Here is a 65,025-nt window from a genome sequence, read left to right as displayed (position 1 = left end):
AGCCAATGGGGCTTCTATTTTAGTCCAGGAGTGTCCCTGCCTCAGATGTGCTCAATAGGGGAATTTTATCTTTAGGTGAAATGAGCAGGGGAACATTCTCTGGATTTTAAACTCTTAAGGTCCCTGTCTCAGGCATGTTCGATGGGGACAGAGCAAAGGGGATTTATTTATTTAGTTGGGTGTTTGTTTAAATATTTGTTTTCTTTGATTTTGCTTGAGTTTACTTTTACGTACCCCCCCCCCCCCCCCCCACGCTTCCTTCCCAAAAGAGGTTGGTGGGGACGGAGTCAAGGGACAGCCATTTTATTTGCTTGTTAATTGCTTTTTGTTTTTCCCCAGAGTAACAGCATATTTATTGCTGTTGAACAGAGACAAGGCAGCTTTACCTTTTGTTTCAGAAGAGCAGAGTGTGGCTTTGCTCCGTGTTTCACCCAGTGCTCTCCATGTCCCGGAGTGTCTGATGGGGGCAGTGTTGGGGAGTCTTGGTTTTTTTTCACACCTTTCATTTAAAAGGTGGAAGGTTGCTTTTCAGGCTGGAGATCTGTGACCAGCAGTGTGCCGCAAGAATCAGTGCTGGATCCCCTGCTTTTCATTGTTTGGAGAAATGATTTGGATGGGAACATAAGAGGTATGGTTAGTAAGTTTACAGGTGACATCAAAATTGGAGACGTAGTGAACGGTGAAAAACGGTTACAACAGCGTACAACATGACCTTGATCAGATAGGTTAATGGGCCGAGGAGTGGCCGACAGAGTTTAATCCAGGTAAATAAGAGTGCTATATTTTGGCAAGGTCCTGGGGCGTATTACTGAACAAATAGACCATGGAGTGCAGATTCACTATTCCTTGAAAGTGGAGTCGCAGGTAGATGGGGTAGGGAAGAAGACATTTAGTACACTTGCCTTCATTGCTCAGTGCTTTGAGTAAAGGAGTTAGATGGACATGCTATGCTGTACAAGCTATTTTTGGAATACTGCGTTCAATTCTGGTCTCCCTGCTGTCGGAAAGACATTATTAAACTTCAAAGGTTTCAGAAAAGATTGACAAGGATGTTGCCAGACTTTGAGGGTTTAAAGTACAGGGAGAGGCTGAATAAGCTGGGGCTATTTTCCCTGGAGCATCAGAGGATGAGGGGGTGACCTTAGAAAGGTTTATAAAATCATGAGATGCACGGATAGGGTAAATAATCAAGGCTTTTCCCTAGGGTAGGGGAGTCCAAAACGAGAGGGCATAAGTGTAAATTGAGAGGAGAATGATTTAAAAGGGATTTAAGGGGCAGTCTTTTAACGTACAGGGGCGTCTGTGTGTGGAATGAGCTGCCAGAGGAAGTGGTGGAGGCTGGTACAATTACAGCATTTAAAAGGCATTTGCAGTAAATGGGTATGTGGATAGGAAGGGTTTAGAGGGATATGGGCCAAATGCTGTCCAATGCAATCAGATTAATTGAGGATGTCTGATCAGCAGATGTTTGTTTCCATGCTGTACAACTCTATGACTCTAAATTCTTCAGTTAGTTTATTATTTCTGTTTCCAGAGTGGAAGGGAATTTATGAATGTAAAAGTGAGTTCTTCATTTATTTTTTAACACACAGGAAGGAAAGAAATTCAAAAGCTGACAACTCAAAGCAATGTCCATGTGAAAATCCCATGTGAACATTGTACATCAGAAACAGGAGTAGGAGTGACCCCGAGAGCTTGCCCTGTCATTCATAAAGATGGCGTCTGATCTGATTGTGACCTTAACTCCATTTTCCTGCCTGACTCCCACAACCTTCAACTCCCTCATTGATCAAAAACCAGTTTAACTCAGCTTCCAATATATTCAATGAACTGGGCTCCACTGCTCTCGAGGGGGGAGAGAATTCCAAAGATTAATGATCCCGAGACACAAAATCCCTCCCCATCTCCATGTTAATTGGCAGGGCCCTTAGTTTGAAACTCTATCCCTGGGTCCAGATTCCCCCACGATGGGAAACAGCCTCTCAACGTCTACTCTGTCAACACCTTCACCATCTTATACATTTCAATGAGAACCTCCCGTTCCTCTAAACTCCAATGAGTACAGCCCCAGCCTGAAACCTTTCATCACAAGGGAACTGCTTCATCCCAGGAACCAACCGAGTGAACATTCTCTGACCTGTCCCCACTGTTTCAATAAAGTTCTTTCTCAATGGCCTCTACTTCAGTCTAACCAGGGCCAGCTGAATTCCTTTCCATGACATTGGATTTCAGGAAATTTAATTGGTAATTTGAAATCAAATTCAGCATTTCCAATTCCAATTTTGTGAAAACACATTTCACTCCCCCATGATATTCCAGAGAGAAATACTGCACCAGGCTGGAATAACACAAAAGCAGTGGATTTAGAAATGTTTTGAGACATGAAGGACTTGAATTTGAATAATTGATGCTTTAAAAATTTTTGGGATCACCCTCAAGATCCACATTTATTACTTGCCTCAAACTGCACTTCACAATATGATGCTGTCCCACATTCATGTGCTCAATGCATACATCCCTCCCACACCCCACCACCACCGCGCCCCACCACACACACTCAACCTCACACCTAAAGCTCACATAAACACAATTGCTGCCCCCGAGACACACACCCACAATCCCCAGCATTTACTCACTCCCACATCCTCACCTCATACCTGTGTTCCACACACACCCTGCAGTGTGTTCCCCCCGCCCAACATCTCCACCCCCAAACACATACACCAGCAGCCTCCCCCCAAACATAGTCTGTCCTCCAAACACAATGCAGCAGAGCGACATCCCCGCATTCATTCATACATCTCCACCACACTCATACATTCCCATCCCCCACACAGACATTCCCCTCTCCCAAATACACATCTCTGACCATGCTACAAACATACCTCCCACATAAACACACCCTCCCCCAGACACACACACCGCTCCTCCCAACACACATTCCCCTCTGCCCCCACACACCCTCCCCCACTGACACATCCCCCTCGACTGCATATACATCCTCCTACCCTCAAACACATCTCCCCACGTACACTTCCCCTACCCCGACACACACGTCCCACTCCCCCACACTCTCACATCCCCTCCACCCCACAAACAACCCATTGTATCCCACGCATCATCCTGCCCCCACACACACATCCCTCCCCCCAAAAGATACACGTTCTTCCCTCACACACATACACGTTCCACAACCCCCCACATCCCTACCCCCATCCCAAACAGAGACACCCTCCACTGCGCACACACCCTCCTGCCCACACACACCCCTCCCCATCTCACAACAACCACGCCCCTCCCCATCCCACAACAACCACGCCCCTCCCCAACACCCCCCCACACACACACACACACACATTCCCCCATTGCGCGCACACACATCCCCCTCCCCCACAGAGACACTTCCCACACACACATCCCCCTCCCCCACACCCCCTTATCCAATATACACACCCCTCCATACACACGTCCCACTCTCCCTCACACACCTTCCCCTTCTCCACACACACAACCCTCCCCAATTCGACACATACATCCCCCTCCCCCGCACAACCCCTCCTCTCTCTCTCTCTCACACACACATACACATTCCCCTCCCCACACACACATTCCGCCCCCACACACATCCCCCTTCCCCACACAGGTAAACATTTCCCTCCTATACAACCACATCCCACCCCAAGTATATATATATATATATATATATACACACACACATTATTCCCCCTCCACACACCCACATCCCCTCTCACAACACATTCCTCCGCTCCACACACCAGCACACACACACACACACACACACACACACACACACACACACACACACACACACACACACACACACACACACACACACACTTCCCCTTCCTCCCACACTCACACCCCCCTCCCAAACACACACACCCCTCCACCCATGCACCCTTCCACAAACACACATCCCGTCCCCACAAAGCGCACATCCCCTCCCCCACACACAGATCCTTCTCAGCCTCACGAAGACACATGATCCCCTCCACCCAAGACACACATCCCCTCCCCCACACACAGATCCTTCTCAGCCCCACAAAGACACACGACTCCCTCCAACCAAGACACAGAGCCCCCTCCCATACACACCTCACCCCTCCACACATAACCACTCCCTCACCCAAATACGCAACCTCCTCACCCATAAACACAATCCCCTCTCCCAAATACACATCCACCTCCACCTTGCCCACACATCCCCCTCCATCCCACACAAACATTTCCCTCTCCCACACATACAGCTCCCTCCACCTCATACATACGCCCTCCATCTCCTACAGACACATTCCCCTGCCCCCACACACTTACACTCTCACACATATCCTCCCCACCCACAACCCATACACAAACCCCACACATACAAGTTCTCCCCACCAACACAAACACCCCTCCCCAAATCCACACACACATTCCCTGAACCCTCACACACCCCTCTCCCCCACACACAGGCTTTCCTACACACACATGAGAAAGTGAGGATTGCTGATGCTGGAGATCAGAGTCAAGAGTGTGGCTTTGGAAAAGCACAGCAGGTCAGGCAGCATCCGAGGAGCAGGAGAATCGATGTTTCGGGCATAAGCCTGTCATTAGGAATGGATGAAGGGCTTATAATTCATGATGAAGGGCTTATGCTCCTGCTCTTAGGATGCTGCCTGATCTGCTGTGCTTTTCCAGCACCACATTCTCCCTCACACACATATCCCTCCCTACCAACATACACATGCATGAACATCTCCCCCATCCCCGCAGATGCACACATTCTCTCATACACAATTCCTGTCACGCTGCAGCCTACAACAGCCCTCTATACTGTCAATGACACCTCCAACCTTTGTGTCATCTGCAAACTTGCTAACCCATCCTTCAATCTCCTCATCCAAGTCATTAATAAGAATTACAAAGAGTAGAGGCCCAAGAACAGATCCCTGTGGAACACCACTCACCACTGACTTCCAGGCAGAATACTTTCCTTCCACTACCACTTGCTGTCTCCTATCAACCAGCCAATTCTGTATCCAGGCAGCTAAATTTTACTGTATCCCATTCCTCCTGACCTTCTGAACGAGCCTACCATGGAGAACCTTATCAAATGCCTTGCTGAAGTTCACATACACAACATCTACCGCTCGACCCTCATCAACTTGTCTAGTAACATCCTCAAAGAACTCAATAAGGTTTGTGAGGCATGACCTGCCCCTTACAAAACCACGCTGACTGCATTTAATCAAGCCATACTCTTCGAGATGGTCATAAATCCTATCCCTCAGAATCCTTTCTAACACCTTGCAGACAACAGACGTGAGACTGACTGGTCTGTAATTGCCGGGGATTTCCTGGTGTTAGGGTTTTGGTCAGGGATTAGGGTCAGAAACCTCCATTGACAACAGGATGTCACGAAACAGAGTTATCGAGGTTTTTAGCACAGAAAGAGACTCTTCAGTCCACCTCATCCATGCCAAACAGATATCCTAAATTAGTCCAGTTTCATTGGCCAGCACTTGGCCCACGTCCCTCAAAACCCTTCCTGTTAATATACCCATTTCTGTTCCTATTAGTGATTCCTGATGAAGGGCTCATGCCCGAAACGTCGAATTTCCTGCTCCTTTGATGCTGCCTGACCTGCTGCACTTTTCCAGCAATACATTTTCAGCTCTGATCTCCAGCATCTGCAGACCTCACTTTCTCCTATTGATATACCCACCCAAATGCCTTTAAATATTGTCATTGCACCAGCCTCCAACATTTCCTCTGGCAGCTCATTTTGAACATGCAACACCCTCTGCTTGAAACAGTTGCCCCTTCGGTCCCTTTTAAATCTCTCCCCTCTTACTCTCAACCAATGCCCTCTAGTTCTGGACTCTGCACCCCAAGAAAAAGACCTTGTTCATTTACCCTATCCATGCCCCTCATGATTTTATTAACCTCTATAAGGTCTCTCTCAGTCTTCAATGCTCCAGGGAAAATAGCCCCAGCCTATAGCTCAAACCCTCCAACCTGCTTGTAAATCATTTCTGAACCCTTTCAGGTTGCATAGGATGGGAGACGAGAATTGCACACAATATTCCAAAAGTGGCCTAACCAATGTCCTCTACTGCCACAACATGAGCTCCCAATTCCTATACTCAATGTACTGGCCAATAATGGAAAACTATCCTATCTATCTGCGACTCCACTTCCAAGGAACCATGAACCTGTACTTCAATGTCTCTTTGTTCAGTAACACTCCCCAGGACCTTACCATTAAGTGTATAAGATCTGCCCTAATTTGCTTTTCCAAAATGCAGCGTCTTGCATGTATCTAAATTAAACTCCATCTGCCATTCCTTGGCCCATTGGCCCATCTGATGAAGAGCCCATCACACTCTGAGGTAACCTTTTTCACTGTCAACTGCACCTTCAATTTTGGTGACATCTGTACATATGAACTGTACCTCCTATGTTCACACTTAAAAAATGTATATAAATGATGAAAAGCAGTAGACCCAGCATCAAACCTTGTGTGTGATGAAATCACCGGGATTTGTTATGAGGATGTGAATGTATTTGTTAACAACATGTTCATTGCTGCTTAAGAGGAGGCAGGAGATTCAAATGAAATGTCTGTGCTCTGCAAAAGTTTTACTTTCTACATTTTGAGGTAGATATTTTTGTTAACTGGAATTTTTTAGTGTTTTAATGTTAAATGCACATTTTACCCCAAAATGAACCTGCAACATATCTAAGTGTAACAATAAACTCGGATTTTCTTGCAATGATTTCTTTGTTGATTTAAAAACAGATGTGAAACTGCGATTGTGCGGGAGGACCATTCCCGCACTGAGAGTTTTCCACAAGTAACTTCCTCCTTGCTGCTTCCTGCATCCTTCAATGTAAAGACATGGCAGACCTGGTTTTGTTTTAAAGAATCAGCTCCAAGTAATGTCAGTCATGCTCAGTCCTGTGACTGTTCTTGTGGAGCATGTTTTTAGATTACTTACAGTGTGGAAACAGGCCCTTCGGCCCAACAAGTCCACACCGACCCGCCGAAGCGCAACCCACCCATACCCCTACATATACCCCTTACTTAACACTACGGGCAATTTAGCATGGCCAATTCACCTGACCCGCACATCTTTGGACTGTGGGAGGAAACCGGAGCACCCGGAGGAAACCCACGCAGACACGGGGAGAATGTGCAAACTCCACACAGTCAGTCGCCTGAGGTGGGAATTGAACCCAAGTCCCTGGCGCTGTGAGGCAGCAGTGCTAACAAGTTGGGGAATTTGAGATGACAGATAATGATGATTTCTGGGTGAGATGATGAACAAAATGTAAACAGGTTCAGGAATGGAACAGAAAGTCCACTTCTCAAAGTGATCAGGCTCAGTGGAAAAAGCAAACTGAACAATTAAAGTATGTTAGAGACAATAAGATTGTAAATAGGAGCAGAATTAGACCACTCAGGACATCGATCATGACTGTCATGTTTATCAGCCACATTCGACTGCCTTCACCCACTAACCTTTGACTCATTATGAACCTACCTATCTCTGTCTAAAACACACTCAGTGACTTGGCCTCCACTGCTGTGGACCCTGTTGTGCAATGTGATCCACAGATTAACCACTCTCTATCTGAAGAAATTCCTCCTCAATCAATCTAAACATCAGGTCATAGACAGAGAACACAGGGGGCTAACACCTTCAACATATTGTCTAGCTATCACCACTGTTAACAGCTAACCCGAGAATGCAACTTTAAAAAAAAAGGTTTTGTGATTTAGACATGAAAGAAGTGAAACTATCACTGTATTCTAACAGATGAAAGGCTTAACAAGACAATCAATTTTTCAATGTATAACTTCAGTTACATCACACTGTAACTTTTTGCTATAAATTCTGTGTTACAATCGAGCCCTCCACTATCACCTGATGAAGGAGCGTAGCTCCGAAAGCTAGTGTGCTTCCAATTAAACCTGTTGGACTATAACCTGGTGTTGTGTGCTTTTTAACTTTGTACACCCCAGTCCAACACTGGCATCTCCAAATCAAGACATCCTCCTCTGTAATATGGACATTTTTCAAGATGTCACCATCTATCTCCCTTCATTCTATATCTCCCATGCTTTTTTCCACAGTAAATACTGATGCAAAATGCTCATTTAGTATCTCCCCCATTTCCTGCGGTTCCACACAAAGGCCGCCTTGCTGATCTTTGAGGGGCTCTAATCAGTCCCGAGTTACCCTTTTGTCCATAATGCATTTGTAAAAACTCTTTGGATTCTCCTTAATTCTATTTGCTAAAGCTATCTCATGTTGCTTTTTTTCCCTCCTGATTTCCCTCTGAAGGATACTCCTACCGCCTTTATACTCTTCTAAGGGTTCACTTGATCTATCCTGTCTATACCTGACATATGCTTCCTCCTTTTCCTTAACCAAACCCTCAATTTCTTCAAGTTATCCAGCATTCCCTATACCTACCACCCTTTCCTTTCAACCTAACAGGAATATACTGTCACTGAACTCACATTATCTAATTTCTGAAGGCTTCCCACTTTCCAACCATCCCTTTACCTGTGAACATCTGCCCCCAATCAGCTTTTGAAAGTTCTTGCCTAATACTATCAAAATTAACCTTTCTCTAATTTAGAACTTCAACTTTTAGATCTTCAACTTTTAGGTTATTTCTTTCAGAAATGGAAGAAGTCATTGTCACAGGGATTCCCTGTCGCTGCTCTAACACTGTTTATTCCTCATTCTGCTCTGGGGGCTATCTCCGCCTCTCAGAGTGGGTGGGGCTGAGAGCAGCCAATAACAAGAATTCCTTGAGGATTGCACTGACCTCCCTGAGGGAGTGCAGAGTCACAGAGTCATACAGCGTGGAAGCAGACCCTTCAGCCCAACCCGTTCATGCTGACCAGGTTACCTAAACTGTACTAGCCCTATTTGTCTGCATTTGGCCCATATCACTGTAAACCTCTCTTACCCAAGTAACTGTCCAAATGAGTTTTAAATGTTGTAATTGTATCCGCCTCCACCACTTCATCTGTCAGTTTGTTCCATTAGCAAACCAACTTCTGGGAGAAAAAGTTGACCCCGCAAGTCGCTTTTAAATCTTTCTCCTCCCCGTAAACTGACACCCTCTAGATTTGGATTTCCATGCTGTGGGGAAAGACCTGGTCTGTTCGCTCTATCTGTAACCCTCATGATTTTATAAACTTCTATAAAGTCACCCCTCAGCCTCCTATACTCCGTGTCGATCCAGCCTCTCCTTACATCTCAAACCTTCCGGTCTCATTTTAATTGTTTTTGCACCTTTTCCAGGTTAATACCAACCTTCCTATGGCAGGGTGACCAGAATTGGACGTAGTCCTCCAAATGTGGCCATACCAATGTCTTGTACACCTGTGACATGACGTCCCAACTCCTGTCCTCAATGCACTGATGATGAAGGCAAACATACCAAACACTGCCTTCACCATCCTGTCTACCTGTGACACCACTTTCAAGCAAAAGTGTACCTTTTCCTCAGACCTCTCTGTTTGACAACACTTCCTATGGTCCTACAATTAACTGTGTCAGTCCGGCCCTGATTTGTTTTACCAAAATGCTACACCTGACATTTATCAGAATTAGACTCCATCTGCCATTCCTCGACCCACTGCCCCAGTGATCGAGATGCCATTGTACCCTCAGATAACCTGTTTCACTGAACCCGCTGTGAACCAAAACCACAATGTAAAAGGTTTCTTGTATCATTTCTTTTACTGTTTATTTCAAACTGTCTTCTGTTTTCAATGTTCCCTTATTAACTCCTGCCAAAATCATGATTTTCAAAACTCCATCAAATCTCCTCTTTTCCTCCTCTTCTCCAATAGAAATAGTCCCAACGTCTCCAACCTCACCATGCAGCTGAAGTTCCTTGCCCCCTTTGGCTTTAGAAGTTTCCACACCACTGAGGTTACACCGACTGGCGTGCAATTGCTGTGTTCATCCTGAAACCCTCTTTTGAACCAACGTTTACAATTCTCCAGTTGTCTGTCACCACTGTTTGAAAGGAGAGGAAGATTACAGCCAGTGCCTCTGCAATTTCCATCATTACTTCCCTCAGCATCCTTCAACACATCAGCTTGGAACTGATGGATACGAAATCTGACTATGGTCAGCCTTCCCACTGTCTCCCATTATTAGTTTTTAATCTCATCAGCACATTCGATTTTAAAAGTTCTTTACAAGAAGTTGACGAGCATTTATTGCCCATCCCATTCCTAATTGCCCTTGAAGTAAGTGACTTGCTCAGCCATTTCAGATGGCAATGAAGAGCCAACCATATTGCTGTGTGTCTGGAGTCACATGGAAGGCAAGGGTGGCAGATTGGTCCCCAAAAGGACATTGGTGAAACCGGATGGGTCACCATGACTAAGACAAGCTTCACTCTCCTGATTTATAAACTGAATTAACATTCTCATGAGATTTGAACCCAGATCCCCCACAGGACATTGGTGAGGCCACTTTGAGAATATTGCTCTCAACTCTGGTCTCCCTGCTACAGGAAAGATGCTGCTAAACTTGAAATGATTCAGAAAAGTTTCACAGGGATGTTGCTGAGCCACAGGGACAGGCTGGGCCTTCCCTCCCTGGAGCGGCAGAGGCTGAGGGGCAACTCTACAGAGGAGCACGGAGAGGGCGAATAGCTAGGGTAGGGGAGTTCAAAACTAAAGGGCATAGGTGCAGGGTGAGAGGGGGAGGATTCAAAAGGGTCATGAGGGGCAATCCCCCCCATGCAGAGGGCAGTGTGTGTAAAGGCTGAGAAACCACCACCAAAAATAAAATGTAATTGTCTTTCAGGGAGTTATGTCCCAACAGAGATCGGGGGGAAGAGAATGTAGGGAGAATATTTTTCACTCAGTGTTGGGGGTTTGGGGTCTGCTACTCATTGCCTGAAAACGGAATGGGGGCAGAACCCCTCAAGGTTTAAACATACTGGGAAATGTCCCACACCTTACAGGGCCACATCCCAAAAGGGGGAAGGTGGGATGACACTGGCGCTCACTTTTCCAGTTTCTCCGTCAGTGACCGGCTGAGTGGCCTCTCGCTGGACACTTTCTTTCACATTTTCTGTAAATGCATTTTCTTTCACAACTTCCCTCCAGAATTTCTTCCATTCCAATAACCCACATTCCGGCTCATCTCGGACCAAAACATTCCCGATGTTAGCGAGGGGTCCTGTTTTCCCCATACGTGGGGGGGATGAAGAAATGATTTCAGATTAAAATATTCCTCACCCGGTGACTGTTTCCGAAATGCTGCAATTGTAATTTCTCCCTGAAGTTGTAAACTTGTTCCGGAAGCTGCCATCCTCTTCCTTTCTGTAAACGGTCAAAGGTGAGACATCGCAAAGTTTTCTCAACAGAAATCGCGTCGCTTTCAAGTGCCGTTTAATTCCATCTTGGGGAGAGTTTACCCGAGGGAGCTGTTCCAGTCACATCCAACCGACGGCGAATTAGTCCGAGACTCTGCGATGGACGGTGTCGGTGGATACAGAAAGGAAGCCCTGTATAAACTATCACCATCTCGGTGCTGCCTGAGCTGAATGTGTTCAGCAGCGCAGGGACATCGAAACTGAAAGGGGTTTGAATCAGGAAGTGCTGAGGGTGAACATGGATTCCAGACAGCAGGTCCAGAGTTTGACCGAGGAGGTAATCTGTCCCATTTGTCTGGATTTCTTCGCCGATCCGGTTATGCTGGAATGTGGACACAACTTCTGCCGCTGCTGTATCTCCCAGAGTTGGGAAAAGCGGGAAATAAACCCCTGCCCGGAATGTAGACAGGAGTTTCCGGACAGATCCCTCAGAGACAACCGGGCCTTAGCGAATCTGGCCGAGAAAGCTCGAAAATTAAATGTGAATCCACAAGAGAAGGAAAGTAAACATCACTGTGAGGAACATCTGGAAGAACTGAAGCTGTTTTGTGAAACTGACGAAAATTTAATCTGTGTGATTTGTAGAGATTCCCGGGAACATAAATCTCACAACTTCATCCCGATTAAAGAAGCTGTCGGAATCTACAAGGTAAAAGGAAACCGATTCCATCCTCTAATTATTTCATCACATTTTCATGGTCTAACACTTTCATTGCTTTTCTCTCGCAATCCCAGGATCGGGTGAAATCTTCCTTGGATTTTCTCGCAGGGAAGAAATCAGCGGCTCTAGAAATGGAGCAGCAGCAGAAACAGGAGATTTCCCAAATTCAGGTAAAATCTCCCTGAGTTCACCTTCAACATTAGATTCGATCATTTGTGTTTTTTCATGGAAAAATATTGTGTTGATGTTGATTTCACAGGAGGAATCCAGAAATCTTCAGACCCACATCACATCCGAATTTGCTCAAATGCACCAGATGCTGACTGAGAAAGAGCAGAGTTTACTCCGAGATCTCAGGGAACAAGAGGAAAACATTCTCAAACCAATGGAGGAACATCTTCATGAAATTCAAGAGAATTTAAATTCTCTTCAGGACAAGCTCTCAAAGTTGGAGAAACAATTGGAACAAACAGACGGAGTGATATTTCTGAAGGTGAGGGATTATGTTTCAATGAAAGTGACTGTGAACAGTCCCAACATGATGCAGACACCCATCCTCCTTCATTCCCCGTCACTATCTCCCTCTGCTCCTTTCTCCCTCATGGGTTTCTCCACTTTCCTGTTCAATACATTTGTCTCAATCACACTGTGTGAGTGTGGATTCCACATTCTCATCACTTCCTGGATAAAAAACTTGGTTCTGAACTTTCCTTTGGATTTATTTGTTCCATGATTACTTTCATAGATCCATATTTTCAGATTCCCTACAAGTGGAAGCATCTTCATTGAATCCAGCAAATCCACTCTGTCATCTTTTCAACATCAGAATCAGATCTTCTCTTTTATCGAGTAGTTTAATATCACCAATTAACTTTTGCACATATTGCTTTTTAAAATATTTTGTCCTGTTCTTCAGTATCCTTAGTGTAAAATCCTCTTTCTATTCTGTGTTTGCAACAACGAGAACAGGGGAGATGGTGGGTGTAGTGGTAATGCTGCTGAACTAGTTTTCACAGATGGTGAATGTTAACTTCAACAAAAAATACCTGACATTTTATTGAAAGGATCACCTAATGGTGACCATCTAAACATTGTCGATTGTTGTGAAACCATTTGATTCACCAACATCCATCAGGGAAGACAATCTACTGTCCTTCCCTGGTCTGGTCTCCATATGCCTCCAGATCCAGCAATTTAGATCACTCTTGGAGATGGGTAAGGAATGTTAGTTAAGCCAGTGACACTCATACCGCATGTATTAGTGTTTTTTAAACAAATGACAGCTCTTACTAAGATGTAACATTGTGAGTGTAATTGCTGCTTTCTGGATATAGACAGTCAGTCTCTGTCAACTCAGATTGTTGTTTTGGTTTATTTCAGGAGGAAGTATCTCAGAAGAGGAGGTAGGACATGCAGTTTCCTGCAATTGATTGAAAATTGATGAAATTATTCAGGAAAGTCTTTCTGGTGAATTTATGATAAACTATTTAATAATTACAGGATTAGCGATGAGCTTGGTCATGTCCTGTCACCAACAGGTGGTGTCCTGTCGACTGAAAAATCCAACATCCTTTTACCGTTTCCAGTGTGGACAGAAATAGTGGAGGCCATTAAACCGAATAAAGGTCAGATAAGTTCCTTTGTGCTGATTATAATTTACAATTTAAATGGTTATGTGTACAAATATCAAAGAGAGTATATTTAAGCACTCAATTATCAAGAAACCTGGATTAATATGGCCTTGAATGTCATTGACATCAAGGCAGCATGTGACCAAGTGTGACACCAAGAAGCCCCAGTGAAACAGGAGTCAATGGGAATCAGGCGGAATTCTCCACTGGTGGGAATTGTACTGAACACATTGGAAGATAGTTGTGATTATTTGGAGGTGGATCATCTCCACCGCTGGCCTTCACAACAGCAGCTCCTCACGTCTGTGTCCTCGGCCCAACAACCTACTTCAGCAGGAATGTTCCCCCCAGCATCATGTCAGAGATGGGGCTGTTTGTTCATGATGCATTGGTCAAATGGGCAGATCAATAGCAGGTGGAACTTAATCCTGAAAAGTGTGAGGTGATGCACTTTGGAAGAAGTAACAAGATAAAGGGGGTAGTGAATGCATGACAGGACACTATCAAGCTCAGAGGGATCTAACGGTGCTTATCCATAGATCAGTGAAAATGGCTGAACATCTTAATAGGGCAGTTAACAAGGTGCCCCCCTTTATCAGTTGAGGCACAGATGATAAGAGCAGGGAGGTTATGTTGAAGCTGTACATGGCTTTGGTTTGGCCACAGCTTGAGTACCATGTGCAGTTCTGGTCTCCTCACAATAGAAAGCACGTGATTGCATTGGAGGGGATGCAGAGGAGATTCCCCAGGATGTTGTCTGGGTTGGAACATTTTGGTTATGAAGAGAGGTTGGATAGGCTTGAGTTGTTTTCTTGAGAGCAGGGAAGACTGAGGAGAGAGAGGAAGCAGATGTTCTCTTTAATAGCAGAGTCTTTAATGAGGGGATTTAGTTTTAAGATGAAGGTTAAGAGGGTTCAGGAGTATTTTCAGGAAACTCTTTATCCCCCAGAGGGTGATGGGAATCTGGAACTCACTGCCTTGGAGGGCACGAGAGGGGGAATCATACAACTTTATAGTGAATATGAATGAGCATGTGAAATGTCATAGCATTCAAAACTCTGGGCCAAGAACTAGCGTGTGTGATTCCTGTAGCTAGACAAGAGCAAGACCAATGGGCTGAAGGGTCTCTCCTGTGCTGTGACTCACATTCAGTATGTGTGCTTTATTTACTGTTATTATAATACATTCAAGCAGACTCATGTGACAAATTACAGGGCAATTGGCTGAGAAATGCTGAATTCTCACCTGGTCATTCAGATTATTTTCTATTTTAGGCATTTTCTTTCTTGAAAATCTCTTCAGCAAAAATGGTTGCTGTACCTGGGCTAGGCTGATATGGAAACAATGCTGACCAGAACAAAAATATTGTGTGTTCATAATCAGCAGCAAAGGCTGTAGCTTCAGTGTGAGAGTGGAAAGAGGGGAGTGAAACAGGGAAATAAAATGTGTTGATAAGAGACTGAGAAAGACCTTGCTGTTACATAGCTCCATGTTATTTCCTGGGAATTCCTGAACACTTCATAATCAATGGATTATTTTTTGACATGGGATTAACATTGTTAGCAACTTTTGAAATTGCTCCTGATTTTGATTGGATTGGATTTGTGTGAAAAGGAGAGATTCACAGTGGGGGACACGAGTAACATGCCAGTAATTGACAAAGAGACGAAGGTAGGTGAGAACCTGGAAACAATCATTATCACAGAAGAGGTAGTGTAGGGCAAGCTCATGGAGCTAATGGTAGACAAGTCTCCTGGCCCTGATGGAATGTCTCCCAGAACACTAAAAGAGATGATGGGAGAAATAGCAAATGCACTTGTGGTAATTTTCCAAATTTCACTGGGGCAGGTCCAGCAGATTGGAAAACAGCAAATGTGATGTCACTGTTTCAAAAGGGAGGTAGATAAAAGATGGGGAATTCTAGACTGGTTAGCTTAACTTCTGTAGTGGGGAAAATGCTTGAGTCTGTTATTGTGGAAGAGCTGGTAAGGCATTTAGATGAAAATTGTCCCCTTGGGCAGAGGCAATATGGATTCATGAAGGGCAGGCCACGCTTAACCAATCTACTGGAATTCTATGAAGACTTTACGAGCGTGACAGGCAATGGTAACCCAGTAGATGCTGTGTATCTAGATTTGCAAAAGGCATTTGACAAGGTGCAGCACAAAAGGCTGCTGCATAAGATAAAGATGCAAGGCACTGGCAATGTACTGGTATGTATGGAGGATTGGTTAACCAACAGGAAGCAAAGAGTGGGGATAAATGAATGCTTATTTGGCTGGTGATCAGTGACTAGCGGTGTGCCTCAGGGGTCTGTGTTGAGACTGCAGTTATTCACAATTTACATAGATGATTTGGAGTTAGGGATCATGTGTCGTGTGTCAAAGTTTGTGGATAGCCCCAAGATGAGCAGTAGAACAAAGTGTGCAGAGGACTGTGAAACTTTGCACAGGGACACAGTTAAAGTGAGCAGGCAAGGGTCTGGCAGATGGAGTACAATGTTAATAAATGTGAAGTCATTCATTTTGGTAGGAATCACAATGAAAAATTGCAGCACGTTGCTGTGCAGAGGGATCTGGGTGTCCTTGTGCATGAACCACAGAAGGTTGGTCTGCAGATGTGAAAGGTAATTAAGAAGGCAAATGGAATTTTGTTCTTCATTGCTAAAGGGATTGTGTTTAAAAGCAGGAAGCTTAAGTCGTAGCTGTTTAGGGTGTAGGTGAGGCCACCTCTGGAGTACTGTGTGTAGTTTTGGTCTCCTTACTTGAGAAAGGATGTACTGACACGAGTGAGGTTGCAGAGGAGGTTTACCAGGTTGTTTGCGGATTTGAGGGAGTTGGCTCATAGGGAGAGACTGAGTAGACTGGGGATTATATTCATTGCAATTTAGAAATGTGAGGAGAGATCTTATAGAAACATATAAAATTATGAAGGAAATAGTTAAGATAGAAGTAGAGAGGATGTTTCCACTGGAAGGTGAAGCTGGGACAAGAGGACCTCTCCTCAACATTAGGGAGAGCAGACTTAGGACTGAACTGAGAAGCAACGTCTTCACCCAGAGGATTGTGAATCTCTGGAATTCCCTGCCTAATGAAGTAGCTGAGGCTTCCTCAGAAAATATTTTTAAAGGTAAGATGGATACATTTTTGAACAGAAAAGGAATTAAAGGTTTTGGTGACAGGGCAGGTAAGTGGAGCTGAGACCACAGAAAGATCAGCCATGATCTTATTGGATGGTGGGGCAGGCTCGAAGGGCCAGATGGCCTACTCCTGCTCCTAGTTCCTATGTTTGTATGTCCCCTGAACATTGCCTGGGCATCTGGATTAACAATCTGGACTATTGCCTCCCCTCACAGGAAACTCAGTGCCGTTCAGTTCATCGATGGAACTGTGATAGCTTTGTCCTGGAGCTACCACACACCCTCAAAATACTCGGCTTAAATAACCTCTCCTCGGGTTTCATCCCAACACTGTGGGTCTGAGACTGAAACTAACATTTCACTCCAACATAATGTGACTCACTAAGTCCATTATCCACTTCTCAGGAACACTGCTGGACACAGCCATCCTGTTCCAAGGTCTTCTCAGAGCTAAAACACAACCCAGAGATAAAACTAAAGCAATAGGTTGTTCTTACTCAGTCAGGGGGTTGAGCAATGGTGTCATCAGACAGGACCACAGTGGGTAGGCCTTGTCCCCTAAGAACCAGCTTGTAGGGCACCTGGGCCCTCAGACACAGCAGGGACATGAGAGTGCTCTGGGGTGTAGAAACCATGGCAGCTCCCAGGATACTGGGGACACACCTTCAGGAAGTGGGACTGGTGATTCCAGACAATCTGCATATTAATGGATTGGAAGCACTTCCTATTGATGAACTCCACTGCATTGTCATATCGCCCTCTCAATGGGACATGACTACAGCTGATGGTGCCCTGTACCTGGGGGAAGACAGCGATGTTCCTGAATCCCACTGCCCGGGCTAAAGGACTGACATTGACGTGGGGAAATGAGAGGAACTGCTGAGATCTTGGACAGATGGCACTGATCCATTTGTGGGTGGGTGACTGAGAGATCCCACACAGATCCTCAGTGGCTCCCTGGAAGAAGCCAAACACATCGAGGTACCACACAGCTGTCCCCTTCTCAGACACCAGAAGAGGATGGGCCCCCACTTCCTCAGCTCTCAGGGCCCGATCCAGCAGCTGGGACAATTCAGTCACGAGGTCCCGGGACAGACAGAGGCTGCATTGACAGGTTCCAGGCCTCACAGATTGTTTGGAAGTGGTGCCAGTCCTGTATCGATTATGACCATACCCACCTTTGCTTTGCCCCTGCCTGCCTTGACTGTTTGACTTGCTCCTTTTTTCAGCCTCAGACGGATCCTTCTTCTCATTCTCTGTCTGGGTCCCACCCCCCTCACCAGATTGCTCGGATTGAATGTTTTGAAGAACTGACTGAAATGATTGATGAAGGCAGAGCAGCGCATGTTATCCAAGTGGACGTCAGTGAGGTGTCTGACAAGGTTCCAGTAGTAGACTGGATAACAAGGTTACATCATGTGGAATACGGGTTGGTGTTCTCCCTGAAGACTGACTGGGCAGGCGGTCTACCTTGCTCTAGAGAAGGGTGGGACGTTCTCACCTGTTGACCCTCTGGAGGTAGTTGCTCAGGGGGTCATTATATCGAACGTCCCGCCCTTTGTTCCATCTGAGCTGCTTCTCCCCCACCTCTTCCAGCTCAGGGTGAGGGGGAGAGTGTAAGGTAGGGCGTGGGGCTGCTCCCGCTAGGTCTAAAGGAGACCCTCCCCCTTCCTCCACTCTCCGATGAGGGGTGACCATTTTGAGATTTATAAAATCATGAGGGATCGTTCCAATGGCTTTGTCAAAATGGCTTTGACAGTCTGCTCAGGGAACTGCTCGATAGGATCCACCCTCTCCTTTTCCCAAAGGGTCTCGAGGACACTACGGGCTAACCACTTCCTGATGGACTTGTGGTCAAAGGTGTTTTTCTTCATAAACTTCTCCACAAAGGACAGTGATATGGAACGGTCCAACTACTTGGAGTGTTCTGCGGCAGCGAGGCCAGGCCCATCCTTCGCAACACCGGGGACAGGTGGAACCTCAGTACGTAGTGACACTTGGTGTTTGCATACCAGGGATCCATGCACAGCTTGATGCAGCCACACACAAAGGTGGCCATCAGGGTGAGGGTGGCATTGGCTGTATTTTTTCCCCCATTGCCCAGCGACTCCCTTTGGACCCGTCCATCTTTGAACTCCCTATAAACTGGAAGATGGCCTGGGTGACTGCAGCGGCACAGGTTCTGGGAATAGGCCAGACTTGTGCCACGTATAATAGCACTGACAGTGCCTCACACCTGATGACCAGGTTTTTTCCCGTGATGGAGAGCTTCGTAGCTTCCATCTGCCAAGTTTCTGTTTCACTTTGCTGATACGCTCCTCCCAAGACTTGGCGCATGCCCCAGCCCTCCCGAACCAAATACCCAGCACCTTCAGGTGGTCGGTCCTGACGGTGAAGGGGATCGAGGATTGGTCGGCCCAGTTCCTGAAGAGCATGGCCTCGCTCTTGCCTCGGTTTACCTTGGCCCCCGAGGCCCGTTCGAACTGGTCACAAATGCACATGAGTCTGTGCACGGACAGAGGATCCGAGCAGAAAACAGCGACGTCATTCATGTACAGGGAGGCCTTAACCTGCAGGCCCCCGCTGCCAGAAATAGTCACCCATCTCAGGCTCGCATCCTTCCTGATGGACTCGGCAAATGGCTCTATGCAGCATACAAACAAGGCAGGAGAGAGAGGGCAGCCCTGCCTGACTCCAAATCTGACTGGGAAGCTATCTGATTCCCACCCATTGATTGAGACTGCACTGACAATGTTGGTGTAGAGCAGTCTGATCCAATTGCAGATTCCCTCCCCAAAGCCCATTTTGGAGAGAACATCTGTCATATACCTGTGTGATATCCTGTCAAAGGCTTTCTCCTGGTCCAGGCTGATCAGGCAGGTGTCCAACCCTATGTACTGCACGTAGGCGATCATATCCTTGAGGAGTGCGAGACTCTCAGCAATCTTCCTGCCCGGCACAGCACAGGTTTGGTCAGGGTGAATCACCGACCCCAGAGCAGACCTGACCCAGTTGGCGATTACCTTTGATAGAATTTTGTAATCCGCATTCAACAGTGAATTGGTCTCCAATTTTTGAGTTCCTCCCTCTCCCCCTTCCGCTTGTAGATGAGGGTGACGATGCCTATCCTCATGGATTCACTCATGGTACCTGCCCGAAGCATACTGACATACACCTCCAGCAGGTCCTGGCCAATCAAGTCCCACAGAGCGGAATAGAGCTTGACCGGTAAGCCGTCGCTTCCGGGAGTTTTATTCTTTTCGAAGGACTCGAGGGCCTTGGTCAGCTCGTCCAGAGATAGCGGCTGGTCCAGCCTCTCGCGTGTTCTGTCGCCTAAGACCTCTGTGATAGAGGACAGGAACGACTGGGAGGCCACGCTGTTGGTCGGCTTCACGTCATATAGACTGGCATAGAAGGATTTACTGATCCTCATGACGTCAGCCTGAGATGACGTTGTCGAGCCGTCTTCTTCCTTCAGGCTGCTGAGCACAGAGCTCTCTTTGTGCACCTTCTGGAAGAAGAAACGTGAGCACGTCTCGTCCTGCTCCACCGAGCGGACCCTGGACCGGAAGATTATCTTGGAGGCCTCTGAGGCAAAGAGCGAGGCTGGCTGGCCCTTCACCTCCTTGAGGTCCTCCGTGACATCGGCCCCCATCGTCTGCAGCAGGAGCAGGTTCTGCATACTTTCCTGGAGCTGGGACTGTTTTCCCCGCCTCTCTCTCGCCTCCTGAACACCTTTCAGGATGACGAACCTCTTGATGTTCCCTTTTACTATTTCCCACCAGTCTGCTGGAGACTCAAAGAGGGGCTTCACGGTTCTCCAACCTGCGTAGTCCCTCTTGAGCTCCTCAATGTTTCCCGGGGTCAACAGCTTAGTGTTCAGCTTCCACATTCCCTTACCCGCCTGCTGCTCATCCTGTAGGTGACAGTCGGCCAGCAGGAGGCAGTGGTCAGAGAAGAACACCGGCTCTGACCGAGAGCGTTCGGGACACAAACAGGTAATCTATCCTTGAGCGGATAGACCCGTCTGCCGGTGACCAGGTGTATCTACGCTGCGCTCTGTCTGCAGGGGTGCTGAAGACGTCGTGCAGCTTGGCATCTTTTACCATGTCCATCAGGGCTCTGGACGTAGCGTCCAGTTTACTGTCCCCCCCCCCACCCCCCCGGAGCGTCCATCTACATCAATGATACAGTTGAAGTCTCCGGCCAGAATGATCGGCCTGGATGTAGCCAGCAACAGTGGAAGCCGCTGCAGGACGGCCAACCGTTCCCTCTTCCCCACTGGGGCTTACGCATTAATCAGTCTCACGGGAGCATTCCTGTACATGACGTCGGAGACGAGGAGGCGCCCACCCACCACCTCCTTAACCTCGGAGATGGTGAAGTTCCCTCCTCGCAACAGGATACCCAGGCCGAAGGCGCGGCTATCGTTGCCTCCCGACCAAACTGATGGCCCATGGGCCCACAAGCTCGACCATCTCCTGTAGCTGCTGAGGTGCGGTATCCCACACTCCTGCAGAAACAGGAGGTCGGCTTTAACGTTGGCCGGGAAAGCCATCGTAGAAACACATCGCGTATCAGATTTGATGCTGCGTGCATTGATGCTGGTAATTTTAAACCCCATTTTAATAGTTTACGAGGTTAACAGTGTCCATTTGCTTCTGGTCTTGCCCTCTGGGGTAGCTGTGTGCATCCCCGTGGTGACGGCAAATTGCTGGACCCTCCCAGGGCTGAGGTAGCTGTCCGGCTCCACGCTGGAGCCATTTCCCCGCTATGGTGTCTTTGTGTCGGGCCCAGGGTCCGCACCGTCCAGTTCTCCATCTGACAGCGGGGCTGTCACAGGACCGCTGCTCCCAGTTACCTGGAGCTGTGGGCCGGTGGGTATCTCTTGGTTCTCACCGGGTGGGGGGAGGCCTTTACCCATCCCCTCAAAGGAATTGTCTTTTCCTGCTTGGGGGGTGTTGCCCTCCTTTACCCCCACCTCACGCTGTCTCTTCCTCTGGTGATGACCCTCCTTGCTCCCGTCCTCACCATCGGAAGAGCTGCCTGTATCCTCGTTGTGTAGGTGTCGCTTCCTCCTTCTCTGGGTGGCTTTGGGGCCCTTGGGAGGTTTCCTCTTCCTGCTTTTGACAGTAATCCAATCCTCTGCTTCCTTTGATCCCTCCTCTTCCATTTCCTCTGTCTGTCTTGAAGGAGCTTGGATCGGCTGCTGCATCTCCCCGCTGTCTGCCGTCTGCTCTGCTACAGCCTGCCCTTCCTTCTGGGTGCCTCCAGACACCGTTTCCGTGCTGTTTTGTGGTACCGTGCTGGTCTTAGTCGGTCCACGGCTCGTGTTGCCACCTCCAGCCATCTGTGCGTAGGTGGCGGCTCCTCGTCTTGGGCAGGCCTTGTACATGTGGCCCGCCTCTCCGCACAGGTTACAGTTCTTGGCCTCCTTACATTCCTTGGTCGGATGGTCTTCCTGCTTGCAGTTTCGGCAGACGGTCACCTTACAATCCGCCGCCATGAAAGACATAAATTTGGATAATTCATTTTCCATGTTTAGCAAATTTGCAGGATTTGGGATCACTCTCAAGACCCACATTTATTACCCACCTCAAACTGCACTTCACAATATGATGCTGATCCATAACCTTCTGCTCAATGCACACATCCCTCCCCCACACATTCCCCTCACACTAAACCTCACACCCAAAGCTCACAAATACACAATCCCCTCCGAACTCTCTCACATGCACGATTCACTCTTGCATCCTCATCTCACCACCAACCCTACACACAAATCCTGCAGTGTGTTCACCCCTGTCCAACATACTCACCACCCGGCACACACATCCCTATCCCCCACACACATTCCCCACTTCTACACATACCCCTCATTCTAACACACAAACACGCCCTGCAATGCACACACAGACACAGCCACATCCTACATCATACACTCCCACATCACAACCCCCAGACACACACATCCCCCTACCCCCAAACACACACACACACACGCCCCTCCTCCCAAACACATTCCCCTCCCCCCACACATCATCCCATCCCTAACACACTTCCCCCTCCCCAACACATATTCCCCTCCACCCCATAGACAGGTTCTCCTGCCCCTCACACACACTTCCCCCTCCCCCACACAAACTTCCCTCTCCCCACACACGACCCCACCCACAACACACATCCCCCTTCCCCAACACACATCCCCCTGCCCCCACACACAAACCCTCCGCACCACACACGTACCCCTCCCCCCACACACACATCCCCCTGGCCCCCCCCACAGACACGTCAGCCTCCCCCCATACAAACCTCCCCCTCCCACCACTCACACACGTCTCTCTGCCCCCCACATACAGGTCCCCCCTCTCCCCATCCCCACACATATGTCCCCCTCTCCCTCAACAGACGATTCCTCTCCCCCAACACACATTTCCCCCTTCCCTCACCACACACGTCCCCCTCTCCCCCCCCCAACCACACACATCCCTCTCCCACCCCGCAGACTGGTCCCCCTTCCCCTATATACACATGCCCTCCTCCCCCCCTCACACACACATTTCCCTCCCCCCAACACATCCTCCTCCCCTCACCCCCACACACATCCACCTCCCTCCCCAACACACGGGTCCCCCTCCCCCCTCAAACATCCCCCTCCCCCCACACACACCTCCCCCTCCTACCCCTCACACACACCTCCCCTCCCACGCCCACACACATCCCACTCCCACACACACACATCCCTTTCCCACTCCTACACAAACACCTCCCCCTCCCCAACCACACACACCTCCGACTCCCCCCACACACACATCCCCTTCCCCCCCTACACACACACCTCCCCTATCCCCCACTGACCCATGCCCAGGGACTGTCTCTAATTCTCTGTGTTTCTCTCCCAGTCTCTGTGACCCTGGATGCGGAAACAGCGAATCCTCAGCTCGTGGTCTCTAAGGGTCTGAAAAGTTTCAGAGTGACCCAGACCCAGAGGAGTCTCCCTGACACCGAGAAGAGGTTTACAAACTTGGCCTGTGTCCTGGGATCAGAGGATTTCACATCAGGGAGACATTACTGGGAGGTGGAGTTGGGGAAGATGGGGGACTGGAATCTGGGAGTAGCCTCAGAGTCTGTGGAGAGGAAGAGAGGGGTCAGTCTGATCCCGGAGAATGGATTCTGGACCATGGGGCAGGTTGAGGATCAGTTTTATATAAACTCCTCTCCTCAATCCTCTCTCCCTGTTGCTCTGATCCCCAGGAAGGTGGGAGTTTATCTCAGTTATGAATCTGGGACAGTTTCATTTTACAACGCGGACACCAAGTCCCATCTCCACACCTTCACTGGGAATAAATTCACTGGGAAACTTTATCCTTTCTTCGGGGCCTCAGATTATACTTCCCTTGGGAATTATCCTGTTTCTTCCTTTTTTGAGCGTTCATTTTTGCTGAGAAGCAGCTGTTAAAGGGGCGGGGCCTCCCTGACGTCACAATGACCCCCAGGTTTAGGGTCTGGGTCAGGGATTGGGGTCAGAAACCTCCCATTGACAACAGGATGTTACTGAATGTGTTGTTGAATTCTGAGACTATACTTTGTAACATCACAACCAAACTGTCAATAAATCAGATACAAATATAAATGTCAGATGGTGAAAATTAAAAGTAAATTAAATATGTTGTGTCTCTCCTTCCTTCATTTAGTCCCTGCTTCAGTCCCATCCTCCATCTCTTCACCTGTTTCCCAGTCTGGAGCTGGGATTTCTCTGTGTTTCCATATCTCACTCTGCACCTGGAACATGAAATCCTGAGGGAGAAATACAAACACTGAAAGGTGTGACAAAGCTGCATTTACATAGCATCCTCTATTGACCTGCTTGTGTCATTGGGGAGGGGATTTATAGAATCTTTCTCAGGATATGCAATATCCCCAGTGTTTAACTGCCCCATTAACTCGGGTTCTCTGTGCACAGCTCCTGCCGGATCGGCTGAGGATTTGCTGCATTTTCTGATTGTATTTCTGATTTCTAACGTCCCCAGGATTTGGGATTAGTGGCGCTGGAAGAGCACAGCAGTTCAGGCAGCATCCAAAGTGCAGCGAAATCAATGTTTCAGGCAAAAGCCCTTCATCAGGAATAAAGTTTTTAAGGTCAGGGTGGAATGTGTTGGTGAAGTTGATGACTTGCTCAATCTCCTCGCGGGAGCACGAGGTGGCGCCAATGCAGTCATCAGTGTAGCAGAGGAAGAGGTGGGGAGTGGTGCCGGTGTAATTACGGAAGATCAACTGTTCTACGTGGCCAACAAAGAGACAGGCAAAACTGGGGCCCATACATGTGCCCATGGCTACCCCTTTGGTCTGGAGGAAGTGGGAGGATTCAAAGGAGAAATTGTTAAGGGTGAGGACCAGTTCGGCCAAACGAATGAGAGTGTCGGTGGAAGGGTACTGTTGGGGACATCTGGAGAGGAAAGAATGGAGGGCTTGGAGGCCCTGGTTGTGGCGGATGGAGGTGTAGAGGGATTGGATATCCATGGTGAAGATGAGGCGTTTGGGGCCGGAGAAATGGAAGTCTTGGAGGAGGTGGAGGGCTTGGGTGGTGTCTCGAATGTATGTGGGGAGTTCCTGGAGTAGGGGGATAGGACAGTGTCAAGGTAGGTCGAGATGAGTTCAGTGGGACAGGAGCATGCTGAGACAATGGTCGGCCAGGGTGGTCAGGCTTGTGGATCTTGGGAAGGAGATAGAACCGGGCAGTGCGGTGTTCCCGGACTATGAGGTTGGAAGCTGTGGGTGGGAGATCTCCTGAGGTGATGAGGTTCTGTACTGTCTGGGAGATGATAGTTTTGTGATGGGGGGTGGGGTCATGGTCGAGGGTGCAGTGGGTAGAGGAGTCCTCGAGTTGGCGTTTGGCTTCAGTGGTGTTGAGGTCAGTGGGCAAGACGACCACTGCGCTCCCTTTATCCGCTGGCTTGATGGTGAGGTTGGGATTGGAGCAGAGGGATTGGAGGGCTGCGTGTTGTGAGGGTGAGAGGTTGGAGTGGGGGAGGGGGGTAGACAGGTTAAGGCGGCTAATGTCCCGGCGGCAGTTGGAAATGAAGAGGTTGAGAGCAGGTAATAGGCCAGTGCGGGGTGTCCAGGTGGATGCAGTGTGTTGGAGGTGGGTGAAGGGGTCCTCGGAAGATGGGCGAAACCCTGATTGTGAAAGTAAGCTTGGAGCCGGAGGCGACGGAAGAATTGTTCGACATCACGGCGTGTATTAAATTCATTGATGCGTGGACGGAGGGGGATGAAGGTGAGTCCTTTGCTGAGGACTGAACTTTTGTCCTCAGTGAGGGGGAGGTCTGGAGGGATGGTGAAAACTCGGCAGGGCTGGGAGTTCGGATCTGCTGTGGGTGTGCACCTGGAAGTGGGGTTGGAGCCAGTAACTGGAGTGGGTGTGATGGTGGAGGGAATGGGGGTGGAGTCATGAGCAGGGGTAGTGTTCCCGTTGGGGTTCTGGGTGATGGGGATAGTGACAGTGGGGTCTGTGGGGGGCGTGTCAGTAGAATGCAGGTGAGTGGCACTAGTGGGGGCAGAAGTGGTGGTGACCACAGTAGTAGGGGTGGGGGAAGTCATTGAGTGTGTGGCATCAGCGATTATGTGAGGGGCGGATGTGATGTCACATGTGATGCATGAGGAATTGTGAGGGGTGGAAGTGGTTGTGGGAGTGGCCATGATGAGGGCAGAAGTGACATCATCAATCAGCATGGGTGTGGTAGCTGCATCAGCTGCATGACTAATGGCGTCTGAGTCATTTCCGAGGCCAGGGAAATCTTCTGGAATGTTTGAGGTGCGCTGTTATGGAAGTGGGTAGCTAAAAGTTTTTGTACTTACAGTTTTTGATATTTGAGATGGAATTGAAATACTGTTTGTTGAGAGTATGAATTCTCCTGAGGATGTAGTACAGAGTGGGTCCTTTGCAGTTCTGAGAGAGTGTGGCCCTCAGCTGAGGCAAGGCTGACTGTAGAGAGGTTAGGTGCCGGCGCATTGCTGCAAGTGTGGAGCAGAGGATCTTGAAGGAGAACTGTTGCTGGTGTTTTTGAATCTGTAGTCTGTACTGTTTGTCCTGTTCGGGTCCGAACTCTGCTGGTTTAAAGATGGTCCAGAGTCCGTGTGGGATGAGTTGGTTACGGAGGCAGGCACTGAGGATGCAAATGTGGCTGTGGTAGCGAGTTTGTTTCAGGACATGGTTGAAGAGCTTCAGGGCAGAGGAAATGACCTGGGAGTTGCAGTGGGAGAGGGACTCCCTGAGATTCTTGTAGAGAGAGGAGGAAAACCTCTTCAAGGCAGGCATCCTTGCAAGAGGATTCGCAGTAGGGTTAAAATCAACGAGGTCAAAACAATGACTGCGGATGCTGAAAACCAAATTCTGGATTTGTGGTGCTGAAAGAGCACAGCAGTTCAGGCAGCATCCAAAGTGCAGCGAAATCGATGTTTCGGGCAAAAGCCCTTCATTCGGAAGGATTTGTCTATCACCGCCATCTGCTGGATGGAATTTTTACTGAATGATATTGGGCCGCAGTACCGTCTCCCGCCAGGCGGTGGCGGTCTGTACTGTGTTTCTGAAAAGGCTCCGAGGATCATCGATCAATTTGTAAATTCACTGAAAAGTAAAAGTTTCCAGGGTCGAGCTGTTCCTGTGAACATATTTATTCTTTAACATCTGTTGCAAAACGTGGAAAATCATCAATAAAATACCGGATAGTAAAAGGTGAGTACCAGATCCTCTTTAATTTCAAGAAGTCATTCCCAGTGGGATCGGGTGGCCTCTATTATTGATGAAGGGCTTTTGCCTGAAACATCGATTTTCCTGCTCCTCGGATGCTGCCTGACCTGCTGTGCTTTTCCAGCACCACTCTAAACTAAACTCTGGTTTCCAGCATCTGCAGTCCTCACTTCTCCCCTGGATATAATTCTAGGTGAAAGATCCCAAGGGTTCAGAAAAGATTTACAAGGCTGCTGCCAGGTTTGGAGGCTTTGAGCTATGAGGAGAGGTTGAACAGGCTGGGACTGTTTTCCCTGGAGTGTCAGAAGCTGAGGAGTGACCTTATAGAGGTTTACAAAATGATGGCATAGGTTTAGGGTGAAATATATATATGAAAGAGACCTAAGGGGCAACATTTTCATGCAGAGGGTTGTATGTGTATGCAATGAGCAGCCAGAGGAAGTGGTGGAAGCTGGTACAATTGCAGCATTTAAAAGCCATTTAAATGGGTCTATGAATAGGAAGGTTTTGGAGGAATATGTGCTGGGGGCTGGCAGGTGGGACTAGATTGGGTTGGGATATCTGGTCGGCATGGATGGGTTGGACCGAAGGGTCTGATTCCATGCTGTACGTCTCTATGACTCTTAATCCAAGGAGATGAACGGGGAGCCGCGAGGGACTGTCCAGGGAAAATGTGAGAACTTTTTCCAAAGGACCTGATCAGCTGAACAGAGCCTGGAGCTGGCTCCTGTCAGTATAAGGGAACAGGAGGGAGAGGCAATCTGCAACATTAAAGTCTCAGAGTCAAACACAGCGACTGGAAAGGGAGACGGAAGTAAAAAGGAGGAACATAGTGAGGGCCTTGAGATGGAACACGATTCAATGGGGTTTCTATTTAAATACAAAATATTGCTCGGTAAAAGACACTCTTTGGTCTGCCTGCAACCTGTTGGTCTTCCAGAACAAGGAGTTATTTTTAATTTCAAAAATATACTTTATTCATAAAATTATTTTGATATCTATACAGTTATTGATGCCATTCATACGTAAACATTGTGTTTCTTTACATACAGAGATTGGAATTAATCATTTGTATATACAAGTCTGTACATTTACTATCCAAATATTTATATGAGGCGTCAGTGAGGCCCAATTATGGGCCCCCTGTTCTTCTCAGACAGGCAGATGTTAAACGGTGGTCTTTCCCCACCGCGCCTTGGCAGCAGCTGCCCCAAGCTTCAGCGCGTCCCTCAACACGTAGTCCTGGACCTTGGAATGTGCCAGTCTGCAACACTCAGTCGGGGTCAGCTCCTTCAGCTGGAAGATGAACAGGTTTCGGACCACCCAGAGAGCGTCCTTCACCGAGTTGATGATCCTCCAGGCACAGTTGATGTTCGTCTCAGTGTGTGTCCGGGGAACAGGCCATAAAGCACGGAGTTCCGCGTCACGACGCTGCTCGGGACGAACCTCGACAAACCTGCATTCCTCTCCAGTTTTCCTTTACGTAGGCACATTCCAGAAGGAGGTGTGTGACAGTCTCGTCCCCTGGCCCCCCCGCAGCCACTTCGAGGGCAATGTGCAGTGCGGCTGAGAGTCCTGGCATGCATAAGGAATCTCACAGGCAGAGCCCTTCAACAGCCAAGCCATGTTTTGGTGCTTGTTGGAAAGTTCTGGCAATGAGGCATTCTGCCAAATGACTTTGACATTCTGCTCAGGGAACTGCTCGATAGCATCCGCCCTCCCCTTTTCCCGAAGGGCCTCAAGGACACTATGTGCTGACCACTTCCTGATGGACTTGTGGTCAAAGGTGTTTTTCTTCATAAACTTCTCCACGAAGGACAGGTGGTATGGAACGGTCCAACTACTCGGAGCGTTCCGCGGCAACGAGGCCAGGCCCATCCTTCGCAACACCGGGGACAGGTAGAACCCCAGTACGTAGTGACACTTGGTGTTTGCGTACCGGGGATCCACGCACAGCTTGATGCAACCACACACAAAGGTGGTCATCAGGGTGAGGGTGGCATTGGATGTATTTTCTCCCCCGGTGCCCAGATCTTTATACATCGAGTCCCATCGGACCTGGTCCATCTTTGATCTCCATATAAAATGGAAGATGGCCCGGGTGACTGCGATGGCACAGGTTCTGGGAATAGGCCAGACCTGTGCCACAGAGAACAACACTGACAGTGCTTCACACCTGATGACAAGGTTTTTATCGATGGAGAGTGACCGTTGCTCCCATCTAGGCAATAGTGAGGACTGCAGATGCTGGAAACCAGAGTTTAGAGTAGAATGGTGCTGGAAAAGCACACCAGGTCAGGCAGCATCCGAGGAGCAGGAAAATTGATGTTTTAGGTAAAAGCCCTTAGGGTTTTGATTTTCGAAAATTTCGATTTTCCTGCCCTCAGATGCTGCCTGACCTACTGCTGCTGCCATCTGCCCAGTTGCTGCCTCACTTTGCTGATACACTCCTCCCAAGACTTGGCGAATGCCCCAGCCCCCCCGAACCAAATACCCAGCACCTACAGGTGGTCGGTCCTGACAGTGAAGGGGATCGAGGATTGGTTGGCCCAGTTCCCAAAGAGCATGGCCTCGCACTTGCCTCGGTTTACCTTGGCCCCTGAGGCCCGTTTGAACTGGTCACAAATGCACATGAGTCTGCGCACGGACAGTGGATCTGAGCAGAAAACGGTGACATCATCCATGTACAGGGAGACCTTAACCTTCAGGCCCCCGCTGCCAGGAATAGTCACCCCTCTCAGGCTCGCATCCTTCCTGATGGACTCGGCAAATGGCTTTATGCAGTACACAAACAAGGCCGGAGAGAGAGGGCAGCCCTGCCTGACTCCAGATCTGACTGGGAAGCTATCTGATTCCCACCCACTGATTGAGACTGCACTGACAATGTTGGTGTCGAGCAGTCTGATCCAATTGCAGATTCCCTCCTCAAAGCCCATTTTGGAGAGAACATCTGTCATATACCTGTGTGATATCCTGTCGAAGGCTTTCTCCTGGTCCAGGCTGATCAAGCAGGTGTCCAACCCTCTGTCCTGCATGTTGGCGATCTTATACCTGAGGGGTTCGAGACTCTCAGCGATCTTCCTGCCCAGTACAGCACAGGTTTGGTCAGGGTGAATCACCGATCCCAGAGCAGACCTGACCCGGTTGGCAATGACCTTTGACAAGATTTTGTAATTTGCATTCAACTGTGAGATTGGTCTCCAATTTCTGAATTCCTCCCTCTCCCACTTCCGCTTGTAGATGAGTGTGATGATGCCTTTCCTCATGGATTCACTCATGGTAACCGAAGCATACTGACTTACACCTCCAGCAGGTCCTGGCCAATCAAGTCCCTCAGAGTGGAATAGAGTTCGACCAGTAAGCTGTCACTTCCAGGAGTTTTATTCTTTTGATCTTTGATCTGCCTGAAACCTGTTGGTCCCGAACAAGGAGCTGACCCTGACGGAGTGTTACAGACTGGCACATTCCAAGGTCCAGGACTACGTGCTGAGGGATGCACTACAGCTCAGGGCAGCTGCTGCCAAGGTGCAGTGGGGAAAGAAAATCGCCTGGCACAGGGAGATCCCATGATCCAGAAGGTGGGTCTCCCAGGACGGGACTGAGCTGAGAGCCTGCATCATCAGAGGATCTTGGGATCATCGCTGGATTGTGATTGTGGGAGGGTCGCCAGTTGCGCTGAGCTGCAATTGGTTGATTTATGTTTTAACTTTAAAAATTATAGTCTATTTATAAAAATATCTTTCAATGTACACATTCACAAAAGCAGTTGGGTTCTGCCCAGAGTCAAGCACAGACTCCCGTGTCATGGAGCTGCTCAGGATGAACCCTGACTACATCTTCCTCCAGACTTCCTTTACAAAGGAACATTCCAGAAGGAGATGTGTTACAGTCTGAACCTGCTCCCCCCCCCCCCCCACCACCCCGCAGCCACTTCGAGGTGGCCCAGACTGAAGGATCTCACAGGCAGTGTCCTTCTCACCACCAGCCAAGTGATGTCTTGGTGCTTGTTATTGGCTTTAACATAACTTTTTTTATTTCAAAAATATACTTTATTCATAAATACTTTGATGATCTGTACACTTGGACATGTCATACAAATGTAAACATTTCATTTCTCTGCATCCCGGAAACAGAGTAATCATTCCTATTTACAGGTCTGTACGATTACATTTTAAGCTGAGGCGTCAGCAGAGCCCAAACGACTGCATGGGCCCCCTGTTCTTCGTTAGGCAGGCAGATGTTACACGGTGGTCTTTCCCCACCGCGCCTTGGCAGCAGCTGCCCCAAGCTTCAGTACATCCCTCAACACGTAAACCTGGATCTTGGAAAGTGCCAGTCTGTAACACTCAGTCGGGGTCAACCCCTTCAGCTGGAAGATGAACAGGTTTCGGACCACCCAAAGAGCGTCCTTCACCGAGTTGATGATTCTCCAAGCACAATTGATGTTTGTCTCAGTGTGCGTCCCGTGGAACAGGCCGTAGAGCACGGAGTCCCGTGTCACCTCTACACATTAGGGTGAAAAGAGGGCAGAGAATGAAAATTGCAAAAACAACAATTAGTAAAATAAAAGAAATGGGGGAATTGTTAGAAATGAAAAGAAATGTTGTTTTTGCAGATATAAAAAACATGGACTCTGCAGGTACCTAGGGAAGTATATCTTTACTTTTAATTATGGTTAAATTAAATACTAATTCTGGAGTATAAGATAAGCAAGTTAACTATAAGACCATAAGACCACAAGACATAGGAGTGGAAGTAAGGCCATTTGGCCCATCGAGTCCACTCCGCCATTCAATCATGGCTGATGGGCATTTCAACTCCACTTACCAGCATTCTCCCCGTAGCCCTTTATTCCTTGTGACATCAAGAATTTATCAATCTTTGCCTTGAAGACATTTAGCATCCCGGACTCCACTGCACCTCTTGAACAAGGGTTTTAAACAACCCTTTTAAAATAAGTTTTCAGCAAAAAAAACTGAGATAACTAAAATGCCTGAGTTGTACAAAAATGATCCAAAGTTGATGAAGTGTACAGAGAATGGAATGTAGCAGCAGTATTGATTCAAAATGTTAAACTATATCTTTGACAAAATAATGTAAATGTCAGCACTAACAGGGAGGAAGGTTGCCAACATGGGGAAGGGGAAGTAACAAGGGTGGAGCCAAAATGGGCAGTTGTGTAGTCCTAGGAAGAGAGATTGGGTAATTAGGAGTCTGGAGAGGTGATTTCACTCAGCTCAAAGGTATAACTGTGTAGTACTTTGGATTCTCTTCACTTCAATTGCTTTCTGCAGTTGGGGTCCTTTCTTGCAAGATTGTCTTGTTTCCAGATTTGTTGGTCTCGTCTAAAATTTTATTGAGTTTGTTTCTTACACATTTAAACCTGTCGGACTATAACCTGGTGTTATGTGATTTTTAACTTTGAAGATTAGAGTGTGGAACAGGAAGATAGCACAGTTAAGTACATCAGTTAGCGAGTTTTGAGAAGATTTGTAGCTCCAGTTGAGGTTCTGGATGTAGGTTTGCTCGCTGAGCTGGAAGGTTCACTTCCAGACATTTCGTTCCCCAACTAGGTAACATCTACAGTGGACCTCCAGGTGAAGGACTACTGCTGATTCCTGCTTTCTATTTTATGTTTGGGTTTCTTTGGGTTGGTGATGTCACTTCCTGTGGTGATGTCATTTCCTGTTCTTTTTCCCAGGTGATGGTACATGGGTTCTGACTTGATGTGTTTGTTGATAGAATTCCAGTTGCAATGCCATGCTTCTAGGAATTCTCCTGCTCTCTGTTTGGCTTGTCCTAAGATGGATGTGTTGTCCCAGTCGAAGTGGTGATACATACAGATTAGAGGGGAACCTCAATTATCCGAACGAGATGTGCAGGCACCAGAGCAATAGATCAACACGTAAAATGGCAGTAATGCTAAGTGGAAGAATGGACAGGGAGAGGTTCTTGAACATGGTAGGAAAGGTGGCCCATAGAGATATTCTTGTTTTCATGTGAGGAGGAGAACAGGTAAGGCAGGTGACCTGAGAGCTTGGATTAATACAAATACAAAATACTATGATGTTGTAACTCTTACAGAAACTAGGTTTGAGAGAGGGACAAGACTGGCAGGATTTCGATAGATGTCAAATGTCAGTGTACCTTTTCTTTGATGAAGGGGTCAAACCTGTTCACAGCATTCCAGATGTGATCTGACTCGTGCTTTTAAGCAAAATCGTCCTTGCTTTCACATTCTCTTGGCAATATTCCAATTGACTTCCCATTGAATTTGAATGTGAGCTTTTTTGTGATTCCTGCCCAAGGTCTCTGAAACCCCTGTGTGCTGTTGCTTTCTGCAGTCTATATTTTCCATTTAAGAATAATTTTGAGCTCTTCTATTCCTCCTACCAAAGTGCATGACCTCACATTTTCCCACACTATATTCCTTGTGACAAGTTTTGCATACTCACTGAGCCTCCTATATCCCTGTGCAAGTTTTTTATGTCAATCTCACCACTTGCTTTTCCACCTACTTGGCAACATTACATTAATTTTCCTCAGCCAAGTCATTGATATAGATTATTAGTTGTAGCCCAGCAGAAATTCCTATGGTACTTCACTAATATCCATTTTGAAAATGTCCCTGTTATCCCAACCCTCTGATCTATTAGGCAAAAGTGAGGCCTGCAGATTCTGAAGATCAGAGTCGAGAGTGTGGCACTGGAAAAGCACAGCAGGTCAAGCAACATCTGAAGAGCAGGAGAATCGACATTTTGGGCAAAAGCCCTTCAGCAGGAATGTGGCTGGGAGCTCGGGCTTGGAGAGATAAATGGAAGGGGGTATGGGGCGGATGGGCAGGAAGGAAGATGGACAGGTGGGACAGGTCATGAGGGCAGTGCTGAGCTGGAAGGTTGGAACTGGGATAAGGTGGGGGAAGGAGATGAGGAAACTGGTGAAATGCACATTGATGCCATGGGGTTGGTGGGTCCCAAGGCAAAAGATGAGGCGGTCTTCCTCCAGGTGTAGGATTTTAAGGGTATAGCATTAGAAGACGCCCAGGACCTGCACGTCCTTGGCAGATTGGGAGGGGGAGTTGAAATGTTCGGCCACAGGATGGTGGAGTTGGTTGGTGCTCATGTCTCGGAGATGTTCTCTGAAGTGTTCTGCAAGTAGGTGTCCTGGCTCCCCAGTGTAGAGGAGATCGCATTGGGAGCAACAGATATAGTGAATAACGTGTGTGGAAATGCAGGTGAAACTTTGATGGATGTGGAAGGGCTCCTTTCGGGCCTTGGAAGGAGATGAGGGGGGAGATGTGGACGCAAGTTTTGTAATTCCTACGGTAGCAGAGGAAGGTGCTGGGATGGGAGGGTGGATTGTTGGTGGCGGTGGGGAGGTGGACTTGGAGAGATAATCGGGGAGGGAATGGTCTTTATGGAAAGTGGATGGGATGGGGAGAGAATGGGGTCCATTTGTAGATAGCAGAAATGGCGGAGGATGATGTGATGTGTACGGAGGTTGGTGGGGTGGAAGGTGAGGACCAGGAGGGGAGGGAGTGTTCTGTCCTTGTTCTAGTTGGAGGAGTGGGGTTCAAGTGCAGGGGTGTGGGAAGTGAATGAGATGTGCTGGAGGGCATCATCAAACACATGGGAGGGGAAATTGTGGTCTTTAAAGAAGGAGGCCATCTGGTGTGTTCTGTGGTGGAACTGGTCCTCCTGGGAACAGATGCGGTGGAGGTGGAGGAATTGGGAATACGGGATAGCATTTTGTAGGAGGAGGTGTAATTCAGGAAGCTGTGGGAGTCGGTGGGTTTGTAGAAAATGTCAGGTCCCGGGCCTCCTCCATCACCACTCCCTTACCACCCAACGCCTGGAGGAAACATGCCTCATCTTCCGCCTTGGGACCCTCCAACCCATGGCACCAATGTGGATTTCCTTATTTTTCCTCCTCTAACCTTATCCCAGTTCCAAACTTGCGCTCAGCACCGCCCTCAAGACCTGTCCTACCTATCTATCTTCCTTCCACCTATCCACTCCACCCTCCCCTCTGACCTATCACAATTACCCCCCACCAGTACACTCTCAGTTACCTTCTCCCCAGCACCACCCCCTCCCCTTTGTCTCTCCTCCTCTGATTTTCTAGTTTACCGATTGTCTATCCATTCTAATATACTACCTCTATCTGATGAAGCTACTTAACCTGTGGCACCTTACAAAGTACCTTCTCACAATCCAAGTTTAATTCCATTATCTGCTTTCCCTTTATCTATCCTGCATATAATCGCCTCAAAAAATCCGAGTAAACTTGTCAGGCATAATTTCCCCTTCATGAAATCAAGCTGACGTTGCTTGGTCATGTTATACTTTGCCATTGCATCTTTTATGGCTGATGCTAACATTTTCCTGGTCGCAGGTTTTAAACTAACTGCCTAAGAGTAACCTGTTTTCCATCTCTTTCCATTTTAAAATAAAGGTCTTATGTTTTCCCATTCTCTGGAACTTTTCCAGAATCTAAGATTCCTGGAAGATTAGTGCCAAAGCATCTTCTATCGTGGTAAGTACCTCCTGCCATATGCCAGGCAGCACCCAATTGGGTCAAGGGGATTTATCAATCTATGATTATGATTCTATGTAGCAATTAGCTCCATTAAATTCCCAAGCAATGTTTCTCTCGTGATAGTTATTGTATTTATTTCTTCTCCTCTTGTCCTTGAATATTTAATATTATTTTGAATGATATCAGTGTCTTCTAACATGAAGACTCTTTAAAATGTTTCTTTTTCCACTCAGCTGCCATTTCCTAATTCCTGTTTATTCTTTCCCCAGCCTCATTCTCTAAGGGACGTAACTTCACTTTTGCATCTTTCTTCAATTTTTATATATTTGAAGAAATCCTTGCTGTCCACATTGATATTATTTCCAAGATTTCTCTGAACATTTATTTTCTCCCTCTTTAGATTTTAGTTTGTGATTTTTAAAACTTCCCAACTCTCTGGATTGCCACAGATCTTTGCCACATTATATATTTTATCCTTTTCATTTGATGCTATCCTTAATATCCCTGGATAAACATAGTTTGCTTATCCCTGTCTAGAATACTCTTCTTCCCTGGAATTTATCTTCCTGTCAGCCATTGGCCATTTTCTTCAATGTCTGCCATTGTTTCTCAACCACTCTTTCTGCTGGATCTCCTTTCTCAGTCCACTCCAGCCGGCTCTGCTCTCATTCCTTTGTAATGACTCCGACAGTTGTTTCAACCCATGTTCCTCCCTCTGACACAAAAACTATGTGCAAGCCACCAGAAGTTACCATTAATTTAGTTACTTATTAAGAAATATCACAGATAATCAAATACTGAAACAATTACTTAAACGTTATTGCTCACAGGAACCAAAATACGACTCCTCAAGTTAGCACATTAAACCTCACAACTCAACTTACCTATTAATATATACCAATTATTGATGGAATTTAGCTGTGATTCTCACCAGCAATGTCTGTCTCTGGATGTCCAGTGTTCAACCCTTATGCCGCGTTCATCTTTGAAGATTTTGGACTGAAAGATCCTGAAGATGAATCTTGTGGGATTTTATATCTTGTTGAGTTTCTGGTGTGACATCATTGATGACCATTTCAATCTATTCATCCACACCATTGATTCCCTTCTGGAGTCATCGAATCTGTAGATTGCCCTCTGAGCAAGAGTAGCTTCTCTGTTTTTGTTTCATTTAGTTTTAACTGTTGTTCAAATCACAACTTTCCTGCAATTAACCCTGTTACCTCAGGATACTCCTTCTGCAAGCGATCTTAATCACACACTGAGCACTGAGCAGTAAGAAACACCAATGTCTACCTCCCTACAGTTTGAAAAGTAACCAGTTATCAAAGGGGAAGGCAGTGCTGATGTCACTGAAAGTGTCATCCATGAGTCCAGGCCAATGCTCTAACTAATGTGTCAGACATCCCTCAGTCCTCCCACTGCAGAAACGACCAACAAAGAATTAAATCAGATGGACCACTGGCATTAATCCAGCCACTGGAAATGACAATGGCACACACAGTCCTGTCAACAAGTGAATCATTCCTTACTAATAATTCAGGGCTTGTGCCAGACTGGGAGAGCTAATGAAGCCATCTACCAACAGCCTGTTAATCCTCTGTCCAAGACAGCAACCTCATCATTCAACAGGACACATCACCAGAGGTTACAGTGCAGTGCTATAGAGACAGGAATGAGTTGCCCTGGGGATCTTGGCATTGAATTGGGACCCCATGATGTCTCATAGGTACTGATTCAATCTGGCCAAAGAGTCAACTGGAACAATCACTGAGGGTGGAAAATGTACAGAAGGTATTCTAAGTCTGGGCTTCAATGTCCATCACCAAGAGCTGGCTGGGAGCACCATTATCCATTGAACTGGCTCAGTCCTAAAGGATTGAACAGTTTGACTTGGTCAGTGACAGATGGTGAAGGAACCAGCAAGAGCAAAACAGATAGTGAACCACATCGCCACTGACCCAGCCATCAGAAATACATCTGACCATGGTATTATCAGAAGAAGGGACCAGAACACAGCTCTTTTGGAGAGAAAATCCTGTCATCACATTGACAATCCCCTCTGTTGTGCTGTGCAGCACTATCACCATGCTGAATGGGATCGCTTTCCAAAAGATCAAAGAACTCAGAACAGGGAATCCACGAGGTGGTGTGGGCCATCAGCAGCAGCAGAATTATATCCAGTTCCAATCTGTGACCTCATGGCCAAACACAATCCCCTCATATTTCCAGAATTTTCTGTTTTTATTTTTTGAATGATTGTGTGTGATGAAATCACCGGGATTTGTTATGAGGATGTGAACGTATTTGTTAACAACATGTTCATTGCAGCTTAAGAGGAGGCAGGAGATTCAAATGAAATGTCTGTGCTTTGCAAAAGATTGACTTTGTGGATATTGAGTTAGATACTTTTGTTAACTGGGGTTTTGTAGTGTTTCAATGTTAAATGCACATTTTACCCCCAAAATGAACCTACAAAGTATCTAAGTATAACAATAGACTCGGATTTTCTTGCAATGATTTCTTTGTTGATTTAAAAACAGATGTGAAACTGCGATTGTGCAGGAGGACCATTCCCCCACCCTGAGAGTTTTCCACAAGTAACTTCCTCCTTGCTGCTTCCTGCCTCCTTCAATGTAAAGACATGGCAGACCTGGTTTTGTTTTAAAGAATCAGCTCCAAGTAATGTCAGTCATGCTCAGTCCTGTGACTGTTCTTGTGGAGCACGTTTTTACAAGTTGGGGAATTTGAGATGACAGATAATAATGATTTGTGAGTATGATGATGAACAAAATGTAAACAGGTTCAGGAATGGAACAGGAAGTCCACTTCTCAAAGTGATCAGGCTCAGTGGAAAAAGCAAACTGAACAATTCAAGTATGTTAGAGACCATAGGACTGTAAGATAGGAGCAGAATTAGACCACTCAGCACATCAATCATGACTGTCATGTTTATCAGCCACATTTGACTGCCTTCACCCACTAACATTTGACTAATTGTGAACCTACCTATCTCTGTCTAAAACACACTCAATGACTTGGCCTCCACTGCTGTGGACCCTGTTGTGCAATGTGTTCCACAGATTAACCACTCTCTGTCTGAAGAAATTCCTCCTCATTTCAGTTCTAAAGAGTCGTCCCTTTTCCTCTTCAAAACTCTCCCCCTTTCACTTTGTGAATGTGATTAATTACAGATTCACAGAATTGTTCCAGTGCAGGAAGTGGCCATTCAGCCCATTATGTTCAGCACTGCTCGCTGAGCGTTTTAACTCAGTGTCGATACCTTCTCATTTCCTCATAACTCTGTACATTGTTTTATGTGGAAATTTAATCTTCCTCCACCACACCCCCAGGCAGTACACACTGGGCATGAGCCACTCACTGAGTCAAAACCTTTCATCTCACTTTGAATTTGCTTGTTTTTCAAATTCCTTTAAACGGCAGCTCCTGGCTCTTCGTCCATTCAAAGCTGGGACCAGTGTTCCTTGTCGACTATAAGACCATAAGACATAGGAGTGGAAGTAAGGCCATTCGGCCCATCGAGTCCACTCCGCCATTCAATCATGGCTGATGGGCATTTCAACTCCACTTACCAGCGTTCTCCTCGTAGCCCTTAATTCCTCGAGACAACAAGAATCTATCAATCTCTGCCGTGAAGACATTTAGCGTCCCGACCTCCACTGCACTCTGTGGCAATGAATTCCACAGGCCCACCACCCTCTGGATGAAGAAATGTCTCCGCATTTCTGTTCTGAATTGACCCCCTCTAATTCTAAGGCTGTGTCCACGGGTCCTAGTCTCCTCGCCTAACGGAAACAATTTCCTAGCGTCCACCCTTTCCAAGCCATGTATTAAGTTGTACGTCTCGATTAAGTCTCCCCTTAATCTTCTAAACTCCAATGAATACAATCCCAGGATCCTCAGCCGTTCCTCATATGTTAGACCTACCATTCCAGGGATCATCCGTGAGAATCTCCGCTGGACACGTTCCAGTGCCAGTATGTTCTTCCTGAGGTGGGGGGACACAGTACTCCAAGTGGGGCCTAACCAGAGCTTTATAAAGTCTCAGTAGCACATCTCTGCTTTTATATTCCAACCCTCTTGAGATAAGTGACAACATTGCATTCACTTTCTTAATCACGGACTCAACCTGCATGTTTACCTTTAGAGAATCCTTGACTAGCACTCCCAGATCCCTTTGTACTTTGGCTTTACTAATTTTCTCACCATTTAGAAAGTAGTCTCTGCTTTTATTCTTTTTGCCAAAGTGCAAGACCTCGCACTTGCTTACTTTGAATTCCATCAGCCATTTCCTGGACCACTCTCCCAAACTGCCTAGATCCTTCTCAGCCTCCCCACTTCCTCAGTACTACCTGCCTGTCCACCTAACTTTCTATCATCTGCAAACTTCGCTAGAATGCCCCCAGTCCCCTCATCCAAATCATTAATATATAATGCAAATAGCTGTGGCCCCAACACTGAACCCTGTGGGACACCACTCGTCACCGGCTGCCATTCCGAAAAAGAACCTTTTATCCCAACTTTCTGCCTTCTGTTAGACAGCCAATCCTCAATCCATACCAGCAGCTCACCTCGAATACCATGGGCCCTCACCTTGCTTAGCAGCCTCCCGTGTGGCACCTTATCAAAGGCCTTTTGGAAGTCTAGATAGACCACATCCACTGGGTTTCCCTGGTCTAACCTACTTGTCACCTCTTCAAAGAATTCCAACAGGTTTGTCAGGCATGACCTCCCCTTACTGAATCCATGTTGACTTGTTCTAATCAGACTCTGCTCTTCCAAGAATTTAGAAACCTCATCCTTAATGATGGATTCTAGAATTTTACCAACAACCGAGGTTAAGCTAATTGGCCTATAATTTTCCATCTTTTGTCTTGATCCTTTTGTGAACAAGGGGGTTACAACAGCCATCTTCCAATCATCCGGGACCTTTCCTGACTCCAGTGACTCTTGAAAGATCTCTACCAATGCCTCCGCTATTTCCTCAGCCACCTCTCTCAGAACTCTAGGGTGTATCCCATTGGGGCCAGGAGATTTATCAATTTTAAGACTTTTTAACTTTTCTAGCACTATCTCTTACTCATACTCAACTCATACTCAACTCAGCCCCCTGACTCCCTTTAATTGTTGGGATATTACTCATGTCTTCCACTGTGAAAACTGACACAAAGTACTTGTTAAGTTCTCCTGCTATTTCCTTATCTCCCATCACTAGGCTTCAGCATCAGTTTGAAGTGGCCCGATGTCTACTTTTGCCTGTTGTTTGTTTCTTATGTACTGAAAGAAACTTTTACTATCATTTCTAATATTACTGGCTAGCCTACCTTCATATTTGATCCTCTCATTTCTTATTACACTCTTTGTTTTCCTCTGTTTGTTTTTGTAGCCTTCCCAATCTTCTGATTTCCCACTGTTATTGGTCACTTTATAGGATCTCTCTTTCTCTTTGATACATTTCCTGACTTTGTCAGCCATGGTTGTCTAATCCCTCCCTGAATAATCTTTCTTTTCTTGGGGATGAACCTCTGTACAGTGTCCTCAATTATACCCACAAACTCCTGCCATTTTTGCTCTACTCCTTCCAAACCGTCCATGGTTTTGAAGACTTCCATCAAATCTCCTCTTCGATTTCTGCCCCCCAAGGAAATTAGCCCCAACTTTTTTAATCTTTCTTCACAACTGAAGGTTCTTGTTTTAGGAACCATTCTTGTCAATCTCTTCTGTTCTCTGTCCAGTGCATTCCCATTCTCTTCATTACATGGCACCCAGAACGGCACACACCACTTCAGCCGAGCTCTAACTCCTGTCGTATACAAGCTCATCATCCTTCTCCTGCTCTTGCACTCTGTGTGCTTTTTCTTGGGTTAAAGTAAGTTGCTGCCCAGCTTGTGGTTTGTGGGTTATTGCTCAACAAGAAAGCTGTGTTTTTGTGCTGTGTTTCAAAACCTTCAGCTCACTGGCCCCTAGTTTCCTGCTCTCTGTGAATATTCTTCCTTGAACAGAGATTCACATTAGTGATGTCCCAATCTACTGGAACCTTTCCAGACCCTGGGAAAGTTTGGGAAGATTCACACCCATCGCATCCACTATCTCTGCAGCCACTACATTGAAGACCCTGGGAGACAGCCCATCAGGTCCAGGGGACTTGGGATATTCGGTTTTCATGGTTTTCCCAGTACCTCTTGTCCAGTCATTGGGATTCTCAGCAGTTTCACCCTCCCCCAAACCTCTATCAAGGATTCGAAATATTTTTGAGATTACAGTTGTGTCTTCTCCAGTGAAAACAGACACACGTATTCTCTACCTCCGCCAGTTCCTTGTTGCTGATGCTCTATTCACCAGACTCACCCTCTGAGGGACTTCAACCCCTCTCACTGAACATTTGATTAGATTACTTACAGTTGGCCCAACAAGTCCACACCGACCCTCCGAAAAGCAACCCGTCCAGACCAATTGCCCTACATTTGCTCCTTCCCCTAACACGACAGGCAAGGTAGCATGGCTTCTTCACTTAACCTGCACATTTTTAGACTCTGGGAGGAAACCAGAGAACATCCAGAGGAAACCCACGCAGACACACGGGAAATGGGCAAACTCCACACAGACAGTTGCCTGAGGTGGGAATAGAACCTGGGTCTCTGGCGCTGTGAGGCAGCAGTGCTAACAATTGTGTCACTGTGCTGCCCAGAGTAAATTTGGGTTTTGGACTGGAGGAAGTAGACAGTGATACAAATAAAATTCCCATGACAGCGAGAGAAATGGTTAAAATGGAGCCTCGATCAAAGTGACTGTTGTTGTGAGTATTTCAAACCAACACCAGACACAGGCTTTTTTTGTTCATACATCAAGTTGTCCCTTAGGTCCTTTTACATTTTCCCCTCTCACTCTAATCTGATGCCCTCTACTTCTATACTCATCCACCCCAGGGAAAATACCTCATCTATTTATCCTATCTATACCCCTCATGATTTTATCAACGTCTATAAGGTCACCCATCAGCCTCCAAAGCTCCAGGGAAACAGCCTCAGCCTATTGTGTCTCTCCCAATAGCTCAAACCCTCCAACCCTGGCAATATCCTTGTAAATCTTTTCTGAATTTCTTCAAGTTTCACAACATCTTTCCTGTAAGAGGGACAATAGAACTACCTCCAACAGGGACTGAATCATGAACAAAGGACAATGACAACAATGAGACATGATCAGCATCATCAGGTCATAGAGTCACAGAGATGTACAGCACAGAAACAAACCCTTCATTCCAACTCATCCATGCTGACCAGATATCCCAACCCAATCTATTCCCACCTGCCAGCACCCGGCCCATATCCCTCCAAATCCTTCCTATTCATATACCCATCCAGATGCCTTGTAGATGTTGCAATTGTACCGGCCTCCACCACTTCCTCTGGCAAATGGCTAGTTCTCCATGTATTCCATGAGATCAAACCTTGCTAACCAGTCTGTCATAGGGAACCTTGTTGAATGCCTTACTGAAGTCCATATGGATCACGGCAACTACTCTGCCCTCATCAATCCTCTTTGTTACTTCTTCTAAAAACTCAGTTAAGTTTGTGAGACATTATTTCCCATGCACAAAGCCATGTTGACTATCCCTAATCAGTCCTTGCCTTTCCAAATATATGTACATCCCATCCCTCAGGATTCCCTCCAACAACTTGCCTACCACTGATGTCAGGCTCACTGGTCTATAATTCCCTGGCTTGTCCTTACCATCTTTCTTAAACAGTGGCAGCATGTTCGCCAACCTTCAGACTTTCAGCACCTCACTTATGACTATCGATGATACAAATATCTCAGCAAGGGCCCCAGCAATCACTTCCCTACCTTCTCACAGAGTTCTAGGATACACCTGATCAGGTCCTGAGGATTTATCCACTTTTATGCGTTTCAAGACATCCAAAGTTAAAAATCACACAACACCAGGTTATAGTCCAACAGGTTTAATTGGAAGCACACTAGCTTTCGGAGCGACGCTCCATCATCAGGTGATAGTGGAGGGCTCGATTGTAACACAGAATTTATAGCAAAAATTTACAGTGTGATGGAACTGAAATTATACATTGAAAAATTGATTGTCTGTTAAACCTTTCATCTGTTGGAATACAGTGATAGTTTCACTTCTTTCATGTGTAAATCACAAAACCTTTTTTTAAAATTTGCATTCTCGGGTTAGCTGTTAACAATGGTGATAGCTAGACAATATGTTGAAGGTGTTAGCCCCCTGTGTTCTCTGTCTATGACCTGATTTTTAGATTGATTCTAATCTAAAAAGTAAGATCGCAGAGTTCAGCCTTCCCACTGTCTCCCATTATTAGTTTTTAATCTCATCAGCACATTCGATTTTAAAAGTTCTTTCCAAGAAGTTGACGAGCATTTATTGCCCATCCCATTCCTAATTGCCCTTGAAGTAAGTGACTTGCTCAGCCATTTCAGATGGCAATGAAGAGCCAACCATATTGCTGTGTGTCTGGAGTCACATGGAAGGCGAGGATGGCAGATTGGTCCCCAAAAGGACATTGGTGAAACCGGATGGGTCACCATGACTAAGACAAGCTTCACTCTCCTGATTTATAAACTGAATTAATATTCTCATGAGATTTGAACCCAGATACCCCACAGGACATTGGTGAGGCCACTTTGAGAATATTGTTCTCAACTCTGGTCTCCCTGCTACAGGAAAGATGCTGCTAAACTTGAAATGATTCAGAAAAGTTTCACAGGGATGTTGCTGGGAGTGGAGGTCTTGAGCCACAGGGACAGGCTGGGCCTTCCCTCCCTGGAGCAGCAGAGGCTGAGGGGCAGCCCTACAGAGGAGCACGGAGAGGGCGAATAGCCAGGGTAGGGGAGTTCAAAACTAAAGGGCAGAGTTGCAGGGTGAGAGGGGGAAGATTCAAAAGGGGCCTGAGGGACAATCCCCCCCATGCAGAGGGCAGTGTGTGTAAAGGCTGAGAAACCACCACCAAAAATAAAATGTAATTGTCTTTCAGTGAGTTATGTCCCAACAGAGATCGGGGGAGAGAATGTAGGGAGAATATTTTTCACTCAGTGTTGGGAGTTTGGAGTCTGCTACTCATTGCCTGAAAACGGAATGGGGGCAGAACCCCTCAAGATTTAAACATACTGGGAAATGTCCCACACCTTACAGGGCCACATCCCAAAAGGGGGAAGGTGGGATGACACTGGCGCTCACTTTTCCAGTTTCTCCATCAGTGACCGGCTGAGTGGCCTCTCGCTGGACACTTTCTTTCACATTTTCTGTAAATGCATTTTCTTTCACAACTTCCCTCCAGAATTTCTTTCATTCCAAAAACCCACATTCCGGCTCATCTCGGACCAAAACACTCCCAATGTTAGCTGTGAGAGTTGGAGTAACGATTCAAGATGTGCATAAGCATAAGGGGCAAGAAGGTGACCAAAAGAAAATGGCCGACATATGAATTTGACTAACTTAGCTATAGCAGCAGAAGTGGTAAACAAGTTGCAGCTGGACCACAAGGTCAGCAGAAGTCAGAAAACAAGCAGCTAGACAGATAACAGAATAATGAAGCCCCTTGACAGATAACGAAACCAGACAATGGGCGACCTTACTCATAGCAAAACACGTCCAGGCAGGAAAAACCACAAGGCCGACATTTATGTCAGAAACGAACCTCGTGACTGATAACGAAGGACAACCGTTGAGAAACAACTTGAAGTGGACAATGGGCGGTTGTCAGCTGCCTGGGAAAATTGTAAACACTTGGGGGGGGGCAGGTGTCCAGCTGCGCTTGAAACAAGTAATGGAAAAGTACCGGTTACTCAAGATTGAGAATCACCTGACTCAACAGGGGGTGGAGTTTAAGGGTATATCAGGGGATGCTTTGTAACGATCAGGGTCCCTTTCTTTGAGGGGTACCCAACTCTGCAGACTTGCTAATTGCTAATAAACTTTGTTTTCCTGAATTTGTCTTGAGCTGACTTTTTACGTCTCACATTAGCGAGGGGTCCTGTTTTCCCCATACGTGGGAGGATGAAGAAATGATTTCAGATTAAACTATTCCTCACCCGGTGACTGTTTCCGAAATGCTGCAATTGTAATTTCTCACTGAAGTTGTAAACTTGTTCCGGAAGCTGCCATCCTCTTCCTTTCTGTAAACGCTCAAAGGTGAGACATCGCAAAGTTTTCTCAACAGAAATCGCGTTGCTTTCAAGTGCCGTTTAATTCCATCTTGGGGAAAGTTTACCAGAGGGAGCTGCTCCAGTCACATCCAGCCGACGGCGAATTAGTCCGAGACTCTGCGATGGACGGTGCCGGTGGATACAGAAAGGAAGCCCTGTATAAACTATCACCATCTCGGTGCTGCCTGAGCTGAATGTGTTCAGCAGCGCAGGGACATTGGAGCTGAAAGGGGTTTGAATCAGGAAGTGCTGAGGGTGAACATGGCTTCCAGACAGCAGGGAGAGAGTTTGACCGAGGAGGTAATCTGTCCCATTTGTCTGGATTTCTTCACCGATCCGGTTACACTGGAGTGTGGACACAACTTCTGCCGCTCCTGTATCGCCCAGAGTTGGGAAAAGCAGGAGATAAACTCCTGCCTGGAATGTAGACAGAGTTTCTGGACAGCTCCCTCAGAGGCAACCGGGCCTTAGCGAATCTGGCCGAAAAAGCTCGAAAATTAAATGTGAATCCACAAGAGAAGGAAAGTAAACACCACTGTGAGGAACATCAGGAAGAACTGAAGCTGTTTTGTGAAACTGATAAGAAATTGATCTGTGTGATTTGTAGAGATTCCCGGGAACACAAATCTCACAACTTCATCCTGATTAAAGAAGCTGTTGGAATCGACAAGGTAAAAGAAAACACATTCCATCCCCTGATTATTTCATCACATTTTCATGATCTAATACTTTTATTTTCTGATTTTCTCTCCCAATCCCAGGATCGGGTGAAATCTTCCTTGGAATCTCTCACAGGGAAGAAAGCGGCGGCTCTCGAAATGGAGCAGCAGCAAAAACAGAAGATTTCAAAAATTCGGGTAAAGTCCCATGGAGATCAGCTTCAAAATTTGTTTTGTTCATTTTTTTTTGCAGAAACATATTGTATTTATATTTCCCCTGACAGGAGGAATCCAGCAGCCTGCAGACCTATATCACATCCGAGTTCACTAAAATGCACCAGATGCTGACTGAGAAAGAGCAGAGCTTACTCGGAGATCTCAGGGAACACGAGGAAAACATTCTCAAACCAATGGAGCGAAATCTCTGTAAAATTCAAGATAATTTAAATTCTCTTCAGGAGAAACTCTCAACATTGGAGAAACAGTTGGAACGAAAAGACAGAGTGGTATTTCTGAAGGTGAGGGATTATATTTTAGATTAGTTCAGTGAAAGTGACTGTGAACAGTCCCAACATGATGCAGTCACCCATCCTCCTTCATTCCCCCGTCACTATCTCCCTCTGCTCCTTTCTCCCTCATGGTTTTCCCTACTTTTCTGTTTCTACATTTGTGTCAATCGCACTGTGTGACAGTGGATTCCATAGTTCCATCACTTTCTTGATAACAATCTTTCTCCTGAACTTCCCATTGGATTTATTTGTAATTAGATTATGTTCATATATTCCAGTTTTCAGGTTCTTTAGAAATGGAAACATGTTGAACTAAATCTATGGGATCAATCCCTTTCATAATTGCAAACTTTCAAGTCAGATGTTTACTTCAGTAAAACACATTAATGTTTCCTTCAATCCTTTACAGTTGTTTGATTTTTTTTACCATCTCCTGCTCTTCAGTATCCTTTGTGTTCCATCCTCTTTCTATTCCATGTCTGCAATAATCAGAATTGACAATGCTCAGCAGGTTGTAACACTGTGAGTGCAATTGCTGCTTTTTGGATATAGACAGTCAGTCTGTGTCAACTCAGATTGGTGTTCTGTTTGTTTCAGGAGGAAGCATCTCAGGAGAGGAGGTAGGACATGTACTTTACTGAAACTCAGTAAAATTACTCAGGGAAGTGTTTGTGATGAATTTACAACAATTATTTTGTTTTGTTTGCAGGATTAGTGATAATAGTAATGAGCTCTCACTAACAGATGGTGCCCTGTCTACTGAAAAATTCAACATTGTTTTACCGTTTCCTGTGTGGAACGAAATGCTGGAAACTATTAAACCTGGTAAAGCTCAGATAAGTTCCTTTGTCCTGATTCCTATTTTAAAATTTGGATTGTTATGTGTATAAATATTAATGACAGTATAATTAATGCTCAGTTATAAAGAAAGCTGGGTAATAATGGCTTTCAATGTCATTGACATCGACACAGTATTGGGTTTGGAGCTCTCCCAAAACTGAAGTCAACAGGAATTGGGGAAAACTCTCCACTGGTTGGAGTGAAACTGAGCACAAGGGAAGATGGCTGTGATTGTTCAAGGTCAGTCATCTCAACTCAAGGACATTTCTGAAGGAATTCTCAGGGGAGTGTTTTTGCCTAGAAATCTTCAGCTGCTTCCTGAATACATTTCCCCCCAATCCTGGGGAGGGGGAGCAGACGGTGATATTCTCTAATAATAAAACAATATTCTGCCCCATTTGAGAAAGAAACCACAGTGAACCTGCACAGTTACTGCCTTTGCTGTTTGAATTCATGTATCGCTGGACATCGGAGTGCATCTGGGAAAATTAAGTTAAAAATCACACAACATCAGGTTGTAGCCCAACAGGTTTAATTGGAAGCACACTAGCTTTCAGAGCGATGCTCCTTCATCAGGTGGTTGTGGAGGACACAATTGTAAGGCACAGAATTTATCACAGAAATTTACAGTGTGATGTAACTGAAATTATACACTGAAAAATACCTTGATTGTCTGTTGAGTCTTTCAGTTGTTCAAAAACCACGATAGTTTCACTTCTTTCATGTGGAAATCACAAAACCTTTTCTTAAAAGTTGCATTCTCAGGTTAACTGTAACAATTGGTGTTAGCTAGACAATATGTTGAAGATGTTAGCCCCCTGTATTCTCTGTCTGTGCCATGATATTTAGATTGATTCTAATCTAAAAAGTGAGATATTAGAGTTTTACATGAATTCATGCAGTTTTTGAGCAAAGTACAATGTAACTCTGCAAGTACAAATTCACTCCACAAAATATATGTATATGTGTGCATGTCGGTCTGTGTGTGTGTGTCTGTCTGTCTGTTTGTGTGTGTGGGTTGTGGGTGTGTGTGTGTGTGTGTGTGTGTGTGTGTGTGTGTGTGTGTGTGTGTGTGTGTGTGTGTGTGTGTGTGTCTGGTTTGGGGGACGGGGTCTTGAATGTGAGTGAGAGTGTAGAGTGTCTTAAGTCTCTGAGAGGATGCATGTGTGAGTGTGGGAGTGTGTGTGTCTGTCAGAGTGTACGTGAGTGTCTGTGTGCATGTCTATGTATATGTGTGTATGTGTGTGTGTATAGGAGTGCCTGTGTGTGTATTTGTGTAGGTGTATGTAGCTGTGTGTAGCTGATAGCTAAGTTCCATACCCATAGGGAGGGCCTCAACCGGGATCTTGGGCTCATGTCACACAACAGGTGACTACCATTACACTATACACACACACAGAAACTCCTACACACACACACACACACACACACAGGCACTCCTATACACACACATACACACGGACACACATATACATAGACACTTACACACACCCTTACAGACACACACACTCCCACACTCACACATGCATCCTCTCAGAGACTTAGACCACTCTACACTCACGCACACCTACACACTCTCTCACACAGGCACTCACAACCTCCCACCCCAGACACACACATGCACTCCCATACTCAGACATGCACCCCTTCACAGACTTAAGATACTCTACACTCACATACGCACTCATATACATTCTCTCTCACACTCCCGGCCCACACACACACACACACACACACACACACACACACACACACAAACACGGTGCTACGAGCTAGTGTGGGCAGGAATAGGAGGATAGAGCAGATGATTGCATGGCTGAGGAGCTGGTGAATGGGAGAAGGATTCACATATTTGGATCATTGGAATCTCTTTTGGGGTAGAAGTGACCTGTACAAGAAGGACAGATTGCACCTAAATTGGAAGGGGACTATACTAGCAGGGAGATTTGCAAGAGCTGCTCGGGAGGATTTGAACTATTAAGGGGGGGGCGGAGTCGGTGGGGGATAGTGGTGGTGGTGGTGGTGGGACCCAGGGAAATAGTGAGGAAAGAGATCAATCTGAAACTGGTACAGTTGACAACAGAAGCTAGTCAAACATTCAGGGCAGGCAGGGACAAGGTAGGCCTAATAAATTTAACTGCATTTATTTCAATGCAAGGGGCTTAACAGGGAAGGCAGATGAACTCAGGGCATGGTTAGGAACATGGCACTGGGATGTCATAGCAATTTCAGCAACATGGCTCAGGGATGGACAGGACTGGCAGTTTAATGTTCCAGGATACAAATGCTACAGGAAGGATAGAAAGGGAGGCAAGACAGGAGGGGGAGTGGCATTTTTGATAAGGGATAGCAATACAGCTTTACTGAGGGAGGATATTCTTGGAAGTACATCGAGGGAAGTTATTTGGGTTGAACTGAGAAATAAGAAAGGGATGATCACCTTATTGGGATTGTATTATAGACCCTCTAATAGTTAGTGGAAAATTGAGAAACAAATTTGTAAGGAGATCTCAGCTATCTGTAAGAATAATAGGGTGGTTATGGTAAGGGATTTTAACTTTCCAAACATAGACTGGGACTGCCATAGTCTTAAGGGTTTAGATGGAGAGGAATTTTTTAAGTGTGTACAAGAATTTTTTCTGATTAAGTGTGTGGATGTAGCTACTAGAGAAGGTGCAAAATTTGACCTACTCTTGGGAAATAAGGCAGGGCAGGTGACTGAGGTGTCAATGAGGGAGTACTTTAGGGCCAGGGACCATAATTCTATTAGTTTTAAAACAGTGATAGTAAAGGATAGACCAGATCAAAAAGTTGAAGTTCTAAGTTGGAGAAAGGCCAATTTTGACGGTATTAGGCAAGAACTTTCAAAAGCCGACTGGGGACAGATGTTCGCAGGTCAAGGGATGGCTAGAAAATTGGAAGCCTTCAGAAATGCGATAATGAGATTCCAGAGAAAGTATGTTCCTGTTAGGGTGAGAGGAAAGGCTGGTAGGGATAGGAAATGCTTGATGACTAAAGAACTTGAGGATGTGGTTAAGAAAAAGAAGGAAGCGCATGTCAAATATAGACAGGATAGATTGAGTGAATCCTTAGAAGCGTATAAAGGCAGTAGGAGAACATTTAAGAGGGAAATCAGGAGGGAAAAAAGGGGACATGAGATAGCTTTGGCAATTGGAATTAAGGAGAACCCAAAGGGTTTTTATAAATACATTAAGGACAAAAGGATAACTAAGGAGAGAATAGTGCCCCTCAAAGATCAGCAAGATTGCCTTTGTGTGGAGCCACAGAAAATTGGGGAGATACTAAACAAGTATTTTGCATTAGTGTCTAATGTGGAAAAGGATATGGAAGATATAGAATGTTGGGAAATAGATGATGACATCTTGAAAAAAAATCCATATTACAGAAGAGGAAATGCTGGATGTCTTGGAATGCATAAAGTTGGATAAATCCCCAGGACCTGATCAGGTGTACCCTAGAACTCTTTGGGAAGCTAGGGAAGTGTTTGTGGGGCCTCTTGCTGAGATATTTGTATCATTGATCGTCACAGTTGAAGTGCCGGAAGACTGGAGGTTGGCTGACGTGGTGCCAATGTTTAAGAAGGGTGGTAAGGACAAGCCAGGGAACTATAGACCAGTGAGCCTGACATCGATGGTGGGCATGTTGTTGGAAGGAATCCTGAGGGACAGAATGTACATGTATTCGGAAAGGCAAGGACTGATTAGGGATAGTCAACATGGCTTTGTGCATGGAGAATCATGTCTCACAAACTTGATTGAGTATTTTGAAGAAGTAACAAAGGATTGATGAGGGCACCGCGGTAGATGTGATCTATATAGACTTTAGTAAGGCGTTTGACAAGGTTCCCCATGGGAGACTGGTTAGCAAGGTTAGATCTTATGGAATACAAGGAGAACTGGCTCAAAGCTAGAAGACAGAGGGTGGTGGTGGAGGATTGTTTTTCAGACTGGAGGCCTGTGACCAGTAGAGTGCCACAAGGATCAGTGCTAGGTCCTCTACTTTTCGTCATTTATATAAACGATTTGGATGCGAGCATAAGAAGTGTAGTTAGTAAGTTTGCAGATGACACCAAAATTGGAGGTGTAGTGGACAGTGAAGAAGGTTACCGCAGATTAAAATGGGATCTTGATCAGCTGGGCCAATGGGCTGAGAAGTGGCAGATGGAGTTTAATTCAGATAAATGTGAGGTGCTGCATTTTGGAAAAGCAAATTTTAGCAGGACTTATGCACTTAATGGTAAGGTCCGAGGGAGTGTGACTGAACAAAGAGACCTTGGAGTGCAGGTTCATAGCTCCTTGAAAGTGGAGTTGCTGGTAGATAGGATAGTGAAGAAGGCGTTTGGTATGCTTTCCTTTATTGGTCAGGGTATTGGGTACAGGAGTTGGGAGGTCATGTTGCAGCTGTACAGGACATTGGTTGGACCATGGTTGGAATATTGCGTGTAATTCTGGTCTCCTTCCTATTGGAAAGATGTTGTGAAACTTGAAAGGGTTCAGAAAAGATTTACAAAGACGTTGCCAGGGTTGGAGGATTTGAGCTACAGGGAGAGGCTGAATAGGCTGGGGCTGTTGTCCCTGGAGTTTCGGAGGTTGAGGGGTGACCTTATAGAGGTATACAAAATTATGAGGGGCATGAATAGGATAAATAGACAAGTCTTTTCCCTGGGATGGGGGAGTGCAGAACTAGAGAGCATAGGTTTAGGGTGAGAAAGGAAAGATATAAAAGAGACCTAAGAGGCAATGTTTTCACACAGAGGGTGGTACATGTATGGAGTGAGCTGCCAGAGGAAGCGGTGGAGGCTAGTACAATTGCAACTTTTAAGAGGCATTTGGATGGGTATATGAATGGGAAGGGTTTAGAAGGATGTGGCTGCAAATGTGTTGCTGGTCAAAGCACAGCAGGTTAGGCAGCATCTCAGGAATAGAGAATTCGACGTTTCGAGCATAAGCCCTTCATCAGGAATAAGAGAGAGAGAGCCAAGCAGGCTGAGATAAAAGGTAGGGAGGAGGGACTAGGGGGAGGGGCGATGGAGGTGGGATAGGTGGAAGGAGGTCAAGGTGAGGGTGATAGGCCGGAGTGGGGTGGGGGCGGAGAGGTCAGGAAGAGGATTGCAGGTTAGGAGGGCGGTGCTGAGTTGAGGGAACCGACTGAGACAAGGTGGGGGGAGGGGAAATGAGGAAGCTGGAGAAATCTGAATTCATACCTTGTGGTTGGAGGGTTCCCAGGCGGAAGATGAGGCGCTCCTCCTCCAGCCGTCGTGTAGTTGTGTTCTGCCGGTGGAGGAGTCCAAGGACCTGCATGTCCTCGGTGGAGTGGGAGGGGGAGTTAAAGTGTTGAGCCACGGGGTGATTGGGTTGGTTGGTTCGGGCGGCCCAGAGGTGTTCTCTGAAGCGTTCCGCAAGTAAGCGGCCTGTCTCACCAATATAGAGGAGGCCACATCGGGTGCAGCGGATGCAATAGATGATGTGTGTGGAGGTACAGGTGAACTTGTGGCGGATATGGAAGGATCCCTTGGGGCCTTGGAGGGAAGTGAGTGTGGAGGTGTGGGTGCAAGTTTTACTTTTAGAAGGATGTGGCCCAGGAGCTCACAGGTGGGACTAGATTGGGTTGGGATATTTGTTCAGTATGGGCGGGTGGGACCGAAGGGTCTGTTTCCACGCTGTACATCTCTATGACTCTGTAACTCCTCAGATACTGAAACATATTGAAACTGACAGATCCCAAACATCACCCCAACAGGAGCTCCACATCTCCTGAAACTGAAGCAAGTGGTGGGGGCATTCATCAGAGTCCAATTAACTTGCAGATTCTCTGAAAGATCCTTTGAGTCTCAGTTCTTTCAATTATTTTATTCAAGCAAATGCAGAAGAGAATGCCCTTTGATCAGGACAAGACACAATCCCTCTGATTTTATAACAAAGACTATATACTTTATTCTTTTTGTAATTAATGAGATTGATTACCTTATCAACTGGTCCACATTGACAGCTGCCCAACTGAGACCCTGCATGCAGTAATTACAGAGTCATACAGTTATTTATACAGCATGGAAACAGACCCTTCAGTCCAACTCATCCATGCTGACCAAATGTCCTAAACTGATCTCCCATTTGCCAGCATTTAGCCTATATCTCTCTAAATCTTTCCCATTCATATACCCATCTAGATATCTTTTATTATATTTTTAAAATATTTTATTGAAAAACATTTTCTTTACAAAATGATAAAATTACAAAAATATGAAAATATAACATTAAAACAACAATAACAGTAAACAATAAACCAGCTACTATACTACTCTACAAAGAACTCACAATTACACTCATTACACATCAATAAATAAATAAGTAAATAACTAACTCTGCTCAGAGTATCAAGATCACAGCTCTCAACCTTCGAGAGCAACAGTTATTAAAACCACGTTTGTTCAAAATGTTTCCTCTCAGAACATTAGGCTGATTAAACCAAACCATCATGTCTCGACAAAAGCCCCAAATTAAAGTGGCGGACAGATCTGCTTCTAAATAATTCAAGAAGGGCTGCCATGTCTTATAAAAAATGTCCATTTTCTATTGCAGCATGTTTGTAAGAAAGTCCAAGGGAATGTGTTCCATAATTAACTTATACCACCCCAACAGACCCGGGGGGGGGGGGGTTCTCAGACACCAAGCACACCAGAATGTTCTTCCTTGCACAAAAACGTGAGGATGATAAAAACCTTTCACCCATGTACTTCTGAGGGAGATAAATGCAGCAAACGCAGAAGATGAGAAACCGAGTCCACCTCGACTTCGGTCCCAAGACCCTCTCTATTACTCCTGCCGCAGCACTCCAGTATGGACAGAGCTTGAGGGAGGACCACAGACAATGAGTGAAGGTACCCGTATTTATTTTACACTTGGGGCACATTGCTGTTTAAATTTCACAGATGATTGGGGGCCAGATGAAACCTATGAAGAAACTTTAACTGCATGGCATGGGTTCTATTACATATCAAAATCCTCCTTGTATTCTCACAAATGTCCTCCCACATTTCTGGAGTGACCTCCACTCCTAACTCTCTCTCCCAGACCTTCCGTAATCGCTCGGTGTCACCCAAGGAACGATCCCCCCAACAAGTGATAGAGGTACTCACTGAAAGAGTGCTCTTAGCCTGGAGCACCCTCTTTTCTGTATCAAATCTAAAACTCTCAGCCAGAAGCGTAGTCGCTTTTCAGATAAAATCTCTGATCTGAAAAAAATGGAAGAGATCCCTGCTCAATAATCCATTCTTCCGAATTATTTAATCAAATAACATTAATGTTGCATCTTCAAACACATCACCCAAACAAGAAACTCCCCTATCCGCCCAGAATGTAAACCCAGGCCATTGTCCCTGGCCAGAAACCTCGAATACCAAATCTGGGAATGTGGAAAGATGTCTTAGACACATTGCCCTCCATCCGTCTCATTGCCCGCCATGCTTTCACAGTATTAATAATTATTGGATTGTGACAACATTCTGTAATAGTCCTCATCTTGTCCAGAAACAACAGGTTAATAAGAGGACACTTTGCCTGAAAGGCCTCAATGTCCCACCATTTCGGTGCCAAGTCTCCACAGGCCCAATCACTCACAAAAGACAGAAGGGAGCTCAACTGGTATTTTCTGACGTCCATGAGATCCACTCCTCCCAACTCCTGGGGCATTTGCAATTTCGTAAGATTGAAAAGAGACCACTTATGGTGGCAAATAAAAGAACGAAACCAACCGTTCAATTTCCAAAATGTTTGTCTGGTAAAAAGCAAGAGAAACATCCTCAGAGGGGTATAATAAGTGGGGAAGATCTTAATAACACCAAATCAACCTAGCCATGATATTGGAAGGCCCTCCCATCTTTGAATGTCTGTTTAATTTTGCCAAGGAAATGAACAAAATTAGCCTTGAATAACTGATCAAAACCACGGGTACCAGCGAGGCCCAAATAAAGAAAGCCTCTGTGTGCCCACTTAAAGGGGAACCCACCGTCAATGTCCGGTGTTCCCCTCAGACTGCCCAATAGGCATTGCCCTGATTTTGAAAAATTGATCTTGTAACCTAAGAAAAAGCCAAATGATTAATACGTTATATTAGATCCAGCACCGAAACTGCCGGGTTCAGAAACCTTATAAATGTTGTAATTATACCACGGTTTGCTCTGGCAGCTCATTCCATGCACACACCATCTTCTGTGTAAAATCGTTTAAAGCTCTCTCCTCTTACCTTATGTCTTCTAATGTCCTCTGACATATTAGGAATGTTTGAGGACTCTGGGTCTGTACTCGATGGAGTTTAGAAAGATGAGGGGGATCTAACTGAAACATACAGCATACTGAATGGCCTGGACAAAGCAGATGTTGGGAAGATATTTCCGTTGGTAGGTGAGACTAGGACTTGAGGGCACAGCCTTAGAGTAAAGGGCAGACCTTTTAGAATGGAGTTAAGGAGAAACGTCTTCAACCAGAGAGTGGGAAATTTATGGAATTCACTGCCATGGATGGCTGTGGAGGCCAGGCCACTGAGTATATTTAATACTGAGATAGACAGGTTCCTGAGGATCAAGAGGATCAAGGGTTACAGGGAGAAAATGAGAAAATGGGATTGCGAAACTTATCAGCCATGATTGAATAGTGAAGCAGACTTGATGGACTGAATGGCCTAATTTCTGCTCTTATGTCTTATGGTGTTCTAGTCTTACAGTTTTGGGCTGAAAATGTGTTGCTTGAAAAGCGCAACAGGTCAGACAGCATCCAAGGAGCAGGAGAGTCAACGTTTCGGGCATGAGCCCTTCTTCAGGATTCCCGAAACGTCGATTCTCCTGCTCCTTGGATGCTGCCTGACCTGCTGCGCTTTTCCAGCAACACATTTTCAGCTCTGATCTCCAGCATCTGCAGTCCTCACTTTCTCTTACAGTTTTGGACAAAGCAATCAAAAGGGGCAAAGCTATCTGTTACCCTCTCTAACCAGGACAGAAGAGATTGAAAGGATACTGGAGTGGGACGAGGGTCCACTTATTAGTGTTTAATGTTGGGACCAAGAACAAAGAGGAGACAAGAGACTTCATTTGAAGAATATCAAGAATTAGGAACTAAATTAAAGAATACGACCTTAAAGGTTATATTCTTGGCATGACTACCTGAGTCACATACAAACTAACAAAGAGGTAAGAAAGTTAGTGAAGTAAATGTGTATCTAAAGGATTGGGGCAGGAATGAAGGGTTCAAGTTCGTGAAGCACTGGCATCAATATTGTAACAGGAATGAACTGCACCATTGAGACTGTTTCCACCTGAACCAAGGTGGGATCTAGATCCCTGCTGGTGAAATAGGTGGTCACAGGAGTTTAGAAGAAGGAAGGGCCCAGGAGAGGTTATTAAAGTTTCCAGAAAATGCAATAGGACACAGAGTATGGAAAGGATCAGGAACCTAACTTCAACCACACGGTGATAAGGGAGCCAGAACAAGAAGGTGGTATGGTCACTGAGAGTGGAGGAGACAAAACACAGGAAGTGAACTTGGACCACAGATTAAAATCGGTTGGTGGAATGTTGTAGACATTACAGAATTGTGGCTGCAATTGGGTCAGAGCTGAGAATGAAATATCTGAGGATAGATGTCCAATCAAAAGGACAAACTGATTGGCAGAGGGGCTGGGGTTTTGGAATTAGAAATGCAATCAAATTTATAAGAAGAGATGTAAAGACGGGTGATGTAGAATCTGTGTGGAAAAAAAACACCCCAATGGAAGTTACGTACAGGTACTCTAGGAGTAGTCAGGCTGTCGGGGAGAAAATAAACCAGGAGATTGAAAAGGCATGTAAGAAAGGCACTCTTCTAATAATCATTGGGATCTTCAATATTTGGGTGAACTGGGAAATCAAGTTGGTCATGGATCCCAAGAAACGGAATTTGTTGAATGTCTAAGACATGGTTTTTTGGAGCAGCTTGTGGTACAGCCTGCTCAGGAAGAGGCAATTCTGGATTTGGTGATGTGCGATGAGGCAGATTGGATTAGGGAGTTTAAGGTGAAGGAACCCCTTAATGGGGGGGGAGTCATTGCCAAATGATATTATTCACCCTGCGGTATGCGAGGAAATCACATGTTACACTATTAGAATTGAATAAAGATAACTGTAAAGATATGAGGAGGAGCTGGCCAGAGATGATCGGAAGGTGGACCTCGCATGGAAGATGGTGAAGCTGCAATGGCAGGAACTTCTGGGTGTAACTGGGAGGCACAACAGAAATTCATCCCAAGGAAAAAGAAACATGCTAAGGCAAGGATGAGGCAACCATGGCTGAGGAGGCCAGTGAGGGACAGGATAAAAGCCGACAATGTGGTAACGCTTAGAGGGATGCCAGAGAAGGGGACGCCTTTAAAAACCTACAGAGGATAAGTGAAAAAACAACAAGGGAGAAGAAGTTGAAATATGAGGGTAAACTAACTAACCATAATGAAGAAGATTGCAAGAGTTTTTGTTTAGATGTATGACAGGTAAGAGATCAATAAGAGGGACATTGGTCTGCTAGAAAATGAGGCTGGAGAAGTAACAATGACAAAGAAATGGGAATGGAACTGAATAAGTACTTTGTATCAGTCTTCACGGCGGAAGGCACCAGGAGTATACAAGAACTTCATGAGAGTCAGGGGAGGCTTAGATGAGTGGAAGTGCATGGTAAAATAGGGCAAAGTTAGCATCAAGGGAAGGTTATGCCTGACAAATCTGCTAGAATTCTTTGAGGAGGTAATGAACATCTTAGACAAAGAAGAGTCAATGGATGTTATCAATCTGGACTTCCAGAAGGTCTTTAACAATGTGCCACACAGGAGGCTGCTGAGTAAGAAAAGAGCCCATGATATTTGAGGCAAGGTAATAGCATGGAGAGAAGCTAGGCTGTTTGGCAGAAGGCAGAGAGTGGGGATGAAAGGGTCTTTCTCAGGCCAGCAGCCAGTGACCAGTGGTGTTTCACAAACGTCAGTGTTGGGACCACAACTTTTCACTTTATACATTAACGGTGTAAGTTTTCAGATGAGACAAATTGGAGGGACGGGTAACACGAGGAGGGGGGAAGCTGCAGAAGGATCTGGACAGGTTAGGAGAGTGGGCAAAGAAGTGGCAAATGGAATACAATATGGGAAAGTGTGAGGTCATGCACTTTGTAGGAAGACTAGAGGCATAGACTATTTTCTGAATGGAGAGAAAATTCAGAAATCTGAAGTGCAAATGGATTTGGTGTCCTAGTTCAGCATTCTCTTAAGGAAAATGTGCAGGTTGGGTTGGTAGTTAGGAAGGCAAACACAATATTGATATTTATTTCGAGAGGACTGAAATATAAAAGCAGGGATATACTTCTGAGGCTTTATAAGTCTCTGGTCAGACCACATTTGGAGTATTGTGAGCAATTTTGGGCCCCATGCCTCTGGAAGAATGTACTGGCCCTGGAGAAGGTCCAGAGGTTCAAGAGAATGATCCCAGGAATTAAAGGCTTAAAATACGAGGAATGTTTGAGGACTCTGGGCCTATACCCAGTGGAGTTTAGGAAGATCGGAGAAACCAATTTACAGAGTACTGAATGGCCAGGACAGAGTGGACATTGGGCAGCTGTTTCCATTGGTAGGAGAGATTATGACCCAAGGGCACAGCCTAGGAATAAAGGGAAGATCCTTTAGAATCTTCTTCAGCCAGAGAGTGGTGAATCTGTGGAATTCACTGCCACAGAAGGCTGTGGAGGCCAGGTCATTGAGAATATTTAAGATTGAGATAAATAGGTTCTTGGTTGTCAAGGGTATCAAACGTTACAGGGAGAAAGCAGGAAAATAGTGTAGAAAAGCTTATTAACCATGATTGAATGGTGGAAACAACTCTCCCTCCTCACTAGGAGAGGGGGGACATGAACCTGTCCCCACAGTCCATCGTAACTGGACCAGATCCCTCAGGGGCTGAATTAGGTGTGGCTGCTCAGGACTTGTCGAAGCCACAAGAACTGGAGGGTGACAAGGTCTTGTCTGTGGTGACTGGGGACTGAGGTGGAGGTTAATTACCCTGAGGGCACCCTGGATGGTCGTGATGAAGGAACAGGCCTCCTCTCTCCCTCCCAGGCCTTTATGTCAGGCACCACCCCAACCCTGATTGGGGAATGTTTTCCCAGATACGTGGAGGGGTGACCCAGCAATGGGAGTGCAGCAGATTTCTGAACCGCTGTCCACCAGGGGTGCCTCAGATTTTCATCAACATTTTAATAGAGTCTTGTATAGTCCAAGACTTGAACATTCCTGCTGTTGACACTGGAGCTGAGATCAAGGCAAGGGTGTGCCTGCACGGTTACCCCAGGACAACACCTTTCACCCACCCCGCTCTCCAAGTCGGGTTTCATTGTTTTAACTGGTACATACTGCAGCCATGAAGACATCTATTGCTAACCTCAATGTTAACGGCAGCGGGAAGGCTCAGCCCAGATTCTGTATCCTCTCCCTCCTCAGGGAATGGAAGTACACGGTGAGCCTCCTGCAGTAAACCCAGACCATTTCAGGAGATGAAGCTACAGGGCTCCTGGACAGGCAGGGAAGGGTCTTCATGAGTCACCTGACTTCCAATTCTGACGGGTGGCTATCTTGTTGGCCCCTTTTTTTCCAGCTGGAGATCATGAGGGTAAAAGAGCATGTGCCAGGCCATCTGCTCCAGCTCCTGGTTTGTTTCCGAAGCACTGAGCTTCACTTTGTGAACATATATGCACCTTGGATGGAACCCGATCAGACCTGCTTTTTTGGGGAAGTGTCTATTCTTCTTAGCTCCGTCAGTGATGGTGAATCTATCCTTCTCAGGGGGAGATCTCAATTGTACCCTTGGGGAGGGGTCCATGGTGATATCCAGAAGAGCTCAGCATCGGTGGAGAAGTTGAGGGACTTGTGTTATGACACGGGGTAAACCCCTATGCTAACTTAAACCAGCAAGACAGAAAAGATTCACCCCAGGCTGTAAACTGTTAAAATTCAAAAAGCAAAGAAGTATTCCAGAAGTCACTATTTAAAGAAAAAAATTAAGAATTTGATTCTTTAAGTTTAACAGACAATATTAACTAACAACTATTGACAACTCCTTTCCCTTAAACCTCCCACTCTACAATATTAGTCCATACAAAAATCCAGATGAAGATTTACAAAAAAAAAATCACATTTCAAAACCAGTCAGCTTTGCTGAGTTTCCTCTGCAGATGTTCTGCTGTAGATTCTCTCCAGGTCAGTTTCTATATTCTGCTGTACAAACATCTTTTACAGACAGGCACTTTTCAGAGAGCTCTTACACTAGCAGCCTTCGTCTGTTGGTCTTTCGGTAGTTCTCTCTCAACTATTCAAAAATATTTGGTTTTATACCACAGAACATCAGATCGTTTCATTGGTTTTAATATCAAAATACGAAATTCAAATTTGACTGGAGTTTGGTATTTTGGGGCATAATTTAAACTGATTGGCCAAATTTGAATTTCTATTTGTTCCATAGCAACCCAACTACTCCAGCTGTTTCAACCAAGTGTAATATTGTTACCTTGTTCCAGACACTCTGTACTTCTCTAAGTCCTTGCTAGCTTTTCAACACTTTTAAAAGTACATGCACCCACAACTTCATAACTCTTCCCCAGAAACAAATGGACCATCATCATGAAAAAAATTGTTTCATTTATTTTTTCTCAAACCATTCACTACATTATCATGACACACATATAACTTTAATCTAAGTTCATATTAACTTCTTCCTACATCAACATAACATTGAAAGATGTATCTTGTCTACTTTATCAGTTAAATCCACGATAATGCATTTGTGATTTCATTCTTACGACCCACAACATGTGTGGCATGTAATTTAAAAGTCTGTAACATAAGAGTCCAATGAAATAGTCGCACTTTCTTGTCTTTAAAGCTTTCCAAGAATGTAGAGGATGATGATCCATGTACACCACTGTCTCTGACACATTGTTCGTGACATAGACATTAAAATGTTGGAAGGCCAGTACCAAACTCAATAGTTCTTATTAAACCGTAGAGTATTTCCTCTGGTAGATGTCGAGTTTCTTCAAAAAGTAACTAATTGGCAATTTAATGCCATCCTCATCTTCCTGCAGCAGTACAGCTCCAGCTTCTATGCCACTATCATTGTTGGAAACTTTAAAAGGTTTTGAAAAGTTTGGTGTAGCTGAAACTGCTGCAGGTTAATATTGCTTTCAAATAGTCGAGTGCCTCCTGGTATTGTTCTGTCCACTGAAACTTTGTGTTCTTCTTCAGCAAATCAGCTAACAGTGCCACTACACTGCTGATGTTTGTAACAAACTTCTAATAGAACCTGCTCCTAAAAATTGATGCTCCTGTTTCTTTTAGGTTGGTCGTGGAAATTCCTTAACGGCCTCATCTTTGCATTCTGTGGGGTCAACCTTCCAAACTTACTAAAGATTACTACATCGTCCAAACAGACTGTGCAATTTGTTAACCCAACCCCAGCTCCATTTATGAGTCTTTGGAATGTGGTGGGTGTGTTCTTCAATCCAAAGGGCATCACTTTAAATTGATATAGCCCATGTGAGGTTACAAACGCAGAAATTTCTTTCACCATCTCTGATAAAGTTTCCTGCTGGTAACCATGCAGTAAGTTCAATTTGGAGATGTAACTGGCTTATCCAACTTATCCAATAGTCTTCCAATCTTGGAGTTGTATAGAAGTCTGATTTTGTCATGGTGTTGACCTTCTGATATTCCATGCAAAATCGCTGAGTCCCATCTGGTTTGTGAACTAAGACGATCGGGGAACTCAACTCGCTCTGGCAAGGTTCAATGATGCCCTTGTCGAGCATGGCCTCCACCTCCATCTGGACCTGTATGACTTTGAGAATTCAGTCGTTAGGGGTGTTTTATTGGAGTAGTATTCCTTACATCTACTTCTTGTACAACAGCATCAGTCCTCCCCAGCTGATTCTTACATATGTCCTTATACTACAGCAACAAACCTTTCAACTGTGTTTTATGCTCCTGAGACAGGTAGTTTACTAAACTATCCCACTCCTCAAGGACGTCTTTTTTTAATCTATTTTGAGACACCTCAAAATCCGTAACATCTGGATTTGATTCCTCACTCTGCGGGTCACTAACTAACATCTGTTTCTCTGGTTCTTTCTCTCGTGTCATACGGTTTCAGCATGATAACATGACATACCCAATACCGTTTTTTCCCTATCTCTCATCTTTATTAGATAGTTCACCTGACTCAACTTTTTCTCAATTTGATAGGGACCACTAAACCTGGCTTTGAAGGAATCTTGTATCACTGGTTACAGTGCTAACACGTCATCCCCTTGGGAAAACGTCAAAGTCTCAGAGTTTTTATCTGCCACCTGCTTCATTCTATGCTGTGCCCTCTTTAGGTGCTGTTTAGTGAACCCACCTACTCAATTTAATTTCTCACTCACCACCGATACATAATCTATTTGTGAGATCTCTGACTTTGGTCCTGTCAATTTTTCCTTAATTAATTTTATCCCAATCATTCTTGTAATCCTGACAATATGCTCTCAACATGATCTTCAAGGTCTGATGCCATCTTTCCATAGCTTCCTGGAATTCAGAATGACATGCACTATCCTAACCTCCTTAAACAGCCTAGCAGTAAAATTTGACTCTTGATCTGACTGAATCTCTCTGGGTAGCCCACACCCTGTGAAGAAAGCTACAAACTCCTCTACCATCCATTTTGCCTTGATACTCCGTAATGTAATTTTTCCTCCAGAAATCCAGAAGGCACATCCTTTAGGGTTAACTCGTACTGGTTCCCACTTTCAGTTCTCCAGAGGGGACCTACACAATCAATTATTATCCACAAGAAAGGTTTGTTTCGTAGTGTAGGATCTCCCCTTCTCCCAACTTCTATCCCTCACAGGATGAAAGTCTGGCCGGAAGCTTATCTTATGCACCAACATGTACTCACCTGCTAATTCTGCTGCCCTTCTCACTTCCTGAACTTTCTGTTCCTCCACATGAATTCATACTATCTCTGGAAGTGAGTTTTTAAACTCCTCCAGTAGAATAATCTCTCTCTGAGAGACTCAAAGGTCCTAATTATCTTTAAGACTCGCACCCATCTGCCAAAATGTCTATGTTTAATTCTTTCAAACTTAACATAATCTCACCTTGTTCCTTCTTGATGTTTCTGAACTCTTGTGAAATGCTTCTGGTACCAAATCATAAGCACTTCAAAGAGCCTGTTTGACCTCTTCATAATCTCTTGACCTCGCATCTGACAGTATGGCAAATACCTCACTAGCTCTGCCTACCAGTTTCCTCTGAACTAGGATCACCTATAAATCCTCAGATTACTCCATCTGCCTAGCAAATTCTTCAATGAAATAAAGAAGGTTTCAACACCTTTCTCATCAATATGTGGCAGAGTTTTGACATATTTGTCTGCATCAGTACCTTCTCTTTTAATCTCCATTCTGTTAACTTGACTTTGTGAAGTTGCAACTTCTCAAGTTCAAATTTTCTCTCTTTTTGTGTCTCCTTTTCTTCTCTCTCCCCTTCTCTCTCCCTTTCTTCTCCCTTTGCTCAGCTCAGAACCTTCGCTCTTTTTCCTCTCTCTCTCTTTTTCCA

The 65,025-nt window shown here is 45.8% G+C and overlaps 2 protein-coding genes across 2 annotated transcripts in view; both read left to right on the top strand.

Moving 5' to 3' along the window:
- Positions 1-1,635, top strand: part of LOC132832725 (nuclear factor 7, brain-like) — a 7,454-nt gene extending 5,819 nt beyond the window's left edge. Inside the window, exon 6 of the mRNA XM_060850836.1 lies at positions 340-1,635. Coding sequence (XP_060706819.1) covers positions 340-344 — 5 coding nt within the window. The 3' untranslated portion in view covers positions 345-1,635. The remainder of the gene's footprint in view (positions 1-339) is intronic.
- A 9,680-nt stretch (positions 1,636-11,315) lies between these two features.
- LOC132832840 (nuclear factor 7, brain-like) lies at positions 11,316-24,525 on the top strand. The gene is made up of 6 exons (XM_060851019.1): positions 11,316-12,076; positions 12,163-12,258; positions 12,348-12,581; positions 13,469-13,491; positions 13,589-13,713; positions 23,761-24,525. The coding sequence occupies exons 1-6, from the start codon at positions 11,666-11,668 to the stop codon at positions 24,315-24,317; spliced, it is 1,446 nt and encodes a 481-aa protein (XP_060707002.1). The 5' UTR covers positions 11,316-11,665; the 3' UTR covers positions 24,318-24,525.
- Positions 24,526-65,025: the final 40,500 nt, after the last annotated feature.

The sequence above is a fragment of the Hemiscyllium ocellatum genome, chromosome 35 (genome assembly GCF_020745735.1).
Source record: "Hemiscyllium ocellatum isolate sHemOce1 chromosome 35, sHemOce1.pat.X.cur, whole genome shotgun sequence".
Lineage (NCBI taxonomy): Eukaryota > Metazoa > Chordata > Chondrichthyes > Orectolobiformes > Hemiscylliidae > Hemiscyllium > Hemiscyllium ocellatum.
Note: the sequence above shows the minus strand (reverse complement) of the source record. Positions and strands in the feature narration are given on the sequence as shown.

Coding starts and splice junctions, on each gene's coding strand:
- LOC132832840 (XM_060851019.1), top strand. CDS start 11,666: ATGGATTCCAGACAGCAGGTCCAGAGTTTGACCGAGGAGGTAATCTGT. Junction 12,582..13,468: donor ACGGAGTGATATTTCTGAAG/GTGAGGGATTAT, acceptor GGTTTATTTCAG/GAGGAAGTATCTCAGAAGAG. Junction 13,492..13,588: donor GAAGTATCTCAGAAGAGGAG/GTAGGACATGCA, acceptor TAATAATTACAG/GATTAGCGATGAGCTTGGTC.